Source organism: Neoarius graeffei, chromosome 2 (assembly GCF_027579695.1).
Source record: "Neoarius graeffei isolate fNeoGra1 chromosome 2, fNeoGra1.pri, whole genome shotgun sequence".
Classification (NCBI taxonomy): Eukaryota; Metazoa; Chordata; class Actinopteri; order Siluriformes; family Ariidae; genus Neoarius; species Neoarius graeffei.
The window spans coordinates 103,423,317-103,495,405 of record NC_083570.1 but is presented as its reverse complement, the minus strand read 5'-3'; the positions used below and the strand labels follow the sequence as shown (position 1 = coordinate 103,495,405).

The window sequence follows — 72,089 nt, the reverse complement described above, 5'->3', positions numbered from 1 at the left end:
GTCTCCACAGGGGACCGGAGAGGTACGTGATGCCAATGTTCCTTTTTGAACCTCCGGCCCCAGCTCCGCCTTCTCCGGAACCACCGACACCAACGCCACGGGGACCTCCTCATTCCAGAGTTTAAGCAGATTGAGGTGGTAAATCTGTAGCGCCCCACCCCTGTCCATTCGCCTCACCTCATAGTCGACGTCCCCGACTCGCCGTGTGACCTCAAAGGGTCCTTGCCACTTGGCGATCAATTTGGAGCTCGACGTGGGCAACAGTACGAGTACCTTATCTCCCGGTGTGAACTCTCTAAGGTGCGTACCCTTGTTGTACAGGCGGGCTTGCCGTTCCTGGGCCTGCCGCAAATTCTCCTGAGTTAGGTGGGTGAGCGTGTGGAGTTTTGCACGCAGGTCCATAACGTACTGAATTTCGTTCTTACTTTGTGAAGGTCCCTCCTCCCAATTTTCCCACAGCACGTTCAGGATGCCGCGCGGCTTACGCCCATATAATAATTCGAATGGGGAGAACCCCGTGGAGGCTTGGGGGACCTCTCGCACTGAGAACAGCAAGGGTTCGAGCCACTTATCCCAGTTACATGCGTCCTCACTTACGAATTTCTTAATAATATTTTTGAGGGTGCGGTTGAATCGTTCCACTAAACCGTCCGTTTGTGGGTGATACACGCTGGTGCGGATCAGCTTAATCCCCAATAACCCATACAGTTCGCGCAGTGTTCGTGACATAAACGTAGTGCCTTGATCAGTCAGAATCTCTTTTGGGATTCCAACTCAGGAGATGACGTGGAAGAGTGCCTCGGCAATACTGCGTGCTGAGATATTGCGCAGAGGCACTGCTTCCGGGTATCACGTTGCATTGTCCACCAGAACTAATATAAAGCGGTACCCTCGTGCTGACCAATCTAATGGCCCGACGAGATCCATCCCAATTCTCTCAAATGGGGTCTCGATTAACGGTAGAGGGCGCAAAGGCGCTTTTGGAATGGCCGCTGGGTTTACTAACTGGCATTCACGGCATGCCGTACACCACCTACGGACATCGCCGCGAATCCCCGGCCAATAGAAACGGGCCATTATTCGGGCTAGTGTTTTATCCTGCCCCAAGTGTCCAGCCATGGGATTAAAGTGAGCCGCCTGGAACACCAATTCCCGGCGGCTCTTTGGAATTAAAAGCTGCGTGACGCACTCTTTAGTTTGAGTGTCCTGCGTCACTCGGTATAATCTATCCTTCATAATCGCGAAGTAGGGGAAGGACGGGGTGGCGTTCGGCTGGAGCGTTTGAACATCGATTACTCTCACTTGGTCAAACGCATGCTGCAGAGTCTCGTCTCGCGACTGCTCTAATGGGAAATCCACGAGGGATTCCCCAATAGAGAGAGGAGGAGCCGGCGGCTCCTCACTCTGACGCGGAGATGACGTAGACGGCTCTGTGACAGCTGCTCCCGCCAAAGCGACACCGGGACCTCCCCCTGTCAAATGGCAGGACCCACTCTCGACTAGGCGTGTCATTAAACCCCGAAATCCCGGCCAATCAGTCCCTGAAATTAGAGAGTGGGTAAGGCGAGGATTAACCGCCGCCGCGGAGGGGGAATGGGGCGAGGACGGGACACAGGAGGAGGGGGAGAGAGAGAGAGAAGAGGAGAGAAGAGAAGATGCCATCTGCTGTCCTGCCACCGGGACAGCCGCCAAATGGTCCTCCGCCAGCTCGACTGCTCGATCCAGCGACGCTGGGCGGTGGCACCGGACCCACTCTGCAGTTCCTGCTGGCAAGCGAGCGACGAACTGTTCCAGCGCCACCTGGTCGAGGATTCCTTCGGCGTCGCGGTTGTTGGCCCTCAGCCACCGCCAGCAGGTGTCCCGGAGCTGCTGGCCAAACGCGAACGGCCGGCCGACTTCCTCCAAGCGCAGCGCGCGGAAGCGCTGGCGCTGCTGTTCTGGGGTGCGCCCTACACGCTGGAGGACGGCCCAGCGGAGGTCTGCGTAGGCCAGCCGGCGGTCAGCGGGGAGCTGTAGCGCAGCCAGCTGTGCTTCTCCCGTGAGCAGGGGGAGGAGGCGCGCCGCGCGCTGCTCCATCGGCCACCCCGAGGCTTCGGCGACCTGCTCAACGAGCGTGATGAACGCCTCGGGGTCGTCCTGCAGGCCCATCTTGGTGATGGTGAGGGGAGACGGGCCCGCGGTAGGAGCGCTGGTGGGCCCCACCGACGTGAGGAGGTGCCGGAACGCCTGGCGATCTTCTTGTTGGGCCAACACCAGGGCCTTGAACCGCTCTTCTTGCTCCTTTCGGAGGGTGAGTAGCACCTGGTGCTGGCTTTGCTAGGCCGTGGTGAGGGCGTGGATCAGTTCAGGGAATGGGGAGGACTCCATGGGGCTGAGAGGCTGCTGTGCTCCAGGTCCCGGGTTTCGGCACCACTGTAACAGTTCTAATGAAGGGGTGGAGCACAGAGGATGGCAGGACAGAGATGAGGTTTGTAAATGTGGCTTTTATTGCTACACTTTTCAGTGAACAACTTCCCACTCCGACACACACCCACACACAACTGGCGTCTGGTCTGGAGATGAGCTACCTCCGCTCTCACTCTCCCTCCTCATATAGGGCGCGGTCACTGGGAAGACACACAAACACAGGTTAATTGCTCTCAGGTGAAGTGATTCTGCCATTTACCTTCCCTGACTCCACCCTCCTGTCACAGACCGGCGCTTGACCACGCCCCCGCTGCCACAGAACACAATCTGTCTGACTGTGGATTGGTGGAGTCCGAACTCTTTAGAGATGGTTTTATAACCTTTTCCAGCCTGATGAGCATCAACAATGCTTTTTCTGAGGTTCTCAGAAATCTCCTTTGTTCATACCATGATACACTTTCACAAGCATTTGTTGAGAAGATCAGACTTTGATAGATCCCTCTTCTTTAAATAAAACAGGGTGCCCACTCACCCCTGGTTGTCATCCCATAGATTGAAAACACCTGACTCTAATTTCACCTTCAAATTAACTGCTAATCCTAGAGGTTCACATATTTTTGCCACTCACTGATATGTAATATTGGATCATTTTCCTCAATAAATAAATGACCAAGTATAATATTTTTGTCTCATTTGTTTAACTGGGTTCTCTTTATCTACTTTTAGGACTTGTGTGAAAATCTGATGATGTTTTTGGTCATATTTATGCAGAAATATAGAAAATTCTAAAGGGTTCACAAACTTTCAAGCACCACTGTATTTATGAGGTTGATGGCACAGGGAAAAAGCTGCTCTTATGTGTGGTGGTTCTGGTTCTTAATTCTCTATAGCGCCTGCTGGAGAGGAGGAGCTCGAACAGGTTGTGACCGGGGTGTGAGGTGTCCTACATGAATTTCTCAGCATACTTCCTGGTTCATGAAATGTACAAATCCTGGAGAATGGGCGGGGGAGCACCGATGATCCTTTCTCCTAACCTTACTGTTCACTGCAGTCTGTTCCTGTCCTGTTTTGAGGCTGCTCTGAGCCAGACTGTAATGGATGTGCACAGGACGGATTCAGTGACAGCGGTGTACAACTGTGTCAGCAGCTCCTGTGACATACCGTACTTTCTGAGGTGCTGCCAGAAGTACATCCTCTGCTGGGCTTTTTTTAAGGATGGAGTTGATTATGTATTCCCACTTCAAGTCTTGTGAAATGGTAGTTCCCAGGAACTGAAATGTCTTAAAGGTTGACACAGTACTGCTGGAAATTGTGAGGGGGAGCATGGCACAGGGGTGTCTCCTGATGTTCACTGTTATCTCCACCGTCTTCAGCATGTTTAGCTCCACATTATTCTGACTGCACCAGAGCACCAATTGGGAGAAGCTGTGACCTAACACTTAGCAAATGTTTAGCGATGTTTAGATTTGGGACCAAAAGGTTGTTGGTTCTATTCCCTGGACCATCAGGAATAGCTGAAGTGCCCTTGAGCAAGGCAGCTAACCACCAACTGCTCCCCAGGCTGCTCTTGGCATGTTGCACATCATTCTCGATAAGCTAAATGCCTATATGCAGACTCATCGATGACACATGAGTCATGTGATTGTAGTGTCATTTGCAAATTTCAGGAGTTTTACAGTTGGGTCCATGGAGGTAGAGTCATTGGTGGAAAGGGAGAAGAGCAGCAGGAAGACTTCACATCCCTCAGGAGCACCAGTGCTGAATGACTGCGTGCCGGAAGTGAGTTCCTCCACACTTCCTTTCTGTTTCCTGTCTGTCAGGAAGCTGATGATCTGCTGACATATGGCAGGTTAGACATATGTCATGACTGTACCCCTGGATGCTAGATATACTGAATTCAAATATATTCAATTACAAAAAAATCTTAAGTAATATTTCTGGAGTGAATTTCCCACACCAAAAGGCATGCTACAAGTTAAAGATCAGTCTGTAGCTAGAGTTAATTCATTTGTCCACAGTTTCCTTTCTCTGGTCCTAGAGTGTCCCCTGTCCTGCACATTTTACTATTTTACCTGCACTAACACACTCACTCAACTCAGCAAGCACTGTTAATTAGCTGAAGAGATAAATGAGGTGTGTTGGGAGCAGGGAAAGTGCTGAAGTGTGCAGGACAGGGGGTCCTGGGGTGGACAAGGGGTAAACCAGGGTTAGGAACCTGTGAGTTAGTCAATGTCAGGACACCATGAACACTGATCAAACACATGACACCTCAAAAAGCAAGAAATTTCACAGACATTAATCACTGGATTTAACCTTGACGTATCTGTGTCTTTTAATGAGCGAGTAACACCACGAGTGAGAGAACTGGGAAACTATTGATCTTACAGTAGTGGATGTGATGGACTGTGTGCAGTGTGGTGTGATGATTATTGAGAGATTTCTAATGTGAGTTGTGAGTTAGTGTGGTGTGGTTCCTCTCCTCCACAGAGGGTCATTGTGTTGTATCACATCCTCCAACTCAGCACCTGCAGTCTCTCCCAGCTGCAGCAGTGCAGTCTCTCTACAATCTGACTGAGGGAGGTTTTTGTACGACTCTATAACACTGTGTGAACCAGTAGCCAGAGATATCATGCCAGCTCTGACAGTAATAATCTCCTGCATCTTCAGTCTGGACTCCACTGATGGTCAGAGTGAAATCAGATCCAGATCCACTGCCACTGAAACGAGCTGGAAAACCTGACTGTCGCTGATTCACAAGTTTAATCAGGAGTTTAGGAGCTTCTCCAGGTTTCTGCTGATACCAGTGTAAGGGTTGATTACCCCAACCTTGGTGCACCTGGGGATTAGTTCTACAGTTGATGGTGACTGTTTCTCCTGGAAGAGCAGATTTCACTGCATGAGTCTGAGTTACTGTGGCTTGACCTCTGCATTCTGAAAAAATAATATAATATCTCATCTCATTATCTCTAGCCGCTTTATCCTGTTCTACAGGGTCGCAGGCAAGCTGGAGCCTATCCCAGCTGACTACGGGCGAAAGGCAGGGTACACCCTGGACAAGTTGCCAGGTCATCACAGGGCTGACACATAGACACAGACAACCATTCACACCTACGGTCAATTTAGAGTCACCAGTTAACCTAACCTGCATGTCTTTGGACTGTGGGGGAAACCGGAGCACCCGGAGAAAACCCACGCGGACACGGGGAGAACATGCAAACTCCGCACAGAAAGGCCCTCGCCGGCCCCGGGGCTCGAACCCAGGACCTTCTTGCTGTGAGGCGACAGCGCTAACCACTACACCACCGTGCCGCCCTAATATAATATCACAATATGAAATGAAATATTATAATAGAAACAGTAATTGTATTTGTATGAACACATTATTGTAGAGATAAAATATGAAGCAGTGTCTGACCTTGAGTCCAGAGGATCAGTGTCCAGATGAAGACGGGGATCAAAGTCATGGTAGCTGTGGGTGAAGTTGCTGTAGCAGCAGCTCTCAGTCATGAAGTGTTAAAGTCACAGCGCTATAAACACTCCCAGAGCACTGAAGCATGTGCTGCCAATGCAAAGTGTCCTCTAAGTATGGAAACACCTTTACCACATTCCCCCAATCTTACTGTCATTCTCACATTATTACAGAGTTGTAGCCCAATGGAAATTTTATCAGTTCATTTATTTATTGTTATTAAAATTTTAATTTCATGTCTTTCATAATGTGGTAACATCCTTGACATTTAATAATAAATAAGTTAAATTAATTTACTTACCTTGAACGTGGATCGAGTCAGCAGTTGGGGTGAGAGGTCAGCAAGAAACAGGAAGGTGTGCGTGAGGGAGAGAACAACATGAGGGAGAAGAAAGGGAGACACGAGTGAGATATTGCATGAAACAGGCACTTCAGGTGACTACGCCCAGAAGTGTCAATACAGGCCTGCACATTCTGACTGATAACCTGTTGGGTACCCATTTTAAATTAATTTCATTTCCCCAATTAATTTGATTTCAATTTTATTTCATCTCAGTGAGGATAACTGGGTGGCTTTATCAGCATTCCCCATGGGTTCTGAAAAATGTTCTCCACTTTTTTCCTTGAAAAATCAAGTCAAAGCAGTATTCTTCACTTTTTCTTTTTTTGTCTTCACTTAGTCTGTAATTTTTCTTTGTTACTGACTTATCAAAGTGGATGTAATACAGGTTTATACCAACCACACTGACACAATTCAAACATTTGTACAGATACAGCTAGGCTTTTCCATTACATATAAAATTTAAGCTCCACTCCAGCCTCTTATAAGAAAGTTCTTGATTTTGGGCGCCCTGTGCACCATCAAGATAAAATCAACCTCTTTAGTTTGAGCTTATTTAAGTTTATTTTAGTATGGAATTGTTCAAAATAGCTTTTAAGATTCCCTTTACCCCTTTACTTCAACACAAAACTTCATTTACAATTGAACAGAGTGGAGAAGAGTCTAGGAACAAACAACTATGAAGGAATCCGAATTTCGCGTTAATTTACAAACTGAACACAGAATGACAGCGTTTTACATTATACGTTCACCAAGGGGACTCAACACACTATGCCTCCCAAAATGTAGCTGCCTTCAGTCACTTGCCGGCTGACAGCATTTTCACTTTGGCGCTTTTTACTGACCCCTGTATTACTGACCCTGTCCAATGTGCTCGGGGACAGTCGGGGCTCTGAGTGTGCTTCGACCATGGCTCTTTCGGCCCTTAAATCACCTTCAGTGCTTGAAGAAGACTGCCCAAAAAACTTCATCAGCTTAGACTGGACCATTGTTTGGTTCACGCAAAGATAATCACACCACCACTCCAGGCCGAATAAGATGCACTGTGATTGGTCAAAAGCTTGGCACTCATTTGGTGATTATTGGCCCTTTTCCACTACCCTTTTTCAGCTCACTTCAGCTCGCTTCAGCTCGCTTCAGCCCGACATGGCTCGCGTTTCGACTACCAAAAACCAGCACGACTCAGCTCGTTTCAGCCCTGCTTAGCCCCTAAAACTCGCACCGTTTTGGAGTGGGGCTGAAGCGAGCCAAGCCGTGCCGAGTGAGGTTGGGGGCGTGAGCAGACACTCCCCTGTGCACTGATTGGTGAGGAGGAGTGTCCTCACATGCCCACACACGCCCCGCGAGCGCGCTGGGATCTGTAAACACCGCAAACCCGGAAGGAGAATAATTACGAGAATTTCTGAAGCCTTTTGCGCCTCGCCTCATCTATACGCTCTTGCCAGTATCTGTTGGCGTTGTCGGTGACAACAAGCCACAGCACCAAGACCAGCAACACTAACGACTCCATGTCCTCCATGTTTATTGTTTACTCTCCAGGTCGTGAGACTACCGCTTAAAAGCTCACTGAATCAGTGACATACAGAGCATCGTGGACGAGTTCGCGGAGCGCAAGGCTCGTCGTATGCCCTTCAAATAATGCGCGCAGTAGGCTATTGATGTTTTATTATGAGCCATGTACAGTATGTCACCTAATGTTTTTTTGTTTCTGAGTTACATGTTCGTTTGAAGGACTTAATGTACAAAATAACATAGTTGCACCCCGTAGTGTTGAAATTGGTAAACACAGTGCATTCAGTGAGGTTTGCACCGCACTCCTTTTATTTCTGACTCTTCCTGTCACCGTTGCAACCTCTGAGCGCTCATTCGTATGCCCTTCAAATAATGTGCGCAGTATAGGCTATTGATGTTTTATTATGAGCCATGTACAGTATCCTAATGTTTTTTGTTTCTGAGTTACATGTTCGTTTGAAGGACTTGATGTACTAAATAACATAGTTGCACCCGGTAGTGTTGAAATTGGTAAACACCGCAGTTGCGGACATTTTGTAGCCTAAAATGATGTTATGATAAGCTTTAATAAAGGGCCCGGTCATTTGCCCCGCCCCCGGCCCGGCTCTGACTTGTTCCGCCACTGTCACTGATGTCACTGTTTGCGCTGCTTAACGACATCACCTGACGTCCACCCACTTTCGCTAACTCCACCCAATGTGTCCACCCACTTCCAGCCAGCACGGTTCAGCGCGGTTGTAGTCGAAATGCAACTCCAACAGCCCCGCTCAGCCCGACTCAGCTCGACTCGGCACGGCACGGCTCAGCCGCGTTTGTAGTGGAAAAGCGGCATATGTGTAGTCAATTTTTATTGTTCATAAGCACATGCTCATTGTTTACACTCTGGCTTCCCGCTGTCTCTTCACTGTGGTTGGATTTCGGCAAATGGAGGGATTTCTGAAGGGATTTCTAGAAAAGATGACTTCTGATGATAAAGATGACAAATACATTCTTCACTGTGATGATTGCTAGTAATTTTCTCTTCATCACTGATGGATTATGTTTGTTAATGACAAGTGTGATGAGTGCCAGCGGGAATCTTGCTTTAGGATTTGGGGTTTTGATATAACCTTTTGTGTATGTGTGTATCAGCACAGAATTAAATATGAAGTCTACTAAATTAAATTATGCAGCAGCAAAAATATTATAAAGTGCAATACTATAAAGTGACCTGTGGAATTAGGAATGTTCAAGTATAAAGAGAAGTTTAGAGTTTGGGTTTGGAGTTCAGGAGTCTAGTGACCTGGGGGAAAAAGCTGTTACAGAACCTGGTGGTCCTGCACCTAATGCTGCAGAACCTCTTTCCAGAGGCCAGACGTGAGAACAGTCCATAATGAGGGTGTGAGGGGTCACTGATGATGTTTCTGGCTCGAGACATGCAACGTGCAATGTCCTGAATGGAGGGAAGAGAAGTCCCAATGATTTTCTCTGCTGTCCTCACCACTCTCCTCACATTCTTCCAGTCAGAGGCACTTCAGCCTTCACACCACACAGAGATGCAGCTGGTTAAAACACTCTCTATCTTGCTTCTGTAGAATGTAGTGAGGATGGGCGGGGGCAGGTGGGCTCTCCTCATCCTACGCAAAGTGCAGATGTTGCTGTACCTTCCTGATCAGTGATGCAGTGCTCACAGACCAGGTGAAGTTGTCTGTGATGTGCACCCCCAGGAACTTGGTGCTACTGACCACCTCCACGGCCATGTTGTTGATGAGAAGTGGAGCGTGGCTGGGTTTTTTTTTTTCCTGAAGTCAAAAATGATCTCTTTGGTTTTGTCCACTTTCAGGATCAGATTGTTTTCTCTGCACCAGCCCACCAGCTGCTCCACCTCCTCTCTATAAGCCAGGTTGTTATTGTCCCTAATGAGGCCCACCACTGTTGTGTCATCCGCAAGCTTCACAATGTGGTTGCTGGTAGCCTTGGGGACACAGTCGTGTGTCATCAGCATGAACAGCAGAGGGCTCAGGACACAACCCTGAGGGGAGCATGTGCAGAGGGTGATGACACTGAAGGTGTTCTGTCCGACCCGCACTGACTGTGGTCTTTCAGTGAGGAAGTCTATGAGCCAGTTGCATGGGGGGGTGCTGAAGCCCAGAGGACCCAATTTATTCACCAGATGCTGTGGAATGATAGTATTGAACACTGAACTGAAGTCCAGGAACAGCATCCGCACATGAGTGTTCTTCTCCTCCAGATGTGCAAAGCTCAGGTGAAGAGTGGAGGAGATGGCGTCTTCAGTGGAGCGGTTTGGACGGTCGGCAAACTGGAAGGGGTCGAATGTGGGAGGGAGCCTGGAGGTGATGTACTCCTTTGCCAGCCTCTCAAAGCACTTCATCATAATGGGAGTGAGTGCGATGGGCCGGTAGTCATTAAGTGATGTGATTTGAGGGTTTTTTGGCACTGGGATGATGGTGGCAGTCTTGAAACATGATGGGACTTTGGCTTGATCCAGTGAGGTGTTGAAGATGTCTGTTCGAACATGAGCCAGCTGGTCTGCACATTCCCTGAGCACCCAACCAGGAATATTATCAGGGCCCGGTAAGGTTAAGTGAAGGTTTTATTTCTAGCTGCTTAAATTGGCTTATTTGTGATAATAAGTTATTTACCATAAAGCATTCATTTTTTTAAATATTTATTCAGGAAGCTCATGTCACATTACGTGATTTTCAATGAGGTCCTGTCTATAAAACATAACAATAATTACAGGAAAAAAAAATCATTCACAAATTATAACACGAATGCAAAAAAAAAATGTACAAATCAAATAATTACAATTATAAAATTAAATAATCATTAACTTTCTATTTAAAAATATGCAAATTTTTAATTGAACGTAGGTCCCTTGGGAAATTGTTCCAGTCCTGGCCAATACTTTGTAGTAGTGCTTTTTTCCCCAATTCCTTTTGACCTTTATTAAGTGAATGCTATCTCTTTTCCTGGTGTGGTAACTATGAAAGTCCTTGCTGTATTAGATTTTGATGCCACTATCGATAAAGCCATTGAGATATTATTTGAAGGCCAGTAATACTCTATGATGGACACGATGTTGCTTAAGTGTTTTCCACCTAAGTTCACATAGAGCATCAGTCGAAGATGAGTATACTGGAACATTCAGTATCAATTTAGCACATTTATTTTGAAGGATTTGTAGCTGGATCATGATGGTGAAGTTGTTTTTATCACCCCAGATGAAATCTGCATAATTGAATAGTGGGTAAATAAGACTGTTACACAGTGTGATCCTAGCATGTCTGGGTAGAAGATCTTTGACATGTCTCAATATACCCATCCTCTGCATAACTCTGATGCAGATGTTTTCTATGTGTATTGATCATGACATATACTTCTGCACAGTTACTCCTAGATATTTAAAAGAATCAATGCATTCAATGGTATTGCTGTCAGCGATGGTGGTCAAATTACTGATGGATTTTAATTTTTGAGAGCTGCCAAAGAGCACAAACTTGCACTTAGATGAATTGAGTGTTAATAGAGTTTCCTTAAACCACCTGGATACTGTGAGTAAATCACTATTCAGCATATTTTCAATATCTTTGGCATCGCTTGAGGAGTAATACGGTACCATATCATCAGCATATAAAATGATGTTGCTGTGAATAATACATGATGGTAAATCATTAACATAAATGATGAATAGTAGGGGACCCAGGCAAGGCAAGGCAAGGCAAGGCAAGTTTATTTATATAGCACATTTCATACACAGTGGCAGTTCAATGTGCTTTACAGAAGTAAAAGCAAAACAGTAAACAATAGAGAATAAAATTACATAAAATAAATGGGGAAAATATAATAAGAATTAAACAATAGTAGAAATAAAATAATAAAATGAAGTAGAAGTTCAAATAGGGGGAGAAAAAAAACAGCAGAATAAAATAGAATAAAGTTAAGTAAAATTTGAAACATGCAGAAACTGTAAAAGTACAGATTATAAAACATGTAAAGAAGACAATATTAATTATTTAACAGAAAGCATCTGAAAACAGCTTGGTCTTTAAAGGATGTTTCCTTGAGGTACACCAATAGTCATTGGTGCAGATGTAGACATGACATCACCAATAGATGTTACTTGTGTCCTATCAGTGAGATATGACTTAAACCAGTCAAGAGCATCTTGATCAAAACCCAAGTATTCAAGTTTACATAGTAGTAGTAAATGGTTGACAGTGACAAAAGCTTTAGTTACATCTAGAAATACTGTTCCTGTAAATCGTCCATTGTCCATGTTATTCAAAATGTTGTCTGTGAAATGTGATAAGGCAACACCAGCAGAGAGCTGAGGACGAAATCCAAATTGTTGAGAAGATATCAACTTATTTGTATTCATGTAATCGTACAACTGGATGTGAACAGCTCTCTCTAGGAGCTTACAGTACTTATTATTGGTAATATAGTGATCGGCCAATAGTTGTTTGGATCGCAGCGATCACCAGCTTTAAATAAAGATGTTACTTTGCCACATTTCCATATTGACGGCACAATATTGGTTGATAACGAGCGATTGAATAAACTTGTAAGACTGTCTGCAATTACAGAAGATGCATCTTTCATCAAACGAGTGCTAATATTGTCCAATCAGATGGCTTTATTAAGTTTCAGACAATTAAGTTGAGTAATGACAAATTCTTTTTCAACTGGTTTAAACAAGAACTTGTGGGCTGACACTTTTGTTGTTGAAGTAATGGACAATGAAACAAAGGGCTTTAATTTATCAGCTAGCTTAGCACCAGTAGTCACAAAGTGGTGGATAAGGGTTTCAGCCATAGACTTTAGCATCTGAGATAATAGCACTATCAGATTCCAAGCAAGCTAGCTGTGGGCTTTCTTTTCGAGATGTCACAGCATTCAAGATTTTCCACAGATCACTTGGGTTTTTCTTGTTATCTTGTATTACTTTAGAATAGTACTCAGATTTACATGTTTTGATAGAATTTGTCACCAAGATTTTCTGTTTTTTGTAAGCGGACCAAACCTTCAGTGAATTAGATCTCATTGCTTTTCTGTATAAATGATCACACTTTTTCATCTCTTCAGCTAACTGGCTTGTCATCCATGGATTATAAATGCCTTTGACTGTTGTTGCCTTTAATAGTGCATGCCGGTTTGCAGTGTCTATAAACATTTTGCTCCAGAAACAAACTGCCTGGTTGATACCACTTTCATTGTCGACCAAACTCCAATCAATGAAATCTATCTGTCTCAAGAATCTATCCCAAGGATCCAATTTATCTAAAGAAAGAGATTTCTTGCTAATTAAAATAATTTGGGGAGCACACCTCAGTAGCCGGGGAGCTAAGGGGCGCTACAGAGTTATTGTGTGAATTTTCCTTGTGGGGTCAGATGGAGATTTTCTGGAGAATACTTTTAGATCTAAGATGCATAAAGAAGTGAATTAGCGAGAGAAGCTTCAACTTTCACTGGTCAAAATGAGAGATTTCTTGGAAAGTACAAATGTATAAATGTATAAAGGTCGACGAGAAATGACAGAAGTTGAGTCTTTCACTTTAATTCCATCAGAATTCAGACTGACTACAGAGGAGATTTAGAGGTGAGCAGCATTATAAAGTTATTCTTTACCATCTTTCTGTATCATGTGTATTCCGTTTTTGACTGTCGAGATGAATCTCATCACTAATCCATCATTTGGTGTTATTTCTCCTCCAGTCTCCTGCAGTGTGTACAGTACACTGCGCTCCAGAGTCAGACAGGTTTACTGAATCACCACTGAGTTTAAACACCAGAGTGACAAAGAAAACTAACCAATGAAGAAATCTTTAATCAGACAGTTGTGTTCTGTAAATATAACCACAATTACTGAATATGTGTGTGTGTGTGTGTGTGTGTGTGTGTGTGTGTTCTCCAGCTGGTCCGGTGGTGAACTCCTCCGTGTCTCTGCTCCCTCCCTCCTCTCTGCAGCTCTCTGAAGGATCGGCCTTGCTGCTCTACCTGCTCTCAGCCTATTCTCCACTGGGGGCGCTGCTGAGCTGCATCATGGATGGTGTCGAGGTGAACGAGGGGGTTCTGACCAGCACAGAAGAACAGAAAGACTCTTCAGAACCCCAATCCTCACCAAAGAATGCTGGGAAGAGTCCGAGGTGTTCAGCTGTCCCGTCTCCCACCACGACACCACTCAGATCACCTCGTTCTGAAAGAGTTGTTGTAAAGTCCACTAGAATTAAATTAAAACACTTAGCAGACTGAAGTGGAGCCAGTGGTGTATCTGTACTGAAATAAAGCTTAAATGTGGAAAGCATGTCTCCTTTTTCAGTGGTGAAGTGTTTTTGACAGTGATTTGAATCAGCACCTTTAACAGCAGGTGGAGTGCAGCGCTGTGTGTTGTGCTTGAGTGAGTTCGACTGAAGAACCATGAACATCTGCTGAAAGTGTTGATCTATTCTGGGACTCAGAGCTGTTCATGCAAATGAACTGTTACTTCTTATTTCTCTGACTGGTTAGAATGTGCATCATATCAGAATAAAATCTCACACATGCCATAACAATACACTAAAGAATAAACTGATATCAGAGAAAAGATAAAAATATGATTTCCTTTTTAAAGGAAATCTCTCCTGTAATATTTGTATAAACCACAACAGGAGTCAAGACAGTGATAGACAGAAACTGTAGACAGATCAAACGAGAGAGAGAGAGAGAGAGAGAGAGAGAATCACATATCGAGGCAGTAATAGAGACATATTCAAGATCTAAAATCTTGTCCTATAGTTCACACACACACAAAGAGTAATACAAACCTCCTTGAACACAATATATTATTTAAGCATTTTAATTTATATATCTTTGGAAAAAAAGCAATAAATGAACAAAGTACATTTCAGGAATAAATAAAAAAAAAGATTGAACTGGATGGGAAATCTGTGTATTGTGCTCCACCTTCCTGAACTTACTGTGGCTGTAGCTGATCAAAGTGACATTGTGTCCGTCCATAAATGTGCACAAGTGTGGAAAGAGTAAGGAGTGTGATTAAATGTCATGAATCTACACAAAATAGCACATCATTGCAATTAAAGATCTCCATGGTCTCACTGGAAAAGTATCAGTCTTGGTTTGGTTTGCTTTGGTAAAAACATTTCCCAAAGTGTGAATATACCACAGAGCACAATTAAATCCATTATTTTAAAACTGGATCAAATACGGCACAAATGAGACTCTGCCTAGAGGAGGCTGTTCACCAAAAATCAGTGTCCAGGTAAAGAAGGGCATTACTCAGGATGCCACAAGGGGGCCAAAGGTAATGGTCTCAACATGATGTTCCCACCACCATGCTTCATTCAGGACATTGGTTTCGATCAAATATGGTTCAGTTCATTGCTCCAAGTTGTGTTTTGTTCTCATCAGACCGATTCTTCCATGTTTGCTGAGTCTGTCACAAGCCTAAAGATAAACTCAAATGGGGTTTCATATGACTTCCATCAAGAACTTGTTTTCCATGATGCTGTTTGTTTCAGGATGTTCTCCAACATATTTCAGGGCCTTTCGGGAAAAGGTAGATTTACACTGCGATCATGTGACACTGGTGGACACCATTAAACTAATTATATGACTTCTGGTGAGAACTTGTTTCATCAGAACTAATTTAGAGCTAATTAACTAATAAGAACCTTTACTGATTTTCCCCAAACTTCATTAATGTGGGAGGTTTTGTGTAGCTTCATGACCTTTAGTTCCACTTATTGTAGGTGCATTTCAGTTCCAGGCTGTAACACTAGAAAATGTGGAAAAGTGCAGTGTGTGTGAATACTTATGTAACTGACATGGTATACACTTAAGGGTCAGCAATGTCAATGTGTGATGGACCAGAAGTGGGCAAACAGTCAACAGCTTCATTTAAGCTTTTCAGAACAATGGCCTTCAAAATGATTAGCCATATTTCCTTTTTGTGAACCAATTCAGTGTTGGGCTCAAAAGGAGGACTGAGTGAAAATTTAGCAAGAAAAGATTCAAAAAGGCCTCAAAGTCTAATCCTACATCTTTCTTTGCTGAACTAATTTAATAATAGCTTATTATATACTCACTTTTCATAATCATCATGGTTATTGAGAGATTTCGACTGCGAGTTGTGAACTTGTGTCGTATCACATCCTCCAACTCAGCACCTGCAGTCTCTCCCAGCTGCAGCAGTGCAGTCTCTCTACAATCTGACTGAGGGAGGTTTTTGTACGACTCTATAACACTGTGTGAACCAGTAGCCAGAGATGGAATGCCAACTCTGACAGTAATAATCTCCTGCATCTTCAGTCTGGACTCCACTGATGGTCAGAGTGAAATCAGATCCAGATCCACTGCCACTGAAACGAGCTGGAAAACCTGGCTGTAGCTGATTTGCAAATTTAATCAGGTGTTTAGGAGCTTCTCCAGGTTTCTGCTGATACCAGAATAAGTCCTCACCAGATGAGCCCTTGTACACGGCCTGACTGGTTCTACAGTTGATGGTGACTGTTTCTCCTGGAAGAGCAGATTTCACTGCAGGAGTCTGAGTTACTGTGACTTGACCTCTGCATTCTGAAAAAAAAAGTATGATACAGAAACTGTTGAAAGAATAATCATGAGACAAACCTGAAAAATGTATTGTCTTGACCAGTTTGTTTAAAATGTAAAAGGCAAAGCCGTGTCTGACCTTGAGTCCAGAGGATCAGTGTCCAGATGAAGACGGGGATCAAAGTCATGGTAGCTGTGGGTGAAGTTGCTGTAGCAGCAGCTCTCAGTCATGAAGTGTTAAAGTCACAGCGCTATAAACACTCCCAGAGCACTGAAGCATGTGCTGCCAATGCAAAGTGTCCTCTAAGTATGGAAACACCTTTACCACATTCCCCCAATCTTACTGTAATTCTCACACTACTACAGAGTTATTGTGTGAATTTTACTTGTGGGGTCAGATGGAGATTTTCTGTAAAACACTTTGAGGTCTAAGATGCATAAATAAGTGAATTAGAGAGAGAAGCTTCAACTTTCACTGGATGGTGCTTGTACTGAATGTTAATGAGTTTCTCACTGTAGTGGATTTATGGTGGAAGAAGCAGCATCAATGTTGGCAGTGAGTAAATAAACACTCATATTTTTGACTGTAAATTAATCTTTAGATTATTGTAGGACTTAAATATCATATCATAACTTTCTATCAGTCTACAGAAGCAGTGGAGGAATTATTCTCACTTTAGCTCCACACATTCAGTCATATATTGTAAATTTCTCATGAGTACATCAGCATTTTTACTCCATGAGGCATTCTGGGTAAATCCTGTGCAATTGCAATTCTACATTTTGTGAAATTTTCAACTTTTATTTTGTGTAATTTATTTGTGTTTCTTATACACTAATTTCATCCTCAGTTTAGATTGACACTCTTGGTGTTTAAAAAGAAAAAAAACAGTAAACTGTAGTAAAACAGTCAGAGAGTTAGTGTATTAATCAGCTGATGTGAGCAGAAGTTGGTGTTTTGTAGCTGTTTTGTAATAAGAGGTTTAAATGGATGGAGAGAGCAGTGAGTTTAGAGCAGCAGGGTTTTTGTACGGCCGCTAAACCTGTTTGTATCACTGTGGTGGACTTTTGGTGGAGGAACCAAACTGTCTGTGGGCCGTAAGTAACCTGTTTACTAATGACTGAAATGGAGTGTGTTCAGATTAATGACTGAAATGGAGTGTGTTCAGATTCATGACTGAAATGGAGTGTGTTTAGATTAATGACTGAAATGGAGTGTGTTTAGATTAATGACTGAAATGGAGTGTGTTTAGATTAATGACTGAAATGGAGTGTGTTTAGATTAATGACTGAAATGGAGTGTGTTCAGATTAATGACTGAAATGGAGTGTGTTCAGATTAATGACTGAAATGGAGTGTGTTCAGATTCATGTTGTAATGTGTAAAGAATATATTTTACATTTATTTTTCCTCCAAATCCACTCAGTGAGATGTGATTTTTGTGTAACATCCTTTTGTTGCTCAAATTTCCATTATTCAAGAAGTTTGATAAATGTCTTTGATTATACTGCTGGTTGTTTATTATGATTTAAATCTTAAATGTATTTGATTATAGTGCTGGTGGTTAATTGTACTTTAAATCTAAAAGCGAAGTAGATATCATTGTGCAAATTACAGGTGATGTTTTTGTTGAATGATTTTAACACCAGTTAATATCTTAGAGACTGTGAGTCCTGAAACAGATTTAAATGTAGAAACCAAAACTGAATTTGCTTAAGTGGTAAATATTCTGTATTTTAAATGTGGCTTATTCATGTTATAAAATGAATTTAATATTTTTAATTCCTGAATACTCAGTATAATTAAATTTTCCTGTCCAGGGATAACTGTAATATAAATGATTATAGATCTAAGATGTAAAAGTGTTTGAACTGAGTGTGAAACGTTTGTGATGCTCCACTGAACTCAGTTCTGCTCTGTAAGATATAAAGGGAAGTGAAACACACAGTGAGCTGAAACGAAGCCTGAGTGACTGACAGCTGTCCATTCCTGTCTCAACTGTGTGTGTGTGTGTGTGTGTGTGTGTGTGTGTGTGTGTGTGTGTGTGTGCGTGTGTGTAGGTGTCACTCAGCCCAGTGTGACGGTGTTACCTCCCTCCAGTGTGGAGCTGCAGCAGGAGAAGGTCACACTCATGTGTGTGGCCGACAAGGGCTTCCCCTCGGACTGGACACTGAGCTGGAAGGTTGATGGGAGCAGCTGGAGCTCGGGGGAGAGCCGCAGCACCGCCGTTCTGCACGCGGACGGCCTCTACAGCTGGAGCAGCACGCTGAGCCTCCACCCGGAGCAGTGGAGAAACAAGGTGGTGACCTGTGAGGCCTCCAAAGACAACCAACCTACTGTGGTGGGCAGAGTGAACACAGAGCAGTGCTCAGAGCTGTGAGCTCACACACACTTTACTCAGCTCACCTTCTACTGCTTCACTGTGTGTTTCATGTGGCCTTTACTGCTCCAATGCCCCACTTTCATCATTTCATTTGAGTTATTAACATGTGAGCTCACACACTCCTCAGTTTAACTCAATTCTTCTTGTTAATGATCTCCTTTATGTGTGTTAATTTACTGATTATGTGTGCTGATTATGTGTAGCTGCAAATTCTTCAACAATATTTGCTATGGTTTGGAACCGAGTGTCCAAGTCACTTATTATCTGCTCCAGGGCAGTGAAAAATACAGTATTTCGAAATGTTGTTTCTGCACTGTCTTCCTGACCTGCTTCCTCTGAGGTCTCATCCTGGAACCTCTTCCTCTTCTTCTCACGGCTCAGTTCTTTTCTAAACTGAGGTGGAATCCCCATTTGATTAGCAATCAATGATGCCTCAGAGAGGAGAGAATCCCATCCATTTCTAAGAGCCTGCATCTCATCTTAGAGTGCATTTACACTGGCTGCCTCCACCTCAAGTGATATTTTCCCTGACTAGAGCATCACGTTTCTGTCATCAATACATTGCAATACTTTCATCCAAATGGTCAGAAGTACAATGACATCAAACAACATAAAGTACTTCCTTAGACCAACAGCTTCAGGTCTAGCCTCACTTGTGAGACTGCATGAGCTGAGTATGGAGCCAAGGGCCTCAATGACATCAGGTTTTGCTCCATGTTAAACAGCATCAATCTGTGCACTCCAGCAATGTACATGCAGCACCACTTAACATCACACATCTTGTACCCGTGGTCACTATTCAGAGCGCTATGAGAAGGCCTTTTTAATCCATGTGAAAAAAGAGCACAAGGAATGCAAAAAAGAGCATTTGCACTGTCACTATGAACTAACCAGTCCCTTTTAACCTTTTCTCTGCTGTTTGGTGCCTTGGGGTATTTCAAGTAGTCTGGAAATGGCTTTCCCTCTGAATCTTTGGGTATTTCTTTGTCTTCCCTTGTTGCCAATTTTCTAACAATAGTTGCCCTGTCACTGTCACTTAATTTTGCTGGCCACAAGCCTGGCTCAACTGACAGCAGATCATCTAGTTCTGAAAGCAGTGTATGTGACTCAGTGACTGAAATGTCCCTGATCTCAGCCTCACTTTGTTTTTTGCTCTTCACTGCTTCCTCCTCCTCATCTGTGCTGCTGTCACTACTTGCACTGTCATTCTTAGTCTCTTTTTCTTTGTGAATATCTCTGGCCTCCTCTCGGGCTGCATCATGGCTTGAAGAGGGCCTTGGCTCCAAAGTATCCATAAGGCACATAATTTTGAATCTAGTCATATAATTGTACTAACACAGTATGTTTTGAGAACTATATGTATGTATTATGAACAACTGGATGGAATGAGCTGCATGCCTTGTTAGTAAGATTAGTTGATCAAAAAGGGAAACAGTTTTTTTTCAAGGGTGATATTAAAAGTGGCAATGGCGTTATTCCCTTTACATCTTAAGTCAAGCTATCTAGCAGTCTTTTTAGCCTGTTTTTGTTCAGTTCATATGCCAGTTGTCCATTTCATTATGGGAATGTCTATATGAATGTTTTCAGCTAAAATTGTACTTGCTTGCTATATAGCTGCTCACTTGGTTAATGCAGCATAAATACGAAAAATCAGTCTGCATGAGCCTTAACCCCAAAGCCCTTTATTTACAGATCCATCCATCCATTATCTATAACCGCTTATCCTGTAAAGGGTCGCAGGAGCCTATTCCAGCTCACATGGGCAAGAGGACAAGTCACCAGGTCATCGCAGGGCTGACACATAGAGACAACCATTCACACTCACATCTACGGTCAATTTAGAGCCACCAATTAGCCTAACATGCATGTCTTTAGACTGTGGGGGAAACCAGAGCACCTGGAGGAAACCCACACACACATTGGAAGAACATGCAAACTCCATACAGAAAGGCCCTTGTTGGCTACTGGGCTCGAACCCAAGACCTTCTTGCTATGAGGCAACAGTGCTAACCACTACACCACCGTGCCACCCATTATTCATAGATTTATCTGTAAATACATTATCAACAAAATACTGCTTCTGCTTCAACTGGGAGGGGGGTTGAGGCAGGGTTCCCTAATCCTGAGGCTGCATCCGTGCATGTTGAGTGAAGACGTCATTTGTGAACAAGCTAGTTATTAGCATGCATTTTAACTTAGGTGGCGCACTAGCTGTATCAGGGCTGCCAACTTTTCAAAATTCCTTGGAGTGAGATTTTTTTTTGGGGGGGGGGGGGGGGGGGGGTCGACGGCAAAATTTTTCTGCACACCACGCAGTAAGTGGGAATTTTGTATTCAGTTTGATATTCACTTGTCCCCCTGCATTCTGGTGTTTTGTTTGTGGGTCGTCCACCTGGAGATGGACAATGAAGGGTGGGGGTGGGGGTGAGATTTTGGATTTAGTAGATGTTCCTGCATTCTGGTGGATTTTTGGAGTGGCCTGCTGTGCCATACCTACATTCTTACACACCCTGACTTGCCAGGCCTTCAGCTTGTGGCCAACAAAAGCACCAAGTTTTGGCTTAAAAGCCCCCACACTAGAAAACTACAGATGACTGCCAATGTTCCTGTAGCCCTATAGACCTGTGTTTCAGATTTAAAGGCAAGTTCATGTTTGAAAATATTTCATCAGCTAAGCCTAAACACCTTCTGAATTGAAACTAAATGTTAAGTTTTTAATAACTGTTGCAAAAATAAGATTGTCCCTCACTGACTATTCATTATGCATTTAAGGGCTTTCCCCACCACTGGGTTCAGCAGAAGATTGGCATGGGGAAAAATATCAACAGCAAAAGAACAAATAAAATGCTTAAACAGTAAGCAAAATGTGCATGTGCTACAAGAAACATTAAAATGAGTAAGTTTGAAAAGTATTGAAACAAAAAGCTGAACCTTGGCCATAGGTGGGAATGTGCACACAAAGTTGGGCTTAAAAATTTTGGTCATACTTCAATAAGCTATATTAATATATTTCTTATTAATTTATTTCTTATCTATGTTTCTTATTAGTAATAGAGCATTCATCAGGGTCTGTTATCTGACAAATATTCTCTACCTGTCTTGCCCTCTTTGAAACCCTGTCTCCTCAGTATATTGTTCTCTGTCTTTTTTTTTATTATTCACAAGTTCAAGTTCTTTGATATTACAGGTGACCATGCTTTATTTACTTTAACTGAGTAATTACATACATCATAAATAATTAAAAATAAATACCCTGTAAATAAACAGGTATGGTGGCTAATGGCTCTTCTTGCATTTGTAATATTATCTCTTACTTGCTTTATTTTACATTTCCAGTATGGCTTCAAATAAACTCATAAAGTATGATAACATACAGTAAACAAACTAAAAATCCGCCTTAATAAACATGTGCTAAGGAGGTGCTCTCCCGTGCTGCTTGTTGGGGAAGATAGAGGCTGTGGCACGGCAGTAGGCCTATAATGATTTAGCATGCCTAGTACACAGCTCTCGATATGGCATTAAATATTCTCACAACACTTATAGGCTAAAACAATTAAGAAACTTTATACAAATTCATAATTACGCCAGTAACGCCACACATCGGCGTACATATGTACAAACCTGTCTGAGACACCCGTCTTCAACTCGGATACCTTCTTCTCCCTCCTCTTCCTCTAAATTGACGGTAGGCAATTATCCAGCTTCGGGCGAGTGCAGCATCATTAGATGCGTCACCTACCATAGGGGAGTGTGTACAGAAGGGAACACCTCTCTGTCTGTTTAGCCGTGCGTAAGGCGTAATTGATCGATCGCAAGTGCTTGGCGCGACGCAATGGGTAGCCGAGATCAGATAGATAAACTAGATTTTTTTCTAGCGTGAGAAATCGGAGGTATGGCGTGTGAGCGTGTGAAGACAGTCAAATGCGAGTGTCTCACACTCATTGCGTGAGAGTTGGCAGCCCAGGCTTTATAGTGGGCCAACAAATTCACTGAGCTCTTTGCAGACCAAAATTACATTCATCTCATTTTCAGTGGCAATAAAGGTAACCTATGAAATATTTAAGAAAAATGACACTGCATTGGAAATTAAGTTGTTAGCTTGGTCATCCAAAAAGTGGTTAAGCCACAATAATAATCTTCTGTAGCATTAACATTAGCATGCAAGGTTAATAGCCATCAAAGGGAAAAGAGTGAATAAACGTATCGGCTACCTTTCTTCGAGAAAAACTGGGTGACTAACTGTCAGTCATTTTTCTCTCTCTCTCATCTTTCGACTGCCTCTCTTTACATTTCTGGTAACCCGACTTCTTCATGATGGTTTCAATCTAGTGATGACTCACCATCAATTCTACCTGTATTGTGCGCAACTTACTTTAGTGCTTGATTTGAAAACAACAAACCTAACGTGGTGTCATGCTCTGGCTCTGCCTACGCAAGACTGTACCATGTAATGAATAGGGACAGGGTGAAATATAAAGACTATCTAGACTAATAATTTTGCGGAAAATGGAAAACCAAACAAGAAGAAAATTTGCTCATTTTAAGAGATAACATTCTTAAAGAAATATTTTTATTAAATTAACTTACACATGATAATATTAGTATTGTGTCCTGAGGGCCCCAGACAGTGTTTGGCCCTAAGAATAGACATAACCCCCCCCCCAACACCACCCCTGTCAGTATGGAATGAGAGTTTATTTGAATGTCCACAGCTTCCTGTGCCTGGTCCTAGAGTGTCCCCTGTCCTGCACATTAATATTTTACCTGCACTAACACACTCACTCAAACCAACAAACACTGTTAATTAGTGTAAACATTAAATGAGGTGTGTTGAGTGCAGGGAAAGTGCTGAAATGTGCAGGACAGGGGGTCCTGGGGTGGACAAGGGGTAAACCAGGGTTAGGAACCTGTGAGGTAGTCAATGTCAGGACACCATGAACACTGATCAAACACATGGTTCCTCAAACAGCAAGAAAAATTACAGACATTAATCACTTGATTTAAACTTGATGTCTTTGTGTATTTTAATGAGTGTGTGTGTCTTATTTATGCTTATATAATGAGACTCACTGAGTGTCACAGTGAGTGTCATAAGGCTCATCTCTAATGGCTTCATAATAGTAACAGCAAGTCAGAGATGAGGAGTAAAATTGGATTTAGCTCGTATTCAATATCACAACCAGCCATCAGTGCAGATACGGATCTGTTATCTCTAAAGCTGTTCTTCTTTCTAAAGATGTTTCAGGTGTGACAGGTAACACCACGACTGAGAGAACTGGGAAACTATTGATCTTACAGTAGTGGATGTGATGGACTGTGTGCAGTGTGGTGTGATGATTATTGAGAGATTTCTAATGTGAGTTGTGAGTTAGTGTGGTGTGGTTCCTCTCCTCCACAGAGAGTCATTGTGCCGTATCACATCCTCCAACTCAGCACCTGCAGTCTCTCCCAGCTGCAGCAGTGCAGTCTCTCTACAATCTGACTGAGGGAGGTTTTTGTACGACTCTATAACACTGTGTGAACCAGTAACCAGAGATGTAATGGTAACTCTGACAGTAATAATCTCCTGCATCTTCAGTCTGGACTCCACTGATGGTCAGAGTGAAATCAGATCCAGATCCACTGCCACTGAAACGAGCTGGAAAACCTGACTGTAGCTGATTTACAAATTTAATCAGGAGTTTAGGAGCTTCTCCAGGTTTCTGCTGATACCAGAATAACCGGTCACCAGATGAGTCTGTGTACACTGCCTGACTGGTTCTACAGTTGATGGTGACTGTTTCTCCTGGAAGAGCAGATTTCACTGCAGGAGTCTGAGTTACTGTGGCTTGACCTCTGCATTCTGAAAAAAAAGTATGATACAGAAACTGTTGAAAGAATAATCATGAGACAAACCTGAAAAATGTATTGTCTTGACCAGTTTGTTTAAAATATAAAAGGCAAAGCCGTGTCTGACCTTGAGTCCAGAGGATCAGTGTCCAGATGAAGACGGGGATCAAAGTCATGGTAGCTGTGGGTGAAGTTGCTGTAGCAGCAGCTCTCAGTCGTGAAGTGTTAAAGTCACAGCGCTATAAACACTCCCAGAGCACTGAAGCATGGGATTCAAATGCACACACACAAAAAAAAAAAAAACCACACACACACACACACACACATTTTCACTATGGACATCAAGTACTGAAAACAGCCAGTCGGACAAAAAAAAAAATCTCAGAATGTTTTTTTTTTTTTGGTGCTTTCCTTGTCAAGCATTTTAAAGTGACGTACAACACTATATGCTTCATCTTCATCCGAGTAACTTCATATTAACTGCTTACTCTCTGCAACAAATCTATTGAGATAATAATAACCACTTCTCTGTGTGGAAGGTGTTCACTGTTTTTATTTCAACCAGAAACCTCAACCCTTTAAGGGCCCGTCCACACGAGTACGCGGCCTCACCCAATACGTTGTCGTTTTGAAAAAAATCTCCGTAAACACGGCGTCGTTTCCAGAAATGTCTGCATCCACACGGATTCTCTGGAAACGACCCAAAATGCTGTAGTACATATGCTAGGTCTGTATATGGCGCTGTGACGCCACCACACCAAGACACTAAAACCAGAAGAGAAGCCATGGAGCATGCGTATAAAGGTCACGCGATGTTTACAAACAAGCTCATAACACGAGAAGAGTATGATCATGGCCAGCGCAACTCTGAGAGGAGAGTCTTTTGTGTGGACCGACAATGAAGTGGAACTATATGGTAGAAGCTGGGTGCGATTTGCTGGGGGGGATGGTGGGGATCATCCCCCCCTCTAGTTTTTATCTCTGCTGAAAAAAAATCCTCGGGGACAACCCCGTCAATAAAACAAACAAACCAAAAAAAAAGTTGACATGACAGGCATGTTGTGACACAGTTTTCTATGGTCTACATTGCACTCACTTTCAAAATGACCCGAAGTGGCAGCTTTGATGTTCACGAACGTCTAGGGTTGCCAACCGTCCCGTATTAGGCGGGACATCCCGTTTTTTGGGTAATTTTAATTTGTCCCGTCAGGGACAGATCCTGCTCCTCACTCCAATGCTGTGGTGTAAATCGCGTAATTGCCGTGAGAAGCGCTATTACCGCGAGTTGTGGTCATCTGCGATTTAAAATCATTCACTGTTGCCATATCCTGAATTTTTAAGCTATACTGACAAAATAGGCATCAAATTAAACTAGAGCAGATGGTGCAGCCAGTGGATACAGCCTAACTGTTCGATAAGGATAGCAGATAGCTTAAAAAAAACCTTCCGAAACAGGATAGACCTCAGCCTATAGTAGGGGAGCTTTTCTGCCTCACTCCTGCCTTTGTGATGTCTTTCTCTCTTCTTCTTCTGCTATGAAGCATTGCAGAAGGTTCTTAGGGTTTTCAAATGGATAATTAAGCAAATATCATGGTTTTACAGCTACAGCAAATCATTTTTCAGTTTATGACATTGCCTTCATAAATATGGCCTGATGAATTATTTGGCCAAAGTTTAAAAGAGAAAAATGAGACAATAATATTAGAATTGTTTGTTATTTTGCATTAAGTTACTTAAAAATATCCATTAATTGGTCTATTAATTTTTAAAAGCTCTATTTTAGAAATGAATTTGTAGTGGCCTACATTTGAAACCCTCACCTAAAGGCGATTCGGTACTGTAACTATTTTGGGGCGCTGGGGTGCGTGTACAGGGCCTGTACCGGTACTTGTCTGCACCCGGAACAAAGTGTCCCTCATTTGGATATGAGAAAGTTGGCAACCCTACAAACGTCCCCAGCAAATAGATACATTGTAGATAATCAGAGTGTGAACGTGGATTTAGCGCCATGAATCACATCCTTACTGATGAGCGCAACAGAATGAATGTATCCACACTGACAGCCTTCTTTTCCTCGCTGTCAATGGGCCAGACATGCGTTCCTTCCCTGCTGAGAAATTCGCAGAAATGTGGATTAAAGAAGGGCGAAACGCGGCGGATAGCGCACCGACGGGAAAGCAGAAAAGGCCACGTGAACTGCGCCATCAGAGCAAACTGTTCATTTAGTATTCATGTATTTCAGTGATTTTCGAGTCACTGTCCATTTAATCCGGAGGGAGAGAAACATCACAGCAACGCGACAAGCAATGCGAACTTTGTTGTGTGTTAGTGTTCGTGTATTTAGTCAGAGAGATAGGAAGATGAATTTACTATCTCTGGTTTAGTGTTCGTTTTCATTTAGTGTTATTCATTTGATATCATCGGATGTTATTGAGCTGTTAGCCTATTGTTACCTTAATTTTGTGACGTTTCATGATTAAAAAAAACCCATCCCCCCTTCTGGTTTTTTGACAAATCGCACCCTGGGTAGAAGCCTGTAGTCCGCCATTGTTGTTGTTATGATGTGTCTCGCGGTGGAGGCTGAGGTTAAAGGTTAGAGAGGCGGGGCTTATACGTCATCGTTTCTGAAAAAATCCGCATTCGCCATCCAGACGACTCCGGGCTATCCGGCGTTTTAGGATTTTCCCACTCTGGGACCCGTTTTCAAAAAAATACTGGTTTCACACCTCGAAAAAGCCAGATCCGTCTGGACGCGAGGCCGAAACGATAAAGTATTTATGCGGATTCGACAAAAACGTACTCGTGTGGACGGGCCCTAAGAATCTCACTATTTCCTATCTGTTGTCTTCAAAAACAACAGGAGGAAGGTTGGTGTGTAATTATATTTTACAAAATTCCATTCACAATGCTGGCTTCATGATTCAATTTAATTTGATTCTCTGAATATTTTGAACTAAATTTTAATGAAGAATACTTTGGACTGAAAAGACTCCATTTTGAATTTCAGAATCAACAATGCACATTTCTGTTTAAAACTAAATCAAAAGCTGCTACGAACAGAGTTTTAATATTGTAAACGGCGTGTCTTCGAAAGAAATAAATTTGTACATTCTCCCAAAAATTTAACTGAATAAATAATGGGGGAAATGTTTGATTGAAACAATGAGCTCACTCACAACACCTGACGTGTTATTTTAGCCAGTGACAGCGCTCCAAAGATGGCTCACATGCTTATTAACTGTTATAACATGGTTGTGAAACATGCGTTTGAACAGTGTCTTGCAAAAGTATTCATCCCCCTTGGTGTTTGTCATGTTTTGATGCATTACAAGCTGGATTTAAAATGGATTATTGGGGGCTAGCACCATTTGAATTCCACTTTAAAGATGCAAATTGCTATTTATTTATTTTTATATTGTGACACAAACAATAATTAAGATGAAACAACAGGAATCTGGAGTGTGCATAGGTATTCACAAAGCCAATACTGTGTCAAGCCACCTTTTGCTGCAATTACATCCGAAAGTCTCTTGTGGTATGTCTCTATTTGCATAGCACATCTATCCACTGGGATTTTTGCCCATTCTTCAAGGTGAAACTGCTCCAACTTCTTCAAGTTAGATGGGTTGCATTGATTTACAGCAATCTTCAAGTTCTGCCACAGATTCTCACTTGGATTGAGGTCTGGGCTTTGACTCAGCCATTCCAAGACATTTAAATGCCCCCCTTTAAACCACTCCAGTGTAGCTTTAGTAGTAAGTTTAGGGGCATTGTCCTGCTGGAATGTGAACCTTCCTCTCAGTCTCAAACGTCTGACTGACTCAAACAGGGTTTCCTCCAGAATTACCCTGTATTTAGTGCCATCCATATTTTCTTCAATCCTGACCAGCTTTCCTGTCCCTGCAGATGAAAAATATCCCCACAGCATGATGCTGCCACCACCATGCTTTACTGTAGGAATGGTGTTCTCAGGGTGAAGGGAAGTGTTGGGTGTGCGGCACACATGGCGTTTCCCACGATAGACAAAATGTTAAATTTTAGTCTCATCTGACCAGAGAATCTTCTTCCGTGTGTTTGGGGAGTCTACCACATGCTGTTGGGCAAACTCAAAATGTGGTTTCTTATTCTTTTCATGTTTTTCTTGAAGCAATGGATTTTTTTCTGGCCACTCTTCCATAAAGTCCTTCTCTGTGGAGTGTATGGCTTAAAGCGGTCCTATGGACACATACTCCCATCTCCACTGTAGATCTTTGCAGCTCCTTCAGTGTTATCTTTGGTGTCTTTGTTGCATCTCTGATTAATGCCCTCTTTGTCTGGTCTGTGAGTTTTGGTGGGCGGCCTTCTCTTGTCAGGTTTGTAGTGGTGCCATATTCTTTCCATTTTGCTGTAATGTATTAAATGGTGCACTGTGGGATATTCAAAGTTTGGGATATTTTTTATAACTCAACCCTGATCTATACTTCTTCACAATTTTGTCTCTGACCTGTTTGGAGTGCTCCTTGGTTCTCATGTTGCTTGCTTAGTCGTGTTGCAGAGTCAGAGTCCTTCCAGAACAGGTTGATTTATACAGAGATCATGTGACAAATCATGTGACACTTTGATTGCACACAGGTGGATCTTAATCAACTAATTATGTGACTTATGAAGTGAATTGGTTAAACCAGCTCTTTTTTAGGGGTTTCATACGAAAGGGGGTGAATACCTATGCACACTCCAGATTTCTGTTTTTTCATCTTAATTATTGTTTGTGTCACAATAAAAAAATATAATAATAATTTGCAGCTTTAAAGAGGTAGGCATGTTGTGTAAATCAAATGATGCTAACCCCCAAAAAATCCATGCTTATGACAGCTTGTAATGTGACAAAACAGGACAAACACCAAGGGGGATGAATACTTTTGCAAGACGCTGTACATGAAGTAAAGAATTATCACTGTGCTGTAATACATATGTGACAAAAGCTTCTGTTCTCCTTTTTGTCAGTGTGGTCTCAACAATGTCATAAAAATTAATGGTTATGGTTGGATAAGGCACAGGTTAATGTTCATACCTTTTCTGACATCTTCATTCATCGGAAGCTGAATGATATCCAGCTACTTTTCACAAATAAAGCTCAGAATCTCAGTGTAGTCCAGTGGGAAAAATAATATATTCATGTTTGTTCACTCTGATTTTCTCAGTGTGTGCTATAATGGCAAATGTTAATATATTTATTATTTATTTGTGTTTCTTTATGAGGGCAATACCTGTTTACATGTTTAATTGATTTTGAATTTATACATATTTTCTTCCAGGTAAAGGTCATGATCAGGATTGGAAGAAGTTGGTCATATGGAGGAGAGAGTGAGGGAGAACAAGATGAAAACAGAAAAAACAACAACAGTGTCTTTTCCATTGTGCTAAAAGTTGTGTCCTGTATAGATAGTGATTGTTCGTCCAGTAAATTGTGTTTCAGTTTCAGTTTATTTATTTTACCAGGGGGTACATATCGCCCAAGGCGTTTTCCAATGAGCCCTGGGGGGGGGGGGACAAAAAGAAATAAGAAAATATACTATCGTAAATAAAAATATGAAGTCATAACATGAAACATACTGCATACATAAAATAAATGGCAACTGATAATAACATAATATAATTTTACAATAAGTAAATCATAAATAACTAAACAGGTAAACAACACAAAGTGAAGCTATTCCAAAGAATACAAACAAAGCTTGAAGGAGTTTGCATATTGTTATTTACTATATTTACATCAGAACTCTTGTTTATAGATGTGTTTAAAGGCTGAAAGAGAGCTGGCGGATGTTAACTGGGATGGCAGTGTGTTCCACAGTGCCACCCCAGAGAAAGAGAAAGCTCTCTGTGTCTGCTGTAGGCGAGCTTTGGGCAATTGAAGACGTCCTTGTGTTCTGAGGCGAGTGTTGTGTGTATGTATGTTAGCTAGCTGGGTGAACAGATCTGAAATGTGTGGAGGGGACAAACTGTTTAGGGCCTAGTGTTGCCTTATTTCTTTTTTGTATATCAGCTACCGATGCCCAGCCTAAAATGCCGAGGACAGTGGCAGAGAGGGTGTAGTAATCACATCCTAGTATTACTCTGCCAGCTCTGTTTTGAAGTTTCTGCAGTTTCTCAAGGTACCCCTTACCTCCCTGGTCCCATACTGTATTGCAGTACTGAATGTGAGGGAGGAACAGTGCTGTGTAGCTTGCGAGCAATGTCTGTCTGTTCAGGTATGGCTTTATACATTTCATGATACCAATGGCCTGTGACAGTTTCTTTCTTGGTAACATGGAGATAGTGATAAGTCCACCGTAGACCACTGTCCAGAACAACTCCTAAATACTTAAAAGTGTCCACTTAGACGGATTCAATGAACGCTTGTTTGCAGTGAACCACTGCACAAGTCTAATGGAGTCTCGCTGAATGGTCTGTTTGATTGTCTGAATGTTGCGATCTGAAAAGTAAATAATGGTATCACCTGCATACGTTGCCACCTTGCATGCCTGGATACAGTTTGGTAAATCATTGATATATAAAATGAAAAGAAGTGGACCAAGAATCAATCCCTGTGGTACACCACAAGTTACAGTTGATGTTGTAGATAGAACAGAGTTAACGCATGTGGATTGTAATCTTTCAGTCAGGCAAGACATTTACAGGGTAAGTCATTCACACCATAGGCTCTGAGTTTAAGCAATATTATGTCATGGTCGAGCATATCGAAAGCTCTCGATAAATCACAGAAAACCAACAGTTTGTTGTTGTATGTCAATGGACTGAATCCAGTCTTCTACTACCAAGTGAAGAGCAGATTCACAGGAATGAAGCTTCCTGAAACCGGACTGGAATTGTGTAAGGAGCTGGTTTTGGTCCAGGTATTCGTATAGCTGATTATGAACCACTCTTTCTAATATTTTGGACATGCCTGGTAGTCACAGGACAGGAGTTTCCGGGGTTTGATTTGCCGTCCTTTTTGTATATGGGGATGATTTTGGCAGACTTCCACTTAGTCGGGAATATTCATGAACTCAAAGATTTGTTTAGCAGCTTAGCAAGGAGTGGCACAAGAATTTGGACTCCCACTTTCAGCAGCTTGTTGTCAATGTTATCAAACCCCATCGCCTTCTTAGCTTTAAGTTTTGTCAGTTGGTCCGTTACAAATTCGACTGTGATTGGAGTAAAGGTGAACATACTGGTGGCTTTCTGAACAAACTGAACAGGAGTAAAGGGAGAAACAGCTACAGACAATGACCTGTACAGGTCTTCTATGACTTTGTTGAAAAACTGGTTGTAAGTGTTCACTATCCCCTCCTCATCATTAATGGTCTGTCCCTCATGCTCAAGGTAAGTAACAGTGTTTGATGTTTTGTTTGGTATTAACTTTCTTATGGTCTTCCATATCCCAGGCTGTTCCTCTTCAGCCCCTTGGACTCCTGTTTGAACAACATGTTGTTGTTGTTGTTTTTTTTTGCTTGTTGGCATAGGTAGTTTCCTCTATTTTTCATTGTCATGTCATCATTCATGTCACTCTGACAACCTGAGCTTTTGGCTTGTTTGTACATTTGATGTCTTAAAGCAATAAGCTGACGCAGATCAAGTCAAGTCAAGTTTATTTGTATTGCGCTTTTAACAATAAACATTGTTGCAAAGCAGCTTTACAGAATTTGAATGACTTAAAACATGAGATAATTTTATTCCTAATCTATCCCCAATGAGCAAGCCTGTGGTGGCAGTGGCAAGGAAAAATTCCCTCAGACGACATGAGGAAGAAACCTCAAGAGGAACCAGACTCAAAAGGGAACCCATCCTCATTTGGGCAAGAACAGACAATATGACTATAACATTAACAGTTTTAACATGAAGTCAGTTTTGTTGATTGTTATAACTCTTCATTGATGCAACCTTGAGTGACAACTGCAGTCCTAAAGTTAGCAAGTCAACTGTAGTCCTCAGCCATAAAAGCATTACTGTAACTCTCCAGAATGTCTTCCAAGTCCAACTGTCCATATGGGGCCGTCCTCCACAGGAGCGATGTGATGAGACTCCAACCAGACACAGGGCATCAGGATGGATCAGGCAGGTCCGAGGAGCAGAAGAGGTCAGCATCTCAATCTCAGGACTGACATGTAACTCAGAGGGACAGATTGGGGGTGGGGGAGGAAAAGAGAGAAAACACAGGTTGTTAGGTATACCCAATGTCACCTGAATAAGTAGGAACAGTATACATTTTGCACTGAGTACAAGCAGGGACTCTGGCAAAACTAAATATGACAGCATAACTAAAAGGGGAGAGCCAGAAGGTAACACAGGCATGAGGGCGCCCCAGGACATAAAGCAGCCAGCCACTATATCATCAACAAACTCGAGTGAGCAAGCGAGTGGGGGACTGACAGCATCCATACATCCCAGTTTACCAAAACACTCTATGGCTGAGGACCCTCCTGATCTACACCTTTACCTCATAAACACCATTAACAAAAGGCTTGACTAAACAGATATGTTTTCAGCCTAGACTTAAACACTGAGACTGTGTCTGAGTCCCGAACACTACTTGGAAAGCTGTTCCATAACCGTGGGGCTTTGGAAGAAATGTCTCTGCCCCCTGATGTAGCCTTCACTATACGAGGTACCAGCAGATAGCCTGCACCTTTTGATCTAAGTAGGCGTGGCGGGTCATAAAGGACCAGAAGTTCGCTCAGGTACTGTGGTGCGAGACCATTCAGTGCTTTGAAGGTCAATAGTAGTATTTTATAATCAATATGAAATTTGATTGGGAGCCAATGCAGTGTGGATAAGACAGGGGTGATGTGGTCATATTTTCTAGTTCTTGGAAGGACTCTTGCTGCTGCATTTTGAACCTACTGGAACTTGTTTATGCACTTGTTGGAACATCCAGACAGTAAGGCATTACAGTAATCCAACCTGGAGGTAAAAAAAAGCATGAACTAGTTTTTCTGTGTCGTGTAGTGACATTAAATTTCTTATCTTAGCAATATTTCTGAGATGAAAGAAAACTATCTGGGTAATGTTATAGATGTGAGTTTCGAATGAAAGACTGGGGTCAATAATCACCTGAGGTCTTTTACTGCTGCACGTGAAGAAACAGAAAGGCCATCCAGAGTTACTGGGTAATCAGAAAACTTACTTCTAGCTGCATGTGGTCCTAGTACAAGTACTTCAGTCTTGTCAGAGGTAAGCAGAAGGAAGTTAATACGTAAGCATCCAGTGTCTAATGTCTTTTACACATTCCTCAATTCTATGAAGCTGGTGTCTCTCATCTGGTTTTGCAGAAACATACAACTGTGTGTCATCAGCATAACAGTGGACACTAATACAATCTTTAAGAATAATATCACCCAGAGGTAACACATATAAAGAAAAAAGCAGTGGACCCAAGACAGAACCTTGTGGAACACTAAACTTTACCTCAGTATGTCTAGAAAAATCACCATTTACATCAACATACTGATAGCGATCAGTTAAATAAGACCTGAGCCAGGAGAGGGCCGTTCCCTTAACTCCCACAACATTTTCTAGTCTATCCAGAAGAATGGAATGATCAATGGTATCAAATGCTGCACTAAGGTCAAGCAACACAAGCAGCAAGGCACATCCCTGATCAGACACCAACAGTAGGTCATTTATTAATTTAATCAGAGCTGTCTCTGTGCTATGATGAGGTCTAAATCCTGACTGATACATTTCATGAATATTATTCCTATGCAAATATGAGCATAACTGCTGTGCCACAGCTTTTTCAAGGATCTTGGAGATAAAGGGGAGGTTTGATATTGGCCGATAATTGGACAGCTGACAGGGATCAAGGTCAGGTTTTTTAATCAGGGGTTTGATAACTGCTAGTTTAAAGGATTTGGGTACATAACTGATCCTAAGAGAAGAATTTATTCTTTTTAGAAGTGGTTCAATTACTTCAGGTATTACCTGTTTGAATAGAAGTGTAGGTAATGGGTCAAGTACACAAGTTGAGGATTTTGATGCGGAGATTAATGAAAGTAATTCAATTTCTCTCAGGGGAGTAAAACATTCTAATTGCTGATCTGATACAGTTATATTGTTAACTACAGGGTCTGACCTTAAATTAGTAGTTTGAATTTTTTGTCGGATATTTTCAATTTTCTCATAAAAAAAATCATGAAGTCGTTGCGACTACATACTACAGGTGTGCATGTGTCTATAGTGGACTTATTCCTGGTTAATTTTGCTACAGTATTAAATAGGAATCTAGGATTATTTTTGTTATCTTCTATTTGGGAGGAGAGATATGTTGATCTAGCAGCACTAAGAGATTTTCTATACTTCAGGAGGCTCTTCTTCCAAGCTAATTTGAACGCTACCAATTTTATTTGACACCATTTACGTTCCAATTTTTGAGTGGTCTGTTTTAAAGAGCATCATCATTATACCGGGGTGCTAATTTTTTCTCTCTGATCATTTTCCTTTTAAGAGGACCTACATTATCTAAAGTATAGCGGAACGTTATTCAGTTGCCTGATCAAGTTCTGCAGGGCCTGACAGTGACCCAATCAAAGTTGATAACTCTGGGAGATCATTTATAAAGCTCTGTGCAGTAGTTGACGTGAATGTACGTTTAATACAGTAGCGTGGTGAGGTGCATATATTATTACTCAGACATAATATGAATGAGATAATAATCTGAGAACTTCAGACTGTGGAAGTATGACTATATTTTCTATGTTTAGCCCGAATGTTAGTATTAGCTCGAGGGTGTGACCACCTTTATGGGTCGGTCCTATGACACTCTGATTAACCCCTACTGAATATAAAATGGACACAAACGCTGTTTTCAAAGGGTCTTCTGGGTTATTGAAGTGAATATTAAAATCTCCGACAGCTAAAGCTTTGTCTAAGGAAATAACCAGGTCTGACATAAAATCTGCAAATTCAGAAAGAAACTCAGAACATGGCCCCGAGGGGCCTGTAAATAATAAGTAACGGAATTAACTGGGTAGACTTATTTTGCATACATTATATTAGTATGAAGAACTTCAAATGTATTAAATTTATCACCAGGTTTGTGTGCTACACCTAGATAATCATTATAAATAACTGCGCCACCTCGTCCTCTTCCAGTTAGACGAGGCAGGTGTATATAACTGTATCCAGGAGGACTAGCTTCATTTAATGCTCTATATTCATTTGGCTTCATCCATGTTTCAGTTAAACACAGTACATTAAACTCCTGATCAGTCATAAGTTCATTAACCATTAGCACTTTAGATGTAAGGAGTGTCCCCTGTCCTACACATTTTAATGTTTTACCTGCACTAACACACTCACTCAACTCAGCAATCATGGTTAATTAGCTGAAGCGTTAAATGAGGTGTGTTTGGATGGTTTTGTAACCTTCTTCAGCCTGATGAGCATCAACAATGATGAGCATTATGACGTCCTCAGAAATCTCCTTTGTTCGTGCCATGATACACTTCCACAAATGTGTTGTGAAGATCAGACTTTGATAGATCCCTGTTCTTTAAATAAAACCGTGTGCCCACTCACACCTGATCATCATCCCACTGATTGAAAACACCTGACTCTAATCTCACCTTCAAATTAACTGCTAATCCTAGAGGTTCACATACTTTTGCCACTCACAGATATGTAATATTGGATCATTTTCCTCAATAAATAAATGACCAAGTATAATATTTTTGTCTCATTTGTTTAACTGGGTTCTCTTTATCTACTTTTAGGACTTGTGTGAAAATCTGATGATGTTTCAGGTCATATTTATGCAGAAATATAGAAAATTCTAAAGGGTTCACAAACATTCAAGCACCACTGTAGATCTAATATGCATAAAAGTGAGTGAGAGAGAGAGAGAAGTTTAAACTTTCACTGATCAGAAAGTCAAAATGAGAGATTTCCTGGAAATTACAGGTGTATAAATGTAGTAGAGAAATGGCAGAAGTTGAGTCTTTCACTTTAATTCCATCAGGATTCAGACTGACTACAGAGGAGATTTAGAGGTGAGCAGCAATAAAAAGTTCTTTCCTTACTATCTTTATGTCTCATGTTGTTGTTTTTTCTGACTGTAGAGATGAATCTCATCACTAATCCATCATTTGGTGTTATTTCTCCTCCAGTCTCCTGCAGTGTGTACAGTACACTGTGCTCCAGAGTCAGGCAGGTTTACTGAATCATCACTGAGTTTAAACACCAGAGTGACAAAGAAAACTAACCAATGAAAAAAACATTTAATCAGACAATTGTGTTCTGTAAATATAACCACAATGACTGTGTGTGTGTGTGTTCTCCAGGTGGTCCGGTGGTGAACTCCTCCGTGTCTCTGCTCCCTCCCTCCTCTCTGCAGCTCTCTGAAGGATCGGCCTCGCTGCTCTGCCTGCTCTCAGCCTATTCTCCACAGGGGGCGCTGCTGAGCTGCACCATGGATGGTGTCGAGGTGAATGAGGGGTTCTGACCAGCACAGAAGAACAGAAGGACCCTTCAGCACCCTGACCCTCTTCAAAGAACGCTGGGAAGAGTCCGAGGTGTTCGGCTGTACCGTCTCCCACCACAACACCACTCAGATCACCTCGTTCTGAAAGAGCCGCTGTAAAGTCCACTAGAATAGAAGTGTACACTTTAAAACATATTTAGAAGACTGAAGTGGAGTCAGTGGTGTTGCTGTCCTGAAATAAAGCTTAAATGTGGAAAGCATGTCTCCTTTTTCAGTCGTGAAGTGTCTTTGACAGTGATTTGGATCGGCACCTTTAACAGCAGGTCGAGTGCAGCGCTGTGTGTTGTGCTTGAGTGAGTTCGACTGAAGAACCATGAACATCTGCTGAAAGTGTTGATCTATTCTGGGACTCAGAGCTGTTCATGCAAATGAACTGTTACTTCTTATTTCTCTGACTGGGAAGAATCTGCCTAAACTCATGAAAAATCTAACAAGTACATTTTAAATAAACTGAAGAATAATCTGATCTCTGAGAAAACATAAAAATAGTCATAAACCATGACAGGAGTGAAGACACTGAAAGACACAAAATGTTGACAGATTGATGGGGGGAATGACATATTGAGGCAGTCACTGAGTCTGATTCAAGACCTAAAATCTCTTCCAATTGTACAGACAGAGAGAGAGAGAGAGAGAGAGAGAGAGAGAGATCGGTCTCTTCTCCTGAACGTCCTGATCATGCAAACTTCCTGGAACATAAGATATGCTTTAGACACTTTCATGTATATCTCCTTGGATAAAAGCAATAAGACAGCAAATTAGAATTCAGGGATTAAAAAAAAAAGAAAAGAAATTAACTGGATGGGAAATCTGTGTATTGCGCTACGTCTTACTGAAGTGAATGTGGCCGTCGCTAATCAATGTTACAATGTCTCCATATATAAATGTGCACAAGTGTGTAAAAATAAAAGGTGAATAATTTTACCTAAATTCAGTACATGTATTTTTTTTTTACTATACTGTATTTTCAGGGATCACTGTTATTGTATCTAGTTAGGAAATGCACTTTGAAACTGCTTCATTTCTCTGTTGTGTTGCAGTAGTGGTTCAGTGGTTAAGGCTGCGAGCCTACCACACAGATTTAATACTTGTCATTTTTAGGGCATACCTAACAACATGTGTTTTCTTTCTCTCTCCCCCCCCCCCCCCCCCCCAATCTGTCCCTCTGAGTTACATGTTGGTCCTGGGATTGAGATGCTGGCCTCTTCTGCCCCTCGGACCTGCTTGATCCATCCTGGTGCCCTGTGTCTGGTCGGAGTTTTATCGCACCGCTCCTGTGAAGGACGGCCCCATGAGGACAGTTGAGGGTTACACCTGGAGGATGCTCTGGACTCTTACAGTCATGCTTTTATGGCTGAGGACTACAGTTGTCTTGCTCACTTTAGGACTGCAGTTATCATGAACAGTTTTGCACTCAAATTTCCATCAATGAAGAGTTTATAACATCAACGAAACTGTCCTCATGTTAAAAGTGTTAATATTATAGTCAGGCTGTCTGTTGTTGCCCAAATGAGGATGGGTTCCCTTTTGAGTCTGGTTCCTCTCGAGGTTTCTTCCTCATGTTGTCTGAGGGAGTTTTTCCTTGCCACCGTCGCCATAGGCTTGCTCATTGGGGATAGATTAGGGATAAATTAGCTCATGTTTTAAGTCGTTCAAATTCTGTAAAGCTGCTTTGCGACAATGTTTATTGTTAAAAGTGCTATACAAATAAACTTGACTTGACTTGACTTGACTTGAAGGCTCTGAGTAACAGAGCAGAAGGTCAGGGGATCGAGCCTCAGCACTGCCAAGTGACCCTTGATTAAGGCCTTTAACCCTCTCTGCTTTAGGGGCGCTGTATCATGGCTGACCCCAGCTTCCTAACAAGCTGGGACACATGAAGTAAAGAATTATCACTGTGCTGTAATATATATGTGACAAAAAAGGTTTCTCTTCTCCATTATTCAGTGTGTATAAAGCTAGGAATCTCAGTGTAGTCCAGTGGGAAAGAAACATAATATAGTCACTTCTGTTCATTCTGATATTCTCAGTTTGTGCTATAATGGCAAAAGTTAATATATTTATGATTTATTTGTGCTTGTTGATGACAGGGCAATACCTGTTTACATGTACATTTATTGAGATTTTATACATATTTTCTTCCAGGTCAAGGGTATCATCAGGATTGGAAGAAGCTGGTCATGTGGAGGAGAGAGTGAGGGAGAACAGCATGAAGAGAGAAAAAACAACAGCAATGTCTTTTCCATTGTGCTGAAAGTTTTGTCCTGTATAGATAGTGGTTGTTAGTTCAGTAAATTGAGTTTGACGAAACTTGACAAACATGGAGGTAATTTGCAGTTTCCATCCAAAAGATCCATTGTTGAATGAGTCAGGAGGCTGTATACCTGTCAGCTCAGTAGCCATTAGGTTTTCCCACATGGACTAACTGAGATATTAAGAGAAGTGAGCTCTCTCAGCAAACCAAAGTAGTTTAAAAGCTCTGGCTGGTCCACGGAGACTCTGAAGATCGACCATACACCAGTCAGAGCTACCACGGTCTGAGCTGTTCTTCAGTCCTAAGTACAAATACAAGTGGATTCAACTTGTGTAGAATGCAGTAGACTAATGTCAAGATAATAAAGTACTGAACAAGCACTTGAATGACCTCATTGGACAGAACTACCCAAATTTTCCTGATCGAAATGAAAAACCTGCATAACGGAATCAGGTTAGGAATATGAGGAGAGAAGGGTTGTTGTTTGTCCAGAACTACCTCAAGGTTTCCTGTCTTGTCAGATGTTGTGATCCAAGGATTCTTCAGGGAGATCACAAAGTCCTGACATGTGGATGCAGCAACAGAGAGATGCAGCAGCTCATTCTTGCTGAGGTTTAGTTTCAGCTGATGAACTGCCATCGATGGTGATGAGGAGAAAGTGTGGAGGATTCAGGTAGTGAGGGAGAGGTATAAATAGATACTGGCAGGTAGGGCAGGGAGAACAAGCATGCAAGATACAAAGTAATGATCTGAAAAGTAGAGTGGGGTAACGCTGATACCTAGAGCTCAGGAAGAATGGCTGAAGACCAGGTCCAGAATGTTTAAACTGTGGTGTGTTGGAAAGCATGTGGAGAAGGTCATATTGAAGGAGTGCCGGAAAGAGAGAGGAAAAAGACAACAGATAGAAACTAAGACATAGAGCAGAATAATAACAGTAACTGATATCTGGTCAGAAAGAGAAACTGTAATGGGGCAGGACTAGTGATAGAGGCTGAAAAAAGAGAGACATTTTTCCACCTTTTTTTCAGTTCTGACAAATAAGCTCGAAAAATACATAACTATTGATCTTACAGTAGTGGATGTGATGGACCGTGTGCAGTGTGGTGTGATGATTATTGAGAGATTTCTAATGTGAGTTGTGAGTTAGTGTGGTGTGGTTCCTCTCCTCCACAGAGGGTCATTGTGTCGTATCACATCCTCCAACTCAGCACCTGCAGTGTCTCCCAGCTGCAGCAGTGCAGTCTCTCTACAATCTGACTGAGGGAGGTTTTTGTACGACTCTATAACACTGTGTGAACAGGTTGCTACTGATGGAATGGAAACTCTGACAGTAATAATCTCCTGCATCTTCAGTCTGGACTCCACTGATGGTCAGAGTGAAATCAGATCCAGATCCACTGCCACTGAAACGAGCTGGAAAACCTGACTCTCGCTGATTTGCAAGTTTAATCAGGAGTTTAGGAGCTTCTCCAGGTTTCTGCTGATACCAGTGTAAGGGTTGATTACCCCAACCTTGGTACACCTGGGGATTAGTTCTACACTTGATGGTGACTGTTTCTCCTGGAAGAGCAGATTTCACTGCAGGAGTCTGAGTTACTGTGACTTGACCTCTGCATTCTGAAAAAAAAAAATATATCATGAGACAAACCTGAATAAATTTATTGTCTGAACCAGTTTGTTGTAAATATAAAAGGCAAAGCCGTGTCTGACCTTGAGTCCAGAGGATCAGTGTCCAGATGAAGACGGGGATCAAAGTCATGGTAGCTGTGGGTGAAGTTGCTGTAGCAGCAGCTCTCAGTCATGAAGTGTTAAAGTCACAGCGCTATAAACACTCCCAGAGCACTGAAGCATGTGCTGCCAATGCAAAGTGTCCTCTAAGTATGGAAACACCTTTACCACATTCCCCCAATCTTACTGTAATTCTCACACTACTACAGAGTTATTGTGTGAATTTTACTTGTGGGGTCAGATGGAGATTTTCTGTAAAACACTTTGAGGTCTAAGATGCATAAATAAGTGAATTAGAGAGAGAAGCTTCAACTTTCACTGGATGGTGTTTGTACTGAATGTTAATGAGTTTCTCACTGTAGTGGATTTATGGTGGAAGAAGCAGCATCAATGTTGGCAGTGAGTAAATACACACTAATATTTTTGACTGTAAATTAATATTTAGATTATTGTAGGACTTAAATATCATATCATAACTTTCGATCAGTCTACAGAAGCAGTGGAGGAATTATTTCCACTTTAGCTCCACACATTCAGTCATATATTGTAAATTTCTCATGAGAACATCAGCATTTTTACTCCATGAGGCATTCTGGGTAAATCCTGTGCAATTGCAATTCCACATTTTGTGAAATTTCAACTTTTATTTTGTGTAATTTATTTGTGTTTCTCACTCACTAATTGCATCCTCAGTTTAGATTGACACTCTTGGTGTTTAAAAAGAAAAAAAAACAGTAAAATGTAGTAAAGCAGTCAGAGAGTTAGTGTATTAATCAGCTGATGTGAGCAGAAGTTGGTGTTTTGTAGCTGTTTTGTAATAAGAGGTTTAAATGGATGGAGAGAGCAGTGAGTTTAGAGCAGCAGGGTTTTTGTACGGCCGCTAAACCTGTTTGTATCACTGTGGTACACTTTTGGTGGAGGAACCAAACTGTCTGTGGGCCGTAAGTAACCTGTTTACTAATTACTGAAATGGAGTGTGTTCAGATTAATGACTGAAATGGAGTGTGTTCAGATTAATGACTGAAATGGAGTGTGTTCAGATTCATGTTGTAATGTGTAAAGAATATATTTTACATTTAGTTTTCCTCCAAATCCACTCAGTGAGATGTGATTTTTGTGTAACATCCTTTTGTTTCTCAAATTTCCATTATTTTAGAAGTTTGAAAAATGTCTTTTTATTATACTGCTGGTTGTTTATTATAATTTAAAGTTTAAATGTATTTGATTATAGCGCTTGTGGTTAATTATAATTTAAGTCTAAAAGCAAAGTCGATATCATTGTGCAAATTACAGGTGACTTTTTTTTTATTGAATGATTTTAAAGACATTTAATATCTTAGAGACTGTGAGTCTATGAACAGATTTAAATGTAGAAACCAAAACTGAATTTGCTTAAGTGGTAAACATTCTCTATTTCAAATGTGGCTTATTCATTTTATAAAATGAATTTAATGTTTTTAATTCCTGAATACTCAGTATAATTAAATTTTCCTGTCCAGGGATAACTGTAATATAAATGATTATAGATCTAAGATGTAAAAATATTTGAATTGAGTGTGAAACGTTTGTGATGCTCCACTGAACTCAGTTCTGCTCTGTAAGATATAAAGGGAAGTGAAACACACAGTGAGCTGAAACGAAGCCTGAGTGACTGACAGCTGTCCATTCCTGTCTCAACTCTGTGTGTGTGTGTGTGTGTGTGTGTGTGTGTAGGTGTCACTCAGCCCAGTGTGACGGTGTTGCCTCCCTCCAGTGTGGAGCTGCAGCAGGAGAAGGTCACACTCATGTGTGTGGCCGACAAGGGCTTCCCCTCGGACTGGACACTGAGCTGGAAGGTTGATGGGAGCAGCTGGAGCTCGGGGGAGAGCCGCAGCACCGCCGTTCTGCACGCGGATGGCCTCTACAGCTGGAGCAGCACGCTGAGCCTCCACCCGGAGCAGTGGAGGAACAAGGTGGTGACCTGTGAGGCCTCCAAAGACAACCAACCTACTGTGGTGGGCAGAGTGAACACAGAGCAGTGCTCAGAGCTGTGAGCTCACACACACTTTACTCAGCTCACCTTCTACTGCTTCACTGTGTGTTACATGTGGCCTTTACTGCTCAAATCTCCCACTTTCATCATTTCATTTGTGTTATTAACATGTGAGCTCACACACTCCTCAGTTTAACTCAACTCTTCTTCTTAATGATCACTTACATATGTGTTAAGTGTGTGTATCACTGCAATGTCCTGCTTTGAATTATTAATAAAAGCCTTTGAATCATGAAACACTTTTGTTGCACATTATTGTTCATGAACATCATAAACAAATCACCAAAGCAGCTGTCTCAGTATCTGTTATGGACCGTAATATATATAATCTTAATATTATATATATTCATTATAAATAATAATAATAATAATAATAATAATGATAATATTCAAGAGAAAGTATCGACAGTGAGGATGTGAATTAAATTATAAAGCATTAATGTTTAAAAGAGAGTAAGTGGATTGCTTCATGTTACTTTCACTCATTGGTGAATTGGGGACTGGTGTGATGGTTATGGAAATGCTGTTACACCTACTGTATTAATCACAGCTGTAAACCTGGATGTTACTCAGACTGAACTCAAATCAATATTCTGTTACAAAAATCATCAGTATTACTTTTGTAGTGAATTTCCGACACTAAAAGACATGTTACAATTTACTATGCCGGGGCGCTGCTCAAAATTTTGGGCCCTCTTAAAACATATAATAAACACCCCCCTCACCCACCCCTGCAAAAATAAATAAATAAATAAATAAATAAATCACTTCCCTTAGTTTATCCAGGGGAAGTGTTATTAGTGCTTTTAATTAATTATTAGTGTTAGCGAGTTATTCATTCAACAAAATCTGAGTTTGTCAGACACCAGTAATGACCCACTGGATCTGAACACCTCTACTGAATTGATCACAGAAGACACAGACCTTGTTTATGGACCTTGTCCACCAACATCATAGGTCAGAGGTCAAGTCTGTTTATCCGCCATATTGGGTATCAAGCCGCAGATCACTTCACATGCGGAAATTTTTGGAGATTGATTAAAATTTTCAGTCAGAATGGCTTGTTGTGTGGCAGTTGGGTGCTCAAACAGAAAAAGCACGGAGGGTTTATCATTTTACCGGTTCCCCGCTGATCAAGAGCGGAGGAAGAAGTGGATTGCTGCTGTTAAACGTGTTGACTGGGAACCAAGCGAACACTCGAGCTTGTGTGCCCAACATTTTGTGTCAGGCAAGTGGCTTCTACCCCGTAACGTTAACTGTTTCAGTATAACGTGTAAATAATATACATTTTTGTAATCAACATGATACGCTTGTGCATTTTCAATTTTTATGTTTCCTAAATCCTTGACTCGTGGCATTCTACATTGCCATTACTAAAACTAGATCTAGTAATATCTATACATAAGAGAGCAAAACATGGCATCGTCAGCGAACATTAGTTCACGTATCGGGACTGTGCTGGTTTTCGACTTTGCCCTGAGGCATGCAAGATTGAAAAGTTTGCCATCGCTCCTGGTGCTGAGGGCGATGCCTTCAGGGTTTGGAAAAGCAATATGTATCAGGGTGGATAAGAAGATGCCAAACAGCGTTGGCGCCATCTCGCATTCCTGTTTAACTCTGTAATTCACTGTGAAGGCTTCTGATAGGTTACCATCAAAATCTACACAAGCAGACATTCCATCATGAAATGCTTTGATGATAGCTAGGAATTTAGGTGGACAGCCTAACTTGTGTAGTACCAGATACAGGCCTTCACGGCTGACCGAGTCGAAGGCTTTGGTTAGGTCTATGAAAACAGCAAGTAAAGGTTTGTTTTGCTCAATGCATTTCTCCTGAAGCAGATGGAGAGTGAAGACCATGTCGATGGTGGATCAATGCCTTCAGAAGCTGCACTGGGATTCAGGATAAATTCTGTCTGCAAGAACCTGTAATCTCTTCAGAATTATACGGGCAAAGAGTTTACCGACCAGACTGAGCAAAGTAATGGCTCTATAGTTGTCACAGACTTATCTAAACCCCTTGCTCTTAAACAGGGTCACCAGCTTTGCGTCTTTGAGATCCTGTGGGACGTGGCCTTCATGCCAGCATGATAACAGCAGGTCGAGCAGGTATTCTTTCAAGACAGGGAGGTCAAGTTTAAGAAGATCTGGAGGTATACCATCACTCCCAGGTGCCTTGCCTCTTTTCATGTCCTTTAGGGTGCTCCAATTTTTTGCAAGGTGGGATCTTCATCAAGTTAGGTCAGTTCCGGGAGTTGTTCTACGCAGTCCAGCGTGGATTCATCAAAAGGTACAGGGTTGCTGTAGACAGAGCTGAAGTGATCAACCCAGCGTTTGAGTTGAACAGGTTTCTCCAACAAGATGTTACCATTGGAGTCTTTCAAAGGCACAGTCAGTCGAGGTGATGGCCCTAGAACAAACTTCAGGGCCGCATGGACACCACGATGTCACCACAGTCATTGCAACTCTGAACATTTTCACAAACGTTGTCCCAGAACTCCTTCTGTGTCTCTCTGAGAATGCATTGTGCATTGGCACAAGCTTTTTTCATGGTTGCTTCATTCAGTGGGTTGGGTGCATTGACATAGGTCAGTCTGGAATTCCGCTTTTCATCCAAAACTGGACCGATCTTGTCTAGGGTTAGCTGTATAGATGTATAGTCTTGTCTAACTAGCTGTATAGTGGACCGTCAAATTCACTGAGCTCTTTGCAGAACAAAATTACATTCATTACCAATCTCATTTTCAGTGGCAATAAAGGTAACCTATGAAATATTTAAGAAAAACTACACTGCATTGGAAATTAAGTTGTTAGCTTGATCATCCAAAAAGTGGTTAAGCCACAATAATAATCTTCTGTAGCATTAACATTAGCATGTGAGGTTAATAGTCACCAAAGGAAAAAGAGTGAATAAACATATCGGCTACCTTTCTTCAAGGAAAACTGGGTGTCTCACTGTCAGTCATTTCTCTCTCTCTCTCTCTCTCTCTCTCACCTTTTTGCTGCCTCTCTTTAGGTTTCTAGTAACCCGACATGTTCATGATGGTTTCAATCTAGTGGTGATTCACCATCAATTCTTCTTATATCATGCGCAATTTACTTTAGTGCTTGATTTGAAAGCAACAAACCTAATGTGGTGTCATGCTCTGGCTCTGCCTACGCAAGACTGTAACATGTAATGAATATGGACAGGGTGAAATATAAAGACTATCTAGTCTAATAATTTTGCAGAAAATGGAAAACCAAACCAGAAGGTTGTTATATTTGCTCATTTTAAGAGACATTATTTTAAAAAAATATATTTTTATTAAATTAACTTGCACATAATAATATTAACATTGTCCTCTGAGGGCCCCTAGAGAGTGCTTGGCCCGAAGAATAGACCTAACTTCCCCCCTCTAATGACGCCCCTATCAGTATGGAATTAGTGTTTATTTGAATGTCCACAGCTTCCTGTCCCTGGTCCTGGAGTGTCCCCTGTCCTGCACATTTTACTATTTTACCTGCACTAACACACTCACTCAAATCAGCAAGCACTCTTAATTAGGGGAAATGTTAAATGAGGTGTGTTGGGAACAGGGAAAGTGCTGAAATGTGCAAGACAGGGGGTCCTGGGGTGGACAAGGGGTAAACCAGGGTTAGGAACCTGTGAGGTAGTCAATGTCAGGACACCATGAACACTGATCAAACACATGGCTCCTCAAACAGCAAGAAATATTACAGACATTAATCACTTGATTTAAACTTGATGTCTTTGTGTATTTTAATGAGTGTGTATGTCTTATTTATGCTTATATAATGAGACTCACTGAGTGTCACAGTGAGTGTCATAAGGCTCATCTCTAATGGGTTCATAATAGTAACAGCAAGTCAGAGATGAGGAGTAAAATTGGATTTAGCCCGTATTCAATATCACAACCAGCCATCAGTGCAGATACGGATCTGTTATCTCTAAAGCTGTTTTTCTTTCTAAAGATGTTTCAGGTGTGACAGGTAACACCACGACTGAGAGACCTGGGAAACTATTGATCTTACAGTAGTGGATGTGATGGACTGTGTGCAGTGTGGTGTGATGATTATTGAGAGATTTCTAATGTGAGTTGTGAGTTAGTGTGGTGTGGTTCCTCTCCTCCACAGAGGGTCATTGTGTCGTATCACATCCTCCAACTCAGCACCTGCAGTCTCTCCCAGCTGCAGCAGTGCAGTCTCTCTACAATCTGACTGAGGGAGGTTTTTGTACGACTCTATAACACTGTGTGAACCAGTAACCAGAGATGGAATGTACACTCTGACAGTAATAATCTCCTGCATCTTCAGTCTGGACTCCACTGATGGTCAGAGTGAAATCAGATCCAGATCCACTGCCACTGAAACGAGATGGAAAACCTGACTGTAGCTGGTTTACAAATTTAATCAGGAGTTTCGGAGCTTCTCCAGGTTTCTGCTGATACCAGTGTAAGTAGTGGTCATTTGAGCTGTGATAATACACTGCCTGACTGGTTCTACAGTTGATGGTGACTGTTTCTCCTGGGAGAGCAGATCTCACTGCAGGAGTCTGAGTTACTGTGACGTTAACTGTTTCAGTATAACGTGTAAATAATATACATTTTTGTAATAAACATGATACGCTTGTGCATTTTCAATTTTTATGTTTCCTAAACCCTTGACTCGTGGCATTCTACATTGCCACTACTAAAACTAGTAGTAGATCTAGTAATATCTATACATAATGGTTAGTACTACTACTAATTAAAAAAACAGTATCATGCTACATGATTCGATAATAGCGATATGCAAATAAGATCTATTCTGAAAAGTCAATGTATGGTATGCACCTGTGAAGAAATAACAAAACGCTTTTCCCGCATAATGAACTAGCACGTTCCGTACCCATCCTGAGGAGAAATATCTGTAAGCTTCTAGTGACTTGTAGGCTTTTAGTGACTGACCACTGTAACCCCCTGGCGTGTTGATTAGATAATGATATGCATCAGGGTAACTTAGGTCTGGCAGCTCATTACTTGAACAATCAAGCGCAGATTTGGTTTCGCTCTTACTAATCATACATGGGTCGACCCCTAAGGCAGCAATCTTATCTCTATAACAATTTTTTGCTGTGATATCCAGGGATTCAGCATAAGTCGAGAGGCAGACTTGAGAAGAAGACATCGCGACAGCGGGTATCACTATCAAACTTGCGAAAGCGTGATCCCCAATATGGCGGTGTAAACAGATAATCACGTGACCATGACGTCACACGCACAAGGTCCATACCCTGATATTACTTTTCACCCCTCAGTGTCAGTCTTTAGTTCGAGACCTCCCCAGGCTGGAGCTCGTAGATAAGTATAAACTTCGTGTAGGCTGGCCTTGGTGTCTCAAACAGATTTCCAAATTCATCCTGATGTCTCCTTCATGTACTGACTCATTATATGCAGTTACATTTCTAGGTTGATGAATAATTATTTAATTCATTGAAGAAAATTACATGATTCGGGTTTTTTTTTTCTTGGCTTTTCCAATTTAATAGAAAAAACAAAAAAAAAAAAAAATGGAAATACAGTAATCCACAATCCAGTAAGAAAAATTCAACATTCATCAACTGATTAAATAAATTAAATATAAATTAAATAAATTATTAAATAAAGACTTGAACAATAACAACAATGAGCTAGATAACCACTGTACATACTCTACATGCATTTTTAAAGTGGCTTATGTGCTTTGTTGTGCAACAGAGGGGAACATTTATTTAACACACTCATAAATTTTACATCAACAATTTGGTTATACCATGCTGCCTGCAAATGGATGCATCGAAAACAGAAGCGCGAGAATATTTTTAACACCAAGGATTCAAATTCCAAAAGACAAACACTGAACCTTCTTGGTAGCAAAATCGTTGATCAAGTCTTTAAAGTCAAGTGGCAGAGCCAACTTGCTTTTGATTGAAAGGACTGCAAGATGATTCAGCCTCTCCTGAGCCATTGTTGATCTCAGATAGCTCTTGATCAGTTTCAGCTTACTAAATACCCTTTCTCTACCAGCAACAGTAAATGGAAGTGTGCAAAAAATCCTACGGGCAATGCAACCCTCTCCAAAAATGCTCTGGAGTTGCAATTTGTAAATTGCATTTAGGAGAGAAAGACAGGTGCAGTCAGAGTGGAAAGTAGCAGAAAATATTGAATAAGATGCCTGATTTCATTCTCAAACTGAGGTGTGAGGTCCCTTGCGCACTTAATTATCAGTGCCCAACACAGAGAAGAAACAGTACTGTCACTTATCTGCCCAACTTCATGTGTGGCTGCAAATTCTTCAACAATATTTGCTATGGTTTGGAACCGAGTGTCCAAGTCACTTATTATCTGCTCCAGGGCAGTGAAAAATACAGTATTTCGAAATGTTGTTTCTGCACTGTCTTCCTGACCTGCTTCCTCTGAGGTCTCATCCTGGAACCTCTTCCTCTTCTTCTCACGGCTGAGTTCTTTTAAAAACTGAGGTGGAATCCCCATTTGATTAGCAATCAATGATGCCTCAGAGAGGAGAGAATCCCATCCATTTCTAAGAGCCTGCATCTCATCTTAGAGTGCATTTACATTGGCTGCCTCCACCTCAAGTGATATTTTCCCTGACTAGAGCATCACATTTCTGTCATCAATACATTGCAATACTTTCATCCAAATGGTCAGAAGTACAATGACATCAAACAACATAAAGTACTTCCTTAGACCAACAGCTTCAGGTCTAGCCTCACTTGTGAGACTGCATGAGCTGAGGATGGAACCAAGGGTCTCAATGACATCAGGTTTTGCTACATGTTAAACAGCATCAATCTGTGCACTCCAGCAATGTACATGAAGCACCACTTAACATCACACATCTTGTACCCGTGGTCACTATTCAGAGCGCTATGAGAAGGCCTTTTTAATCCATGTGAAAAAAGAGCACAAGGAATGCAAAAAAGAGCATTTGCACTGTCACTATGAACTAACCAGTCCCTTTTAACCTTTTCTCTGCTGTTTGATGCCTTGAGGTATTTCAAGTAGTCTGGAAATGGCTTTCCCTCTGAATCTTTGGGTATTTCTTTGTCTTCCCTTGTTGCCAATTTTCTAACAATAGTTGCCCTGTCACTGTCACTTAATTTTGCTGGCCACAAGCCTGGCTCAACTGACAGCAGATCATCTAGTTCTGAAACCAGTGTATGTGACTCAGTGACTGAAATGTCCCTGATCTCAGCCTCACTTTATTCTTTGCTCTTCACTGCTTCCTCCTCCTCATCTGTGCTGCTGTCACTACTTGCACTGTCATTCTTAGCCTCTTCTTCTTTTTGAATATCTCTGGCCTCCTCTCGGGCTGCATCATGGCTTGAAGAGGGCCTTGGCTCCAAACTATCCACAAGGTACATAATTCAGAATCTGTCATATAATTGTACTTACACAGCATGTTTTGAGAACCATATGTATGTATTACGAACATTTGGATGGAATGAGCTGCATGCTTGGTTAGTAACATTAGTTGATCAAAAAGGGAAACAAATTTATGATCTTAAAAGTGACAATGGCATTATTCCCTTTACATCGTAAGTCAAGCTATCTAACAGTCTTTTTAGCCAGATTTTGTTCATTTCATATGCCAGTTGTCCATTTCATTACTGGAATTTCTATATGAACGTTATCAGCTAAAATTGTACTTGCTTGCTATAGCTAGCTGCTCACTTGGTAAATGCAACATAAAATACTAAAAATCAGTCTGCATTAGCCTTAACCCCAAAGCCCTTTATTCACAGATCCAGTGATCCATCCATTATCTGTAGCAGCTTATCCTATACAGGGTCACAGGAGCCTATCCCAGCTGACTACGGGCAAGAGGCAGGGTACACCCGGGACAAGTCACCAGGGGCCTCATGTACAAAGCTTGCGTACGCACAAAAAAGCTACGTACGTCACTTTCTGCGCAAACATTCGTATGTACAAAGATTGACTTGGCGTGGAAAAGTGCGGTACTCTACGCAAACCTCATGGCTGGCGTACGCACATTTCTGGTGCATCTTGGTACTTGGCGACACTTAGAGGCAGAGCAACGCAACTACATTTAGGCCTACTCGGTCAAGAGTCATGACATGGCGATAAGAGGCATCCAAAAATGCATTGGAACATCAGGATGCGTGAATTGAAATGTATGTCAGTCATACGACATTGTCGAGACACATAATGCGAGACTGTTGGGTAAATGCCAACAGATCCATCAACCATCCCTTCCATATTGTAATTACGGGAAATGAGAAACCCCAGCAATATCATTTCGATATTATTCCCATTGACTATTGGTTAATTAATTAAATTAAAGAATGCACATGCAGGACCATGCATTGTAGCTAGCTTAATAGATCTTCCTCGCGCATTTGCCGCGAGGTGTCAGACTGAAATATTATTAGTTGATGTTGCGTGAGATAGCCTTATCACATAATTGCCAAGATCAATATATGAAACGATTTCCAAGTGCATACAAATCAGACACAACCGCGGTGTGTGGCGTGTTACACAATGTGGCGCAGCGGCACGGCGTGCCAATAATGGAGCTAGACCTGCCGGAGGACCCAGTCCCTGGGCCTCACAACGAGGTGCCACAGCGACATGGCATACAAACCCGGCAGTGCTTAATAGCCACAATGTGAAAAGGTAAGGACAGATGGGACATGGGACACCATTCATTTTTTAAGATATTCTTTTAATGTGTTATTCAGTTCCTTCAATTCCTCGAGGATTCCCTCGAGGTTGTCATTAATCGCCTCTATCCCCTTTAAAATTTCCCCCTGGGACTCAAGGACCGCGCGCGTCAGCACCCGGCCTGTATACCCGGCGACAGGGGCAGGCGGTGGAGAAGGGGGGCAGGTGACAGTGACGCTGGATCCGCTCGGCTGGGGGTCCTCTTCCTGCTCGGGTGGGATGGACTGGGGGCCTCCTGTTGTTCCCTGGCACCCTGCTAGAATACATTTGTCATTAAAATCCTATTGTGGAAAATATGTGCACGTTTTATTTCTGGTTACATGTGGCTAGGAATATTGGGCTTACTAAGAGAGGAAGACATTTCCTCAAATACAGGGTGTCCCCGAAAAAATTTACACATTAGAGCACTAAAGGTGTTTTTTTGTTTTCAAAACCCATGTAACTCAAATAGACACTCATTGTGGCGCAGGCACTGCGGACGATGCGAATCATACCGTTATGTTGGTATAGGCTACATTCACATTCAGTGGCATACAATCAGTGACCGTTGCATGTCTCATAGCATACACTTTGAACATCACTTTAATTGGAGGTGACAGAACAATTAAGTGATGTATGTGAATTCTATTACACTGTGCTAAAAGCAGGGATTAATGTGAATAAATTTTAATGTTAAATGTTAATAATAAATGTTAAATGTTAATTTGATTAACGCGAGATTTCTAACATTTAATTAACATTAACGCGTTAGTAAAAGTTGCCATGTCTTTTACCTAACGCGGGTGTGGCAGCGGGGGCGTGGTCAAGCGCCGGTCTGTGACAGGAGGGCGGAGTCAGGGAAGGTAAGTGGCAGAATCACGTCACCTGAGAGCAATTAACCTGTGTTTGTGTGTCTTCCCAGTGACTGCGCCCTATATCAGGAGGGAGAGCGAGAGCAGAAGGAGCTCATCCCTGAACCAGACGCCGGTTGTGTCTGTGCGAGTGACTAATGTTAGACTGAAAAGTGTGGCAATAAAGCCAGATTATAAAACCTGATCTCTGTCCTGCCATCCTCTGTGCTCCACCCACACGTAGGGAGTCTTACAGTGGTGCCGAAAACCCAGGACAGTGGAGCACCAAACCAGCAGCCCCATGGAATCCTCCCCGTTCGCCGATCTGGTCCACGCCCTCGCCACGGCTCAGCAAAGCCAGCACCAGGCACTCGTCACGCTCCGAAAGGAGCAGGAGCAGCGCTTCGAAGCCCTGGTGCTGGCCCAGCAGGAAGATCGTGAGGCGTTCCGGCATCTCCTCGCGTCGGCGGGGTCCACCAGCGCTCCGGCCGCGGGCCTGTCTTCCCTCGTTGTCACCAAGATGGGCCCGCAGGACGACCCCGAGGCGTTCATCACGTTGTTTGAACAGGTCGCCGAAGCCTTGGGGTGGCCGATGGAGCAGCGCGCGGCGCGCCTCCTCCCCCTGCTCACGGGAGAGGCACAGCTGGCCGCGCTACAGCTCCCCGCCGACCGCCGGCTGGCCTACGCAGACCTCCGCCGGGCCGTCCTTCAGCGCGTGGGGCGCACACCGGAGCAACAGCGCCAGCGCTTCCGCGCGCTGCGACTGGAGGAAGTCAGCCGGCCGTTCGCGTTCGGCCAGCAGCTCCGGGACGCCTGCTGGCGGTGGCTGAGGGCCAACAATCGCGACGCCGAGGGAATCGTCGACCAGGTGGTACTGGAACAGTTCGTCGCCCGCTTACCAGCCGGAACCGCGGAGTGGGTCCAGTGCCACCGCCCGGCGTCGCTGGATCAGGCAGTCGAGCTGGCGGAGGATCATCTGGCGGCTGTCCCGGCGGCAGGACAGCAGATGGCACCGTCTCTTCTCTCCTCTTCTCTCTCTCTCTCTCCCTCTCCTCCTGTGTCCCGTCCTCGCCCCATTCCCCCACCGCGGAGGCGGGGGCCGGCACCACCCCAGCCGGCCCGCCGCACCCGCGGTGCCCTCCCATTTCTCCCTTCTGTGTCTGTCTCTCCCCCACCTCAGGTGAGTGAGCCCCAGATCACCGGTGCAGAGGGAAAGCCCGGGCCAGTTTGCTGGCGCTGCGGGGAGCCGGGCCACCTTCATCAGCAGTGCACAGCAATGGAAGTGGGCGCGGTGGTTCGGATCCCCAACGCGCCAGAGGCCGCCCTTGATCGGGCCGGAGCGTATTGCATACCGGTGAGTATCCAAGGGGCTACACATCAGGCGTTGGTGGATTCTGGTTGTAATCTAACCTCAATTCGCCAAAGCCTGGTTCAAAACGAGGCATTGGGGGGAGCACAATTGGTGAAGGTGTTATGTGTGCACGGGGATGTTCACCGCTACCCTTTAGTGTCGGTCCACATTATTTTCAGAGGGGAAAAATTTATAGTGAAGGCGGCGGTTAATCCTCGCCTTACCCACTTGTTAATTTTGGGGACGGATTGGCCGGGATTTCGGGGTTTAATGACACGCCTAGTAGAGAGTGGGTCCTGCTATTTGACAGGGGGAGGTCCCGGTGTCGCTTTGGCGGGAGCAGCTGTCACAGAGCCGTCTACGTCATCTCCACGTCAGAGTGAGGAGCCACCGGCTCCTCCTCTCTCTATTGGGGAATCCCTCGTGGATTTCCCATTAGAGCAGTCGCGAGACGAGACTCTGCGGCATGCGTTTGACCAAGTGAGAGTAATCGATGGTCAAACGCTCCAGCCGAATGCCACCCCGTCCTTCCCCTACTTTGCGATTATGAAGGATAGATTATACCGAGTGACGCAGGACACTCAAACTAAAGAGCGAGTCACGCAGCTTTTAATTCCGAAAAGCTGCCGGGAATTGGTATTCCAGGCGGCTCACTTTAATCCCATGGCCAGACACTTGGGGCAGGATAAAACACTAGCCCGAATAATGGCCCGATTCTATTGGCCGGGGATTCGCGGCGATGTCCGTAGGTGGTGTACGGCATGCCGCGAATGCCAGTTAGTAAACCCAGCGGCCGTTCCAAAAGTGCCTTTGCGCCCTCTTCTGTTAATCGAGACCCCGTTTGAGAGAATCGGGATGGATCTCGTCGGGCCATTAGATCAGTCAGCACGAGGGTACCGCTTTATATTAGTTCTGGTGGACTATGCAACGCGATACCCGGAAGCCGTGCCTCTGCGCAATATCTCAGCACGCAGTATTGCAGAAGCACTTTTCCGCGTCATCTCCCGAGTTGGAATCCCGAAAGAGATTCTGACTGATCAAGGCACTACGTTTATGTCACGAACACTGCGCGAACTGTATGGGTTATTGGGGATTAAACCGATCCGCACCAGCGTGTATCACCCACAAACGGACGGTTTAGTAGAACGATTCAACCGCACCCTCAAAAATATTATTAAGAAATTCGTAAGTGAGGACGCACGTAATTGGGATAAGTGGCTCGAACCCTTGCTGTTCTCAGTGCGAGAGGTCCCCCAAGCCTCCACGGGGTTCTCCCCGTTCGAATTATTATATGGGCGTAAGCCGCGCGGCATCCTGGACGTGCTGCGGGAAAATTGGGAGGAGGGACCTTCACAAAGTAAGAACGAAATTCAGTACGTTATGGACCTGCGCGCAAAACTCCACACGCTCACCCACCTAACTCAGGAGAATTTGCGGCAGGCCCAGGAACGGCAAGCCCGCCTGTACAACAAGGGTACGTGCCTTAGAGAGTTCACTCCGGGAGATAAGGTACTCGTTCTGTTGCCCACGTCGAGCTCCAAATTGATCGCCAAGTGGCAAGGACCCTTTGAGGTCACACGGCGAGTCGGGGACGTCGACGATGAGGTGAGGCGAACGGACAGGGGTGGGGCGCTACAGATTTACCACCTCAATCTGCTTAAACTCTGGAACGAGGAGGTCCCCATGGCGTTGATGTCGGTAGTTCCGGAGAAGGCGGAGCTGGGGCTGGAGGTTCAAAAGGGGACATTGGCATCACGTACCTCTCCGGTCCCCTGTGGAGACCACCTCTCCCCGACCCAACTCACGGAGGTCGCCCAGTTGCAGACTGAGTTTTCGGATGTGTTCTCGCCCCTGCCCGGTCGCACTAACCTCATAGAGCACCACATAGAGACGCCCCCGGGGGTGGTAGTGAGTAGCCGCCCTTACAGGCTACCCGAACACAAAAAAAAGGTGGTTCGGGAAGAACTTCAGACCATGCTTGAAATGGGCATCGTCGAGGAGTCCCACAGTGACTGGAGCAGCCCGGTGGTCTTGGTAGCCAAGGCCGACGGGTCGGTCCGGTTCTGTGTGGACTATAGAAAAGTCAACGCGGTGTCTAAATTCGAGGCGTACCCAATGCCTCGTATTGATGAGTTGCTCGATTGACTCGGCACTGCTGGCTTTTATTCGACACTGGATTTGACGAAGGGATATTGGCAGATCCCCTTGACTCCACTATCCCGAGAAAAAACGGCCTTTTCCACTCCATTTGGTTTACACCAATTCGTCACCCTTCCGTTTGGGCTGTTTGGGGTGCCCGCGACGTTTCAGCGGCTGATGGACCGAGTCCTCCACCCTCACGCCACGTATGCGGCAGCGTATTTAGATGACATAATCATCTATAGCAATGACTGGCAGTGGCACCTCAAACATCTGAGGGCCGTCCTTAGGTCGCTGAGGTGAGCGGGGCTCACAGCCAACCCAAAGAAGTGTGCGATTGGGCGGGTGGAAGTACGGTATCTGGGCTTCCACTTGGGCAACGGGCAGGTGCGTCCCCAAATTAATAAGACCGCAGCAATTGCGGCCTGCCCGAGGCCCAAGACCAAAAAGGGGGTGAGACAGTTCCTGGGGCTGGCTGGCTATTATCGCAGGTTTATACCTATTTATTCGGACGTCACCAGCCCGCTGACTGATCTCACTAAAAAGGGGGCACCAGATCCAGTCCAGTGGACGGAGCAGTGCCAGCGGGCTTTCTCAGAGGTAAAGGCTGCACTGTGTGGGGGGCCACTTCTACACTCCCCTGACTTTTCTCTCCCTTTTATGTTGCAGACCGATGCGTCGGACAGAGGGCTGGGGGCGGTTTTGTCCCAGGAGGTGGAGGGGGAGGACTGCCCTGTCCTGTATATCAGCAGGAAGCTGTCGGTGCGTGAGGGGCGCTACAGCACCATAGAGAAAGAGTGTCTGGCCATCAAGTGGGCGGTTCTCGCCCTCCGGTACTACCTGCTGGGGCGCCCTTTCACCCTCTGTTCGGACCACGCGCCCCTCCAGTGGCTCCACCGCATGAAAGATGCCAACACGCGGATCACCCGTTGGTATCTGGCGCTCCAACCCTTTAATTTCAAGGTGGTCCACAGGCCGGGGGCGCAGATGGTCGTGGTGGACTTCCTCTCCCGTCAAGGGGGGGGGGGAGTCGGCTGCAGGCCGGACGGCCGCCTGGCCTGAGTCGGGCGGTGGGGGTATGTGGCAGCGGGGGCGTGGTCAAGCGCCGGTCTGTGACAGGAGGGCGGAGTCAGGGAAGGTAAGTGGCAGAATCACGTCACCTGAGAGCAATTAGCCTGTGTTTGTGTGTCTTCCCAGTGACTGCGCCCTTTATCAGGAGGGAGAGCGAGAGCAGAAGGAGCTCATCCCTGAACCAGACGCCCGTTGTGTGTGTGTGTGTGTCTGTGCGAGTGACTAATGTTAGACTGAAAAGTGTGGCAATAAAACCAGATTATAAAACCTGATCTCTGTCCTGCCGTCCTCTGTGCTCCACCCACACGTAGGGAGTCTTACAGCGGGCCTTACTGCAGGTCTATTTATACTAATTAAGATATTCAGTGTGGAATAATTGAGGGAGGAGACGGGTCGGGGAACGGGGCTCGTGCATGTGCGCCGAATTCCACATTGATTGGGATGTACAACAGGAGAGTGCGTGGAAACCTTCATACGCACTGATTGATACATCCGGATTTTTTTGGTCGTACGCAAATTTCCCGATTTTGACGTGCGCACATATTTAGTGGGAAATCCACGCAGGTCTTTGTACCTGAGGCCCCAGGTCATCACAGGGCTGACACATAGAGACAAACAACCATTCACACTCACATATACGGTCAATTTAGAGCCACCAATTAGCCTAACCTGCATGTCTTTAGACTGTGGGGGAAAACAGAGCACCTGGAGGAACCCCATGCACATGTGGGAAGAACATGCAAACTCCATACAGAAAGGCCCTTGTTGACTAATGGGCACAAACCCAGGACCTTCTTGCTGTGAGGCAACAATGCTAACCACTACACCACCATGCCATCCATTATTCATAGATTTCTCTGTAAATACATTATCAATAATACACTGCTCACCTCCTTCTGCTTCAACTGGGAGGGGGGTTAAGGCAGGGTTCCCTAATCCTGAGGCTGCATCTGTGCATGTTGAGTGCAGATGTCATTAGTGAACAAGCTAGTTATTAGCATGCATCTTAACTTAGGTGGCATACTAGCTGTATCATCAAAGTCTTTTCTGTCCTGTCGGATGGTCTGCTCAGCACCAATGGTCATGACCGTGGGCAACTAGCCCAGCTCGACTCTTACAGTGGTGCTTGAAAGTTTGTGAACCCTTTAGAATTTTCTATCTTTCTGCATAAATATGACCTAAAACATCATCAGATTTTCACACAAGTCCTAAAAGTAGATAAAGAGAACCCAGTTAAACAAATGAGACAAAAATATTATACTTGGTCATTTATTTATTGAGGAAAATGATCCAATATTACATATCTGTGAGTGGCAAAAGTATGTGAACCTTTGCTTTCAGTATCTGGTGTGACCCCCTTGTGCAGCAATAACTGCAACTAAACGTTTGCGGTAACTGTTGATCAGTCCTGCACACCGGCTTGGAGGAATTTTAGCCCGTTCCTCCGTACAGAACAGCTTCAACTCTGGGATGTTGGTGGGTTTCCTCACAGGAACTGCTCGCTTCAGGTCCTTCCACAACATTTCCATTGGATTAAGGTCAGGACTTTGACTTGGCCATTCCAAAACATTAACTTTATTCTTCTTTAACCAGTCTTTGGTAGAACAACTTGTGTGCTTAGGGCCGTTGCCTTGCTGCATGACCCACCTTCTCTTGAGATTCAGTTCATGGACAGATGTCCTGACATTTTCCTTTAGAATTCGCTGGTATAATTCAGAATTCATTGTTCCATCAATGATGGCAAGCCATCCTGGCCCAGATGCAGCAAAACAGGCCCAAACCATGATACTACCACCACCATGTTTCACAGATGGGATAAGGTTGTTATGCTGAAATGCAGTGTTTTTCTTTCTCCAAACATAACGCTTCTCATTGAAACCAAAAAGTTCTATTTTGGTCTCATCCGTCCACAAAACATTTTTCCAATAGCCTTCTGGCTTGTCCATGTGATCTGTAGCAAACTGCATACCAGCAGCAATGTTCTTTTTGGAGAGCAGTGGCTTTCTCCTTGCAACCCTGCCATGCACACCATTGTTGTTCAGTGTTCTCCTGATGGTGGACTCATGAACATTAACATTAGCCAATGTGAGAGAGGCCTTCAGTTGCTTAGAAGTTACCCTGGGGTCCTTTGTGACCTCGCCAACTATTACACGCCTTGCTCTTGGAGTGATCTTTGTTGGTTGACCACTCCTGGGGAGGGTAACAATGGTCTTGAATTTCCTCCATTTGTACACAATCTTTTTGACTGTGGATTGGTGGAGTCCAAACTCTTTAGAGATGGTTTTGTAACCTTTTCCAGCCTGATGAGCATCAACTACACTTTTTCTGAGGTCCTCAGAAGTCTCCTTCGTTTGTGCCATGATACACTTCCACAAACGTGTTGTGAAGATCAGACTTTGATAGATTCCTGTTCTTTAAATAAAACAGGGTGCCCACTCACACCTGATTGTCATCCCATTGATTGAAAACACCTGACTCTAATTTCACCTTCAAATTAACTGCTAATCCTAGACGTTCACATACTTTTGCCACTCACAGATATGTAATATTGGATCATTTTCCTCAATAAATAAATGACCAAGTATAATATTTTTGTCTCATTTGTTTAACTGGGTTCTCTTTATCTACTTTTAGGACTTGTGTGAAAATCTGATGATGTTTTAGGTCATATTTATGCAGAAATATAGACAATTCTAAAGGGTTCACAAACTTTCAAGCACCACTGTACAGAGCTTGCCACAGGTTTCACAGATGAATTCCGTTGTTTGGCAAGGTTCATGTCTCTTATGTCTTCTGTCAGACTCCTTTGTCACCAGATCATTTTCAAGTTTTTTGGCACCTTGGTGGAGCTTGTGCCGCCAAGAAATATGATCTTGGACAAGCTTCTCCCAATCAGCTCTGAAGTTGAATAATTTCAGGTCACGCTTGCAAATGTCGACGAAGCAAAGCTTTGGACGCCCCCTGTCATGTTTGCCACCTGCAAGCTGACCGTACAAAATTTGGTGGGGGAGACGAGAGTGGGCCATGCGGGACACATGGCCCAACCAACGCAGCCTATGTTGTTTCCGGATTGGATACAGGCTTGTGGTGCCACATCTTTTGTGGATCTAAGTTTCCTTTCAATGTGGGCATGAGAAGCCCATGTCTCACTACCGTAGAGCAGAGCAGACAGTACGCAAGTTTGGTATATGTGCACTTTGGTATGGACTGTAAGACACTTGTTGTCCCAAACACAACTTTCCAGTTTCCCGAAAAGATAGGCAGTCTGGCCAATGTGTGAGTTAACTTAACAGTTTAGATTTCCAGAAGATGAGACCATGGAATCTAGGTAACAGAAGTCTTTGACCGTGTCAAGAGGGCTCTCATTGATGGTGATGTGAGGAGGGGGTGCATTTATTGAGAAGGCAACCGTCTTCTTCACACTAATTATTTGGCCAGATTTGTCACAGGTATTGCTGAATGCGTCACATGTACCTTGTAGCTTGGCTACACTATGAGAGCAAAACATGGCATCATCAGCGAAAATTAGCTCGTGTATCAGGACTGTGCTGGTTTTTGACTTTGCCCTGAAGCGCGCAAGATTGAAAAGTTTGCCATCGCTCCAGGTGCTGAGGGCGATGCCTTCAGGGTTTGGAAAAGTGATATGTAGCAGGGTGGATAAGAAGATGCCAAACAGAGTTGGAGCCATCATGCATCCCTGTTTAACTCTGCACTTCACTGTGAAGGCTTCTGAGAGGTCACCATCAAAATCTATGCAAGCAGACATTCCGTCATGAAATGCTTTGATGATAGCTAGGAATTTAGGTGGACAGCCTAACTTGTGTAGTACCAGATACAGGCCTTCACAGCTGACTGAGTCAAAGGCTTTAGTTAGGTCTATGAAAACAGCCAGTAAAGGTTTGTTTTGCTTAATGCATTTCTCCTGAAGCAGACGGAGAGTGAAGACCATGTTGATGGTGGATCGATGCCTTCGGAAGCCACACTGGGATTCAAGATAAATTCTGTCTGCATGAAACTGTAATCTCTTCAGAATTATACTGGCGAAGAGTTTACCCACCAGACTGAGCAAAGCAATGGCTCTATAGTTGTCACAGACTTGTCTAGACCCCTTGTTCTTAAAGAGGGTCACCAGCTTTGCGTCTTTGAGATCCTGTGGGACGTGGCCTTCACACCAGCATGATAACAACAGGTCGAGCAGGTATTCTTTCAAGACAGGGACATCAAGTTTAAGAAGATCTGGAGGTATACCATCACTCCCAGGTGCCTTGCATCTTTTCATGTCCTTTAGGGTGCTCTCAATTTCTTGCAAGGTGGGATCTTCATCAAGTTACTTCAATTCCGGGAGTTGTCCTATGCAGTCCAGCGCGGATTCATCAAAGGGTATGGGGTTGCTGTAGAGACAGCTGAAGTGATCAACCCAGCATTTGAGTTGAACAGGTTTCTCCAACAAGATGTTACCATCGGAGTCTTTCAAAGGTGCAGTCAGTCGAGGTGATGGCCCTAGAACAAACTTCAAGGCCGCGTGGAAACCGCAATGTCACCACATTCATCGCAACTCTGAACATTTTCACAAACGTTGTCCCAGAACTCCCTCTGTGTCTCTCTGAGAACGCATTGTGCATTGGCACAAGCTTTTTTCATGGTTGCTTCATTCAGTGGGTTGGGTGCATTGACATAGGTCAGTCTGGAATTCCTCTTTTCGTCCAAAACTGGACCGATCTTGTCTAGGGTTAGCTGTATAGCTGTATAGTCTTGTCTAACTAGCCATATAGTGGACCGACAAATTCACTGAGCTCTTTGCAGAACAAAATTACATTCATTACCAATCTCATTTTCAGTGGCAATAAAGGTAACCTATGAAATATTTAAGAAAAACGACACTGCATTGGAAATTAAGTTGTTAGCTTGATCATCCAAAAAGTGGTTAAGCCACAATAATAATCTTCTGTAGCATTAACATTAGCATGTGAGGTTAATCAGGGCTGCCAACTTTTCGAAATTCCTTGGAGTGAGTTTTTTTTTGGGGGGGGCGATGGCAAAATTTTTCCGCACACCATGCAATAAGTGGGAATTTTGTATTCAGTTTGATATTCACTTGTCCCCCTGCATTCTGGTGTTTTGTTTGTGGGTCGTCCAGCTGGAGATGGACGGGGGGGGGGGGGGGGGGGTGTTGAGATTTTGGATTTAGTAGATGTTTCTGCATTCTGGTGGATTTTTGGAGTGGCCTGCTGTGCCATACCTACATTCTTACACACCCTGACTTGCCAGGCCTTCAGCTTGTGGCCAACAAAAGCACCAAGTTTGGGCTTAAAAGCCCCCACACTAGAAAACTACAGATGACTGCCAATGTTCCTGTAGTCCTATAGACCTGTGTTTCAGATTTAAAGGCAAGTTCATGTTTGAAAATATTTTATCAGCTAAGCCTAAACACCTTCTGAATTGAAACTAAATGTTAAGTTTTTAATAACTGTTGCAAAACATAAGATTAGTCAGTGAGGGACATTCATTATGCATTTAAGGGCTTTCCCCACCACTGGGTTCAGCAGAAGATTGACATGGGGAAAAATATCAACAGCAAAAGAACAAATAAAATGCTTAAACAGGAAGTAAAATGTGCATGCGCTACAAGAAAAATTAAAATGATTAAGTTTGAACAGTATTGAAACACAAAAAGCTGAACCTTGGCCATAGGTGGGACTGTGCACACAAAGTTGGGCTTAAAAATTTTGGTCATACTTAAATAAGCTATATTAATATATTTCTTATTAATTTATTTCTTGTCTATGTTTCTTATTAGTAATAGAGCATTCGTCAGGGCCTGTTATCTGACAAATATTCTCTACCTGTCTTGCCCTCTTTGAAACCCTGTCTCCTCAGTATATTGTTCTCTGTCTTTTTTTTAATTATTCACAAGTTCAAGTTCTTTGATATTACAGGTGACCATGCTTTATTTACTTTAACTGAGCAATTACATACATCATAAATAATTAAAAATAAATACCCTGTAAATAAACAATAGGTATGGCGGCTAATGGCTCTTCTTGCATTTGTAATATTATCTCTTACTTGCTTTATTTTACAACATTTCCAGTATGGCTTCAAATAAAGTCATAAAGTATGATAACATACAGTAAACAAACTAAAAATGCGCCTTAATAAACGTGTGCTAAGGAGGTGCTCTCCCGTGCTGCTTGTTGGGGAAGATAGAGGCTGTGGCACGGCAGTAGGCCTATAATGATTTAGCATGCCTAGTACACAGCTCTCAAAATGGCATTAAATATTCTCACAACACTTATAGGCTAAAACGATTAAGAAACTTTATATAAGTTCATAATTATGCCAGTAACACCACACATTGGCGTGCATATGTACTGTTAGATTTAAAGCATGATTTAAGTTAGTTTTATAGCTGCAGAACATGATTTAGGATTGTTAGATTTAACCAGTCTCTCCAGTGTTGAATTTGAAATTGAAATGATTGAATGTTAGATTTAATGTTAGATTTAAAGCTGCATTAAGTGATTTAAGTTAGTTTTGTAGTTTTAGAATGCAGAATGTGATTTAGGATTGTTAAGACTTTATGAATTTAATATTTTAGCTTCTTAGATCTTATTCCTGTATAAGTTCCTGTAAATTTACTGTGTGACCTTCCTCCAGTGAAGAAGACACACACTTCTTTACTAGACTAGACATAAACATGTCTTTGTTTAAAATTGTGAATGCTGAATTGCTGAGTTGTTAAGAACATATCCGTTGATATGAAATATTTTGCTTATGATTGATCCAAGGTATATTTTGCTTATGATTGATTCAAGGCTCTACTCACACACTCATATTGATGGAATTAAGATGTGATTTGCTGACTTAGCACAAGAACACATTCACATACGCACACACATAACACACACACACATCCTACACACACACATTCGTGCGCACACACACATACACACACACACACCCCTCTCACACACACATCTGCACATACACACATATTCAACAGACATAACAGACAAACACAGCTGCCTTTTAGAGAGATAATCAGACATTAGTTTTGATTATAATTTGTAATAAAAGGTTGTTTGTAATAGTTCATCTTCAGTGAAAAAAGCTGTGAATAAACGGCCAATCCCTGGTTTCCTGGTCTGTTTTCGCGGTGTTTTTTTCGCCCCAGAATTCTGCAGGTGGCACGAAGGCATTGGTCTCGAGAAGAAGCCGTTCCAGCTGGGGGAACCTTTACATGTACAAACCTGTCTGAGACATGCGTCTTCAACTTGGATACCTTCTTCTCTCTCCTCTTCCTCTAAATTGACGGTAGGCAATTATCCAACTTCCGGCGAGTGCAGCATCATTAGATGCGCAACCTACCATAGGGGAGTGTGTACAGAGGGAACACCTCTCTGCGTGTTTAGCCATGTGTAAGGCATAATTGATCAATCGCAAGTGGTTGGCGCGACGCAATGGGTAGCCTAGATTAGATAGATAAACTAGATTTTTTTCTAGCGTGAGAAATCGGAGGTATGGCGTGTGAGCATGTGAAGACAATCAAATGCGTGTGTCTCACGCCCATTGCGTGAGAGTTGGCAGCCCAGGGTTAATAGCCACCAAAGGAAAAAGAGTGAATAAACGTATTGGCTACCTTCTTCGAGAAAAACTGGGTGCCTAACTGTCAGTCCTTTTTCTCTCTCTCTCAGCTTTCTGCTGCCTCTCTTTACATTTCTGGTAACCCGACTTCTTCATGATGGTTTCAATCTAGTGATGACTCACCATCAATTCTTATCATGCGCAATTTACTTTAGTGCTTGATTTGAAAACAACAAACCTAACGTGGTGTCATGCTCTGGCTCTGCCTACGCAAGACTGTAACATGTAATGAATAGGGACAGGGTGAAATATAAAGACTATCTAGTCTAATAATTTTGCAGAAAATGGAAAACAAAACCAGAAGGTTGTTATATGTGCGCATTTTAAGAGACAACATTATTTAAAAAATATTTTTATGAAATTAACTTACACATAATAATATTGTCCTCTGAAGGCCCCTAGACAGTGCTTGGCCCTAAGAATAGACCTAACTTCCCCCCTCTAATGCCATCCCTATCAGTATGGAACTAGTGTTTATTTGAATGTCTACAGCTTCCTGTCCCTGGTCCTGGAGTGTCCCCTGTCCTGCACATTGTGCTATTCTATCTGCACCAACACACTCACTCAAGTCAGCAAGCACTGTTAATTAGTGGAAACATTAAATGAGGTGTGTTGAGAGCAAGGAAAGTGCTGAAATGTGCAAGCCAGGGGGTCCTGGGGTGGACAAGGGGTAAACCAGGGTTAGGAACCTGTGAGGTAGTCAATGTCAAGACACCATGAACACTGATCAAACACATGGCTCCTCAAAGAGCAAGAAATATAACAGACATTAATCACTTGATTTAAACTTGATGTCTTTGTGTATTTTAAGTGTGTATGTCTTATTCATGCTTATATAATAAGACTCACTATCACAGTGAGTGTTATAAGGCTCATCTCTAATGGGTTCATAATAGTAACAGCAAGTCAGAGATGAGGAGTAAAATTGGATTTAGCCCTTATTCAATATCACAACCAGCCATCAGTGCAGATACGGATCTGTTATCTCTAAAACTGTTCTTCTTTCGAAAGATGTTTCAGGTGTGACAGGTAACACCACGACTGAGAGAACTGGGAAACTATTGATCTTACAGTAGTGGATGTGATGGACTGTGTGCAGTGTGGTGTGATGATTATTGAGAGATTTCTAATGTGAGTTGTGAGTTAGTGTGGTGTGGTTCCTCTCCTCTACAGAGGGTCATTGTGTCGTATCACATCCTCCATCTCAGCACCTGCAGTCTCTCCCAGCTGCAGCAGTGCAGTCTCTCTACAATCTGACAGAGGGAGGTTTTTGTACGACTCTATAACACTGTGTGAACCAGTAGCCAGAGATGTAATGGTGACTCTGACAGTAATAATCTCCTGCATCTTCAGTCTGGACTCCACTGATGGTCAGAGTGAAATCAGATCCAGATCCACTGCCGCTGAAACGAGCTGGAAAACCTGACTGTCGCTGATTCACATATTTAATCAGTAGTTTAGGAGCTTCTCCAGGTTTCTGCTGATACCAGTGTAAGCGGTCACTAGATGAGTCCTTAGCCACTGCCTGACTGGTTCTACAGTTGATGGTGACTGTTTCTCCTGGAAGAGCAGATTTCACTGCAGGAGTCTGAGTTACTGTGGCTTGACCTTTGCATTCTGAAAAAAAAATGTTTTATATATATAAAATGCAATATCAAATTTAAACATAATTGAAACTGTAAGTGTTTTTGTATGAACAGATCATTGAAGAGATAAAATATGAAGCAGTGTCTGACCTTGAGTCCAGAGGATCAGTGTCCAGATGAAGACGGGGATCAAAGTCATGGTAGCTGTGGGTGAAGTTGCTGTAGCAGCAGCTCTCAGTCATGAAGTGTTAAAGTCACAGCGCTATAAACACTCCCAGAGCACTGAAGCATGTGCTGCCAATGCAAAGTGTCCTCTAAGTATGGAAACACCTTTACCACATTCCTCCAATCTTACTGTAATTCTCACATTATTACAGAGTTACTGTGGGAATTTTACTTGTGGGGTCAGATGGAGATTTTCTGTAAAATACTTTTATGTCAAAGATGCATAAATAAGTGAGTGAGAGAGAGAAGTTTAAACTTTCACTGGTCAGAAAGTCAAAATGAGAGATTTCCTGCAAATTACAGATGTATAATTGTTGTAGAGAAATGACAGACATTGAGTTTTTCACTTTAATTCCATCAGGATTCAGACTGACTACAGAGGAGATTTAGAGGTGAGCATCATTATAAAGTTATTTCCTTACTATCTTTATGTATCATGTATATTGTTTTCTGATTATAGAGATGAATCTCATCACTAATCCATCACTAGGTGTTATTTCTCCTCCAGTCTCCTGCAGTGTGTACAGTACACTGTGCTCCAGAGTCAGACAATTTTATTGAAACATCACTGAGTTTAAACACCAGAGTGACACAAATGTTCTCCAGCTGGTCCGGTGGTGAACTCCTCCGTGTCTCTGCTCCCTCCCTCCTCTCTGCAGCTCTTTGAGGTATCAGCCTTGCTGCTCTGCCTGCTCTCAGCCTATTCTCCACTGGGGGCGCTGCTGAGCTGCACCATGGATGATGCCAAGGTGAATGAGGGGTTCTGACCAGCCCAGAAGAACAAAAGAACCCTGCACCCCTCTGACCCTCTGCAAAAAATGCTGGGAAGAGTCCGAGGTGTTCGGCTGTACCGTCTCCCACCACGACACCACTCAGATCACCTCGTTCTGAAAGAGCCGCTGTAAAGTCCACTAGAATAGAAGTGTACACTTTAAAACATGCTTAGCAGACTGAGGTGGAGTCAGTGGTGTAGCTGTACTGAAATGAAGCTTAAATGTGGAAATCATGTCTCTTTTTTCAGTCGTGAAGTGTCTTTGACAGTGATTTGGATCAGCACCTTTAACAGCAGGTCGAGTGCAGCGCTGTGTGTTGTGCTTGAGTGAGTTCAACTGAAGAACCATGAACATCTGCTGAAAGTGTTGATCTATTCTGGGACTCAGAGCTGTTCATGCAAATGAACTGTTACTGCTTATTTCTCTGACTGGTTGGAATATGCCTAACTCATGAAAAATCTAACACGTACATTTAAAATACACCGAATGACAGAGGTAGACAAAGTACCCAAGTTTATTACTTAAGTCAAAGTACAGATCCCAGTGGTCAAATGTTACTCTGATACAAGTGAAAGTTGTACAGTCAAATTTTTACTTAAGTTAAAGAACTGAACTATTTGCTTTTAAAAATACTTAAATATGAAAAGTAGATTTTCTGTCAGTGCATTGCTGTATTATTGCCACAACGCTTATAAAACCTGCTGCCTCTGAAACAACCGACTGGATTTTCTGACTAGCTTGCAGAACCTGTAGAATAAAAACCTGGTAGAATCTTACAGAATGACACACAACTGTACTGAAAAATAACCATTGTCATTTTCATTCTAAAAAAAAATGTAACACTCCTCTCCACTCCCACAAAGCAGCAGGGTCGTGTTCTACCCAGCTCTGGCAGTGTGTGCACACATCCCATTGTCTCTAGCCACTTTATCCTTCTACAGGGTCGCAGGCAAGCTGGAGCCTATCCCAGCTGACTACGGGCGAAAGGCGGGGTACACCCTGGACAAGTCACCAGGTCATCACAGGGCTGACACATCGACACAGACAACCATTCACACCTACGGTCAATTTAGAGTCACCAGTTAACCTAATCTGTATGTCTTTGGGGGAAACCAGAACACCCAGAGGAAACCCACGCAGACACAGGGAGAACATGCAAACTCCACACAGAAAGGCCCTCGCCAGCCACGGGGCTCGAACCCGGACCTTCTTGCTGCGAGGCAACAGCGCTAACCACTACACCACCGTGCCGTCCTGTGTGCACACATGTATGTGGATATTAATCAGGAAGACAGTGGAATAGCTGTAAATGAAGCTTGCTCAGAAAATAAAAATGACAATCCAACCTGATTAAAACTCAAGTCCAAACCTCGACCTTAATAACTGCCCAACAGGAACACTACTTTAAGCAAGACAAAAAAAAAATTGCAAGACCATCATCTGAGATCAAAATAAAAAATAAATCCAACAATTTGTTGTGACTGACTAGTACAATGCTGTCCATCTCACAGCTCTCGGGTGTGCATGTGTGTGTGTCTGCGCATGCGAGCGCAAGCGTATGTATTCATGCACATCTGAATCTGTCTGTGTAATCATGGTGGTTTAATGTAAAGCTAGCTAGTCAGTGAATCTCCACCTGAGATGCTAGCAAAATCTTTTCAAACCTGAAATTATATTGGGTAGCTCACGTTACTAGCAAAGAAAGATTTCTATATTTTGTTTATTTGACAAGATTATGCTAAAACATATTTCTGGAAGCCCTTCAGATAAGTTAATGTTATTCATGTTGGCATAACTGTGTGTTTACATGCTAACTGACAGTGTCCAAGTTAACTAGCTATGTATTAGCATTAGCCATGGACAAGGCTGTGGCAACTTGGTGGGCAAATCCATAGAAATTAATTTGAATAACCAGACTGCACAGCTATTGCAACATTATCGCTAGCTCTAAAAGCACATAAGATTTCATTGCAAGCTTTCTCTTGGAATAAAACGTTTACATACCTCAATATGTGACCCCTCACCGGATCCAGGGACACATGTCGGCCGAAACGAATCCGAGATAATCACAAAAGAAGCATTTTTTTTCGAAATTTGTGATTTTTGTTTTTTTCCATCATGTGCAAGTTGAGATCTTGAAGAATGCAATCAGTATTTCAGATAGTAGATTGTTTTGTTGGAAAAGCATACATTTTTTGTTGCAAATTGTCTCGTTTTTGTCTGGACTGTAGCCTGCTGGGGGGTGTGGGTAAATTACCATATGGGCCATTCACATGATGATTTAAGTCTTTTTTTTTTTTCGCGAATCAGCTGTATGATCCGAGCTGAGCGCATGGCTACTTAACTGCTAGCCTGGCTAACGCGACTTCAAAGCTCTCCGAGCTCGCAACAGGCCCTCGTGTTGCGTCACGCTTAGGATGGGCGGGCCCAGGCTACTTAACTGCATACAGGCGTGTGACTTCACTATGGAATGAGTTACTAAACAGAGCACAGAGGACCTGACACACCGCGAAGCAAACAGACGCACGGTATTTACATCGGAGATAACCATTTCTAGCAAAAAAAAAATGCAACCTCGTTTTCCAGATTGAATGGAATACTTGAATGATTGGATGATACACGGACCGTTCTAGGACTACATTCCATCGGAGGCATTGGTGTGTGCAAGGCGCTGTTTCTCTTTCTGATGGGGTAAGTTTATTAATCTAAGGCTGTGTGGTTATTTTTGCATGTAACGGAGAGTGTTGTGGTTTGGTTAAGCCTAGGTCACAACTGGACGTACGATTTTTTGGCCGTGTGATTTTTGGCGTTTCCCAAATCGCTGCGTTTTTTTTTTTTTTTTTGTTCATGGAGAAAGACGCGCGTTGGCCGTAAGTTTGTCTTGCAACCTGAAAAAAACGTAAGCACCCGTAGAGTTTGTTTGACATGACAAAGAACCTCTGCGGCCGGTCTGCGGCTCGAAAATCAGCACATCACACGCGCGCTCTCGTGCTTTTCACACACACGCTCTCGTGCGTTTCATGCGCGCTCTCCGTGTGTTTCTTGCGTTTTTTGCATGTAGACCGGCTGTAGGAGCACATACGGCCGGTTGTGACCGAGGCTTTACATGAAACTAGTGTTGTGTTAGTCGTGTCATCATCAGGGGTGCCGCCAGAAATTTTGGGCCCCATGAAAGATTAGAATTTTGGGCCCCCCAACTTTGCCCACCCTCGTCACAATTGCACTATTGTCATTATTTGACTTTTGATAACCCGTGGACCTTGAGTTTGTGACTTTGTTATTACATTTTATGTATTAACCTACCAGGGACTAGATGAAAACTGGTCAGTGACTAATTCTGGTGCATTTACAATCACAAATGAAAATTCAAGATTTTGCCACATGCCTTCTTGTGCTAGGACAATTGGTAGTGAAATGTGTGATGTGACTGCTAATAAATCATAGAAAAAGTTTTCTACCCAGTATCAAAATACCTATGGAAATCCCATAGATTCTTATGTGTTAGGTAGAAAGCTATGTGTACTGTTCTGCAAAAAGGGAATATGTTCAAAGCAAAGTGTGTCTAGACAGAAATTTGAGCGTAAGCAGAGTTAGACTATTGGTTGCCCCTCCATGGACCAGGAGTGTGTCTGTTATTAGCAACACTTTAATCTAGCAAACTGTATATGGCGCTTGCTCATTAAAAACTTCAATCCTAAAGCATTTATGGGTTGTATTGCTGCTTACCTCCTTCTCCAAAGGGGGGTTCAGTGGTTTGGTAGGGCGGAGGTCCCCCTGAGGCTGAATCTGTGCTTATTTAGGGCACCCCATTAGTTATGAAACTGGTTATTAGCACTAGTTATGAGCACCAGCATAACGTAATATTTCATATTGTTTATCACACAAGTCAGTTCAGTTATTAAAATGGAAAAAATGTCACTGTACAAACTGTAAAAGTGTTCTCTTGATAGGCTAATCCAACCACGGTCATACTGTTCATTTACCATTCGCTAATATTTTGAACACACATGTGAGCGATAGCTACCTTTCTTTGGGGAAAACTGAGTAACCAGTTGCCTGCCTGTCCGGTCCCTCTCAGCTTTCAGCTGCCTTTCTTTACGTTTTTGACAGCCACTCTTCATATTTAGCGATCATAGACTGTACGCACTCCACTGCTGGCTGTCAGGCTGCTGCACCGCGACACAGCAGCAAGTAGCGTTGCACTGATCAGCACACAGATTTAACGCATCGCGCTTCTACCAGAACTGGACCGTACCATTTCGCAAAAGGGGGAGGGTTAAATGACAATAATGTTGAAGAACTCAAGAAATAGACAACCTTGTTCAATTAGCTCATTTTACCAGATGGAATATTGCATTGTTGTTATTTCAAAAGTCTTATTAAAATCATTAAAAGCATATTATCAGCCCCTTAAAGGGCCCCATGGCAGTGCTGGCCCCTAGAATTGTTCTAACCTTTCCCCCCCGGCGGCGCCCATGGTCATCATCATGCTATCTTTCTTTCTTACGGTGTGAGTAATTTTTCAACCACAAAACGTTAAAGTATACTTTAGGACTTATTTTTGTACTTCATAATTGTGTTGGGCATACTTTGCATGGAAGGAAAATTGACGTGGTAATCTTTGTTTACATGAAAGTAGTATCATGCTAGCTAGTAGGGGGTAGAGCGTTCCTTAATGTCATGCAAATGAGCACCATTATGTGCCCGCCCTGCACCCAGAGTAGCTGAGATGGAAAACTTTGA

At 43.0% G+C, this 72,089-nt stretch overlaps 1 protein-coding gene and 2 gene segments (V, D, J or C); 2 read left to right on the top strand and 1 right to left on the bottom strand.

Moving 5' to 3' along the window:
- Positions 1-18,840: 18,840 nt before the first annotated feature.
- LOC132870526 (probable non-functional immunoglobulin kappa variable 6D-41) lies at positions 18,841-24,671 on the bottom strand (the record flags this gene model as incomplete). The annotated part of the segment is given in 3 exon segments: positions 18,841-19,053; positions 24,162-24,502; positions 24,617-24,671. Coding segments are annotated over 3 exon segments (609 nt in total), but the record flags the coding sequence as incomplete, so codon positions are not given.
- Positions 24,672-36,568: 11,897 nt separating this feature from the next.
- LOC132870517 (Ig kappa-b4 chain C region-like) lies at positions 36,569-43,003 on the top strand. The segment is given in 4 exon segments: positions 36,569-36,632; positions 36,789-36,931; positions 41,827-41,911; positions 42,684-43,003. Coding segments are annotated over 4 exon segments (612 nt in total).
- A 24,032-nt stretch (positions 43,004-67,035) lies between these two features.
- The window catches only part of LOC132870509 (immunoglobulin lambda-like polypeptide 1), a 12,002-nt gene continuing 6,948 nt past the window's right edge, over positions 67,036-72,089 (top strand). The window contains exons 1-2 of the mRNA XM_060904179.1: positions 67,036-67,116; positions 67,233-67,333. Of these exons, the coding sequence (XP_060760162.1) occupies positions 67,036-67,116; positions 67,233-67,333 (182 nt within the window). The remainder of the gene's footprint in view (positions 67,117-67,232; positions 67,334-72,089) is intronic.